General features: G+C 38.2%; 1 protein-coding gene and 1 non-coding gene across 5 annotated transcripts; one reads left to right on the top strand and one right to left on the bottom strand.

The window, feature by feature from the left end:
- The first annotated feature begins 358 nt into the window (after positions 1 to 358).
- On the top strand, positions 359 to 57,881 carry TRUB1 (TruB pseudouridine synthase family member 1). 4 transcript variants are annotated; one of them, XR_008510191.2, is made up of 10 exons: positions 359 to 915; positions 5,039 to 5,137; positions 13,510 to 13,565; positions 22,162 to 22,243; positions 32,788 to 32,860; positions 34,560 to 34,699; positions 36,762 to 36,818; positions 56,727 to 56,819; positions 57,006 to 57,105; positions 57,758 to 57,881. XR_008510191.2 is itself a non-coding variant. In XM_009245813.4 (8 exons), exons 1-8 carry the CDS (start codon positions 630 to 632, stop codon positions 37,804 to 37,806), a joined length of 1,050 nt encoding a protein of 349 aa, XP_009244088.3. In that variant the 5' UTR covers positions 359 to 629; the 3' UTR covers positions 37,807 to 40,109.
- On the bottom strand, positions 31,885 to 31,992 carry LOC112135306 (U6 spliceosomal RNA). Its single transcript, XR_002916607.1, has one exon. It is a non-coding gene; the product is annotated as a U6 spliceosomal RNA (small nuclear RNA).
- Positions 57,882 to 72,089: the final 14,208 nt, after the last annotated feature.

Genomic DNA, 72,089 nt, shown 5'->3' on the forward strand with positions numbered 1-72,089 from the left:
ATTGCAAGAATGCCTTTTGATGTCTAAGCAATGTGTACTAAGGAATTCAACCCACAGAAGAGCTGATACTCAAAATCAGAATTATTAAAAATTGTAGTGGGGGCAGTGGGGGTTTGGGGAGGGTGAACAGGAGTGCATGAAGAGCATCAAAATAAGCCCAAGTGATTTACCATTGGCTTGGTTTCTTCGGGGAATTTGAAGAATTCATACTTATTTATACGTTTTCAAATATTTATTTAAGTGCCTACAACATGTGAGGCATTTGGGAATGTCTCAGTTAACGTGGTACATAAGTTCCTTGCTCTAATAGAGCTCACATTTGGATGTCTTCTAATTCTGAACCTGAATGTAAGAGCACAATACAGTCAATGAAGCAGTGAGCCCAGGAAGCCATGGATCTTCACAAGCCTCAGGAAAAGTCAACATTTAACATTTTTCTATTTAAAGTACAAGGGCACAGCAAGCTCTTGGTCTCTATGGGAAGGCCACGGACTACAATTCCCACAAGTCCTTGCGACCTCTCCGTTCTGCGCAGCTTCGCGGTATGAGGAAGAGGGTCCTGTCAGGCGCACTCTTGTTGCATCATCAGCGTGCACCTCCACGATGAAACAGGTCTGGGCTACAAAAGTATGGCCGCTTCTGAGGCGGCGGTGGTGTCTTCGTCGTCTTTGAAAACAGACACATCCCCTGTCCTTGAAACTGCAGGAACGGTCTCAGCAATGGCTGCGACCCCGTCAGCAAGGGCTGCAGCCGCGGTGGTTGCGGCCGCGGCCAGGACCGGATCTGAAGCCAGGGTCTCCAAGGCCGCTTTGGCTACCAAGCTGCTGTCCTTGAGCGGCGTGTTCGCCGTGCACAAGCCCAAAGGGCCCACTTCAGCCGAGCTGCTGAATCGGTTGAAGGAGAAGCTGCTGGCAGGTACTGCAGCCCGGGTGGGGACCAGGCTGAGGCGGTCGCTGCGAGAGGGGAAGCACATTAGGCTTTTTTGCGACGCTCGTGATTCAAGAGACAAAAAGAGGGGAAAAGGAGAATGACCATTGAATTAGCTCTGGACAGGAATCTCAGGCATCTCGGGCTTGGACTTGCCCTGGCACGAACTCTTGTAGCCTACTTGGCAGTTGTAGTTCTCAACGGGAGAAAAAAAACCCATACTTACACAATAAAACCCTGCCCTTGGGCGTGCAGACCTGTTTTCTGTAATCTGATCGATCCCTCAGGAGGTTTTTGTTGGGTTCATGTGGATGAACCCCAAAAGGAAGTACTGGCTCTGCACCCCTAAAGTTGCATTCCTCAAAATGTATTGGAAATGCAGATATACTTCGTTAACCAAGACTTAATATAGTCGTTTTCACATTTTAGTGGGCCTAACAATTACTTAGAATCTCTTGTACAAATACGGATTCCTAATCCCTGCCCTGTCCGAGATTGTGATTCGGAGAGTTCGGGGTATTTTTAGGAAACTGCAGTTCTAAATAGTTGCTCCAGGTGATTCCAGTGTAAGTAGTTTATGGACCACATTTGAGGAACACTAAATATAACTTGGCCACTAAGCTGAGTGTTCATTTTATTGATTCGTTTATTCACGTACACTGGGAAAATACTAGAAAAGCCTAAAGAATCACCCCGTTAATCAGCTCGGATGATTTCACACATAAAGCATCCAAGATCCTTAAGTTCATTGGACATATACAATAAGCCAGGTCTGTGCTAGCCTATAGAGACTTGAAGATGAAAGATACTGTCTCTTACCTTAACTGAGCTGATAGCCTAGTAATTTCTGCACCTTGTGGTGGTAAAACTAGTTAGCTAGGTTATTCAAGGCCCTCCAGAGTTTGGCCGTATTCTGTCTCACCATTAAACCAGTACAGGGACATTCTTACATTGTTTAGTGTCCCATGGAAAACTTTACACTTTAAAAAAATGCAAAAACAAATTATTCTGATGGAAATTGTAACTGACAATACAGATTTAAATGTTTATGGGCAAATAGGTACACTCCTGCAGATGTTTAATTCCAGTATCACGACTACTCATTCCTTTATTAAAGTTTTGCATTGTTGCCTGAAAGGATGGGTCATACAGAGGACGTCAAAGTGAGGAATTGCATCAAGGATATGTATTGTGGTGTCATCATAGTTTTTTAGTTTTCCTTCATAGAACTGCTTTCCTGATTTGTTAGCTAAACTCTGGGTTTCTTTTTTTTTTCTTTTATCCTTAAGGTAATGATTACCATTCTTTCAGACAAGTTTCTGACAAAGCCATATTCTGGCTTTCTGGCTAATCTGACTCTAAGAACTGAAGTTTCTTGTTGAATCTTGATTGAAATGATTGTTTCAAGGCTGTTGCTAGGCTAGAACCTTTAGCTAGAGACATTCTCATTATCCCCGATTTCTATATTGCTTGTGATTGGCCTATTCTGTATTAATGTTAGTTAGGCTAGGGCTTTCCAAATGTCATTGTAACTGGCTGTCAGAATTACTTGGGAAGTTTTTTTGTTTTTGTTTTTGTTTTTCTCCTGAGATGGAATTTTGCTGTTGTTGCCCAGGCTGGAGTGCAATGGCACGATCTCGGCTCACTGCAACCTCCGCCTCCCGGGTTCACGTGATTCTCCTGCCTCAGCCTTCCAAGTAGCTGGGATTACAGGCATGCACCACCACCTCTGGCTAATTTTGTATTTTTAGTACAGACGGGGTTTCTCCATTGTTAGTCAAGCTGGTCTGGAACTCCCGACTTGAGGTGATCCACCTGCCTCAGCCTCCCAAAGTGCTGGGATTACAGGCATGAGCCACCGCTCCCGGCCTTGGGAAGGTCCTTAAAGATACCTACATTCTAATGCCATGTTTGACAACCACAATCAGTGGCTGGGTCCTCTAATACCATTCCTTGTCTTTCTTTGCATTGATTCCTGTTACACTACAATCCCTACTCTTTGTCTGTTGGGATCCTTCAAAGCCCTAAGTGTACCAGAATTTTATAGCTAGAAAATAATAAAAATCCACAAATACTTAGTTCAGTGGGGTGAACCAAATTCCCCACTTTATATAGTAGAGGCAGTATGTCTGCAAGTTAGAAGAAGGTATATTTGGGCACAAAGGGAAGATAGTATATTTATGGGGCCTTCTTACTCCAAGGGGTGTCAAGTTGAAAATATAAAGAGTTCCCCAAAAGGTTTCTGTTAATTTATGAGTGAGAGAGATCCATGATGGATTGCAAGTGACAGGTCAAGGGTTTGAAACCAAGGTCTGGCCTTAGAAGTTTATGTCAAAGCAGACAACCATACCCTTCTAAGTATGGTGATGTCATAATTAGAGAATGAGGCCAGGGTGTTCCAGAGACCATGGTTCTCACTCAGTAGAGTGGTAATTTTGTTGGGAGGCCGAGCCAGCATATCCTTTTGGCCATTTAATCTGGCTTCTGCATTTCCACGGTTGCTTTGTTTTCCCTCCTTCCTTCTCTGTCCACTCGTTTCATTTTCTTTGCTTTATTTTCTTTCTGCTCAGTGTCAGTGTTGATAAGGAAGGTTTGATGGGCTTGGGGGCAGGTATAGATCAATATAGCAGTTCCTGCTTTTCTCTTCTTTCTCATTTGAAGTCTAATAGCCAATACTCTCTCAGTACGTTATATGCCATCATCAAAACAATTTATATTTATCCCGAAGGAAGCACTGGCTCTGTCTCCCCAAAGTACTTTCAAGTAACATTATTTTGCATTATCTTTTTTTTTTTTTTTTTTTTTTAAACAGAACAGGATCTCACTCTGTTGCCCAGGCTGGAATACAGTGGCACAATCTTGGCTTACTGCAACCTCTGCCTCCTGAGCTCAAGCAGTCCTCTCACCTAAGCCTCCCTAGTAGCTGGGACTGTAGTTGCACACCACCATGCCCAGCTAATTTTTGTATTTTATTTTGGGTAGAGACAGGGTTTCCCTGTGTTGCCCAGGCTGGTCTCAAACTTCTGGGTTCAAGTGATCCACTCATCTCGGCCTCCCAAAGTGCTGGGATTACAGGCATGAGCCACTGTGCCCGGCTCACTTTATATTTACAACAGGAATATGAGATAAGCCAGGCTGGCATCCTCTTTTTAAAAATCGAAATGCTTGGGAAGTTAAGGTGCAACTTAATCTTAGCTGCTTTCCACATAACGTTTTGTTGAGATTCGCTTCCTTTGTTTTTTTTTGTTTTGTTTTGTTTTTTTTTTGAGACAGTCTTGCTCTATCGCCCAGGCTAGAGTGCAGTGGCGCGATCTCGGCTCACTGCAAACTCCGTCCGCCTCCCAGGTTCACGCCATTCTCCTGCCTCAGCCTCCTGAGTAGCTGGGACTACAGGCACCCGCCACTGTGCCTGGCTAATTTTTTGTATTTTTAGTAGAGGCGGGGTTTCACCATGTTAGCCAGGATGGTCTCGATCTCCTGACCTCGTGATCCGCCCGCCTTGGCCTCTCAAAGTGCTGGGATTACAGGCGTGAGCCACCACACCCGGCCTAGATTTGCTTCTTTAATGAATTGAAAATTTTGGTTAGGAGAGGGAGACAGCGAATACAGGGAGTTTGGGAATTTAGTGTATTTAGAAGTAGCCCTGCATGAGATGTACTCGCAATGTTAGGTAGCTGGAGATAGCAGCAAAGACCATGGAAGAGATTTAGAAATGGAAATTGAGGACTTTTAAAAGTATCTTTCTATATAAAAATTAACTTCTTTTCATGATTCTCTATCTAACAGCCCACCACTACCACGAATTTACTAGATTTTTGCGGGTTAGCTTGGATATTTACCCACCTTTTAAAAATGCTGTTTTTCTCTTAGAGAATGAATTCTACTGTCTTGATAGCTAATTTTGGAATACTCTTTCTTTATAATTTAGGGAATGTCCATTTTAAAATCTTTTCTTTGCTAGTAATGAGGTCATAGTCTCTTAACATGTAAAGTTTGTATAATACTTTTTATTTGTTTTGAAAATGCCATCCCCTCTTCCTCCCAAGTTTATGGAGATCCTACTTCATTTGTCTTGGTAATCACCTTTTTTTCATCCCCATTTCTCTCGTAGAAGCTGGAATGCCTTCTCCAGAATGGACCAAGAGGAAAAAGCAGACTTTGAAAATTGGGCATGGAGGGACTCTAGACAGCGCAGCCCGAGGAGTTCTGGGTAAGAGATATGAAAGGAAGTGTCCACTGTCACTTAATATCAGAAAGAAACACTGGTTGAGAACAGATAGATTGACTAAAGCCTTCTATTTTTCAGTCTATTTTGGAATGTTTCAGATCTACTGGATATATATAGTGCTATCTTTTAAAGAAGCCCTTAAATGGTACAAGGCCTACAAGGCTGTTAGAAATAGCTACTTTTATGTGTGGATGGGACTTTGAAAAAAGGTTTCTCTCTGTACAGAAAAGAGTTAACATAACAGGCCTGAAATTACTAACTTTAGAAAGGCCTGCTTGGACAGCTTGCCCTTGGCTGGTATCTGGGAACTTGGATTTTGGGAGTGTTCCCACCCTTCTCTGTCTGATAAGGCTGGTTGGCTGTGCCTCAGATGTTTCTGAGAACACCAGCTTTCCTTCTAGGAATCTGGAATTTTGTTCCACTGCTAAGTCAGAGGGTGCCTGAGTGATCATCCTGTCAAATCCCCAATAAAAGCTTTGGGCACTGGGGCCGGGTGCAGTGGCTCATGCCTGTAATCAGCACTTTGGGAGGCTGAGGTGCATGGATCACGAGGTCAGGAATTCGAGACCAGCCTGACCAACGTGGTGAAACCCTGTCTGTTCTAAAAATACAAAAATTGGCTGGGTGTGATGGCATGTGCCTGTAATCCCAGCTACTTGGGAGGCTGAGGCAGGAGAATCGCTTGAACCTGGGAGGCAGAGTTTGCAGTGAGCCGAGATCGCACCCCTGCACTCTAGCCTGGGCGACAGAGGGAGACTGTCTCAAAACCACTGCACTCCAGCCTGGGCAACAGAGGGAGACTCTGTCTCAAAACAAAACAAAACAAAACAAAACACAGCTTTGGGCACTGAGTTTCTAATGAGCTTCCCTGAGAGAAACATTGCACACGTGTTTCCACTTTTTTTGTTGGCGAAAGCAGCACGCTTGAGCATCCCCTCACAGGAGGGAGAGAGGATAAGGAAGCTTGTGCCCAGATTTCTCTGTGTCTTTTTCTCTTATGGTCCAGCTGTGTATTCTTACTACATCAGTGTAAAATTCTGAGCTATATATCAATCTTTGAATGTGGGCTGGTCTTGGGGATTCCTGACAAGGTAGAAGGCTCTGTTTGTCTGCCTATCTCTAATCTAATCTCTGAGATCAACTCTCTTGAGGAGGGGAAGCTTGAGAGTAAGTCATTTTCTGCTGGAGATGTATTAGTTGACTGTTTTATTGCTTGTGAAGGAAAATTGGTAGAATTGATCAAAGGGAATAAAAATATTTTATCCTTTTTTATTCCATCTTTTTTTTTTTTTTTTTGCACCTGGTAGAGATTCTGAAGTCCAACTTAATGGACTGCTGAACTGTGTATACACAGGCTAGGGTATATTTTACTCTGTAACTGCATCCTTAGTCACAGAACTGCCTACATACATTGGGATCCCTCTCAGTGCCCCCTTCCCCACATATGAGAAACAAACTTTTATGGAACAATACTTATCTTTTTACATGCTCTGGTATTTTATATTTTATTCAGTTTCATTTAGAGCAAAAATTAGGTACAAAGAAACAACAGCAAACCTTGATCTAAGCTATCCAAAGTAAATGAGCGCTTATTTAAAAGGATAAAATTGGTGAAGAAAATGGTATGCTTCAAGAACATTATAAACTGTATGATTTTGTATTTTCTAAAATTATAGATTTATGTTGGCAATAATATTTTTACTTGAGGTTAAAATAGAAAAAATCAGTTCGAGACCAATCTGGCCAACATGGTGAGACCCTGTCTCTACTAAAAATACAAAAATTAGCCGGGCATGGTGGCATGTGCCTGTAATGCCAGCTACTCGGGAGGCTGAGGCAGGAGAATCACTTGAACCCAGGAGACAGAGGTTGGAGTGATCTGAGATCGCACCACTGCACTCCAGCCTGGGCGACAAGAGCGAAACTCCGTCTCAATAAACAAACAAACAAACAAACATAAAATAGAAAAAATCAGGCTGGGCACGGTGACTCATGCCTATAATCCCAGTACTTTGGGAGGCCGAGGTAGGTGGATTGCTTGAGCCCAAGAGTCCAAGACCAGCTTAGACAATATGGCGAAACCCCATCTCTATAAAAAATTAAAAAATTAGCTGGGTGTGGTGACACATATCTATAGTCCCAGCTGCTTGGGAGGCTGAGGTGGGAGGATCACTGGAGCCTGGGAAGTTGAGGCTGCAGTGATCTGTGATTGCACCACTGCACTCCAAAAAAACAAGCAAACCAAAACCCCAGCTAATAATAACAAGCATTTATTGAGCACTTACTGTATATAAGGTCTTCAGTTTTGGGCATTCATAGGTTCTATAGTTTAATTCTCATTGTAACCTATAAGAGAGATTATTACTATCCCCATTTTACAGAAGAAGAAAGGAAGACCCTGAGAGATAAAGTAACATGTTCACTGTCATAGAATTAGTGAGTGACAAAGTCAGGGTTTGAGCCCAGATCTCAGTTCCAAAGCATCTGCCCTATTGTGGATGGCAGATACCTGGTGCTCCTGCTTTTGTTCCTCATGCCCTGTGCTCTTGGCAGAAATTAGGGCTTCATGATTCTTACCAGCTTAGCACTTCAGTAGCCTGCACCAGTTGATTAGAGTTGGCCTTTAAGTTGAAGCCTGTGTTTCTAACCCTTCTGCTTTACTGTTTTCCAGGCATGGCACCACAAATGCAAGGAAAGAGAGGATAAGATCGGTTGCTTGTTTATGAATAGATCAATTCTATTAATTTCTGGTGGCGGTTCTTCATTGGCATGCAGAAAATAGTGATATTCAAGGCAGTGAATGAAAGTTTAGTTTTTACCCTGAACCTGAGGCTAGCTTGTCCAACCTTTGGCCTGTGGGCTGCATGTGGCCTAGGGCGGCTTTGAATGCAGCCCTACACAAATTTGTGAACTTTCTTGAAACATCATGAGTTTTTTTGTGATTTTTATTATTTTTAAGCTCATCAGCTATCGTTAGTGTATTATGTGTGTGGCCCAAGACAATTCTTCTTTCATTGTGACCCAGGGAAGCCAAAAGATTGGACACTCTTGGCCTAAGGGATCTTGTTGAAGCTTCCATTTTAGTATTATGAAGGGGCGGAGATTTGTATGCGTGGAAGAAATTGTACTGGAAACAGTTTTCTGGTTGGAGGCTTAATTTATATTTGATCACACAGGGACTTTTATGATGATATAATATATTTATATGTCAGATGTATTAATTTTTCGTTTAATGCATGTGATTTCTAAGGAGAGATAAAGTTTAAAAAATTGTAGGTGTTTAGTCACAGAGTAAGGGATGTTTGTTGTCCAAGTTAGCAGTTCTGGAAACTTATGAGAAGTCGATTTTTGATTGTGTGGTAAAATAAACACTGAACTCTAATCATACTTCGGTTTGTACACTGGCTACTGGCTGCTTTAATTACTAACTATATACATCCTAAGAATATCCCATAACTTCACTGAATGTGTCTTCATCTCTTAAAAGAAGATAATGTCTACCAAAACTGAGTCAAAAGGTTTTCAAAAATATCTTACAAAGTACCTATAGTATATAGATATATACTTTATCCTGTGAAGTGCTGTATACGGGTCTTTTTTATTTTTATTTATTTATTTTTTTTGAGATGAGTCTTACTCTGTTGTCCAGGCTTGAGTGCAGTGGTGTGATCTCGGCTCACTGCAACCTCCACCTCCCAAATTCAACTGATTCTCCTGCTTCAGCCTCCTGACTAGCTGGGATTATAGGCGACTGTCACCACGCCCTGCCAATTTTTGTATTTTTAGTAGAGTCAGGGTTTCATCATATTGACCAGGGTGGTCTTGAACTCCTGATCTCAAGTGATCTGCCCACCTCAGCCTCCCAAAGTACTGGGATTACAGGTGTGAGCCACCGTGCCCGGCCCAAAGTTCTTTTTTAAAAAAAACAAAACAAAAAAAAACTAAAACTGGACCTGTGTGAAAAAAATATACTTTTACTTTCAACATTTTTTTTGCAATATTAATGGTGCAGATTAAGAATTTAGCTGACAATTTAAGATTATAACCTGAAATTCAGGTTTATAATTCTACAGCATAATTGCTAGAGGGTTCACAAGTTTCTCAAAAATACGTGGTAGGCAAAATAATGGCCATCTAAAGGTGTCCGTGTCCTAATTTCCATAACCTGTGAATATATTAGGTTACATCACAAGGAACATTAGGGTTGTAGATGGAATTGATGTTGCTAATCAGCTGACTTTAAGATAGATTATCCTGGAATTTCCAAGTGGACCCAATGTAATCATAATATTCTTTAAAAGTGGAAGAGGAGGCAGAAGGAGAGAGTCAGAGGAGATGTGGCAGTGGAAGCAGAGGTTGGAGTAATGTGGTTGCTGGCTTTGAAGAGTGAAGGGGATCACAAGCCAAAGAATGGGGGCAGCCTCTAAAAGCTGGAGGAGGCAAAAAAAAAAAAAAAAAAAAGGTCCTCTAGGGAGGCTCTAGTGAAGGATTCTCCCCTAGCACCTCCAGAGAAGAACACAGTCAAGCCAACCCTTTGATTTTAAGCCTAGTTAAACCTGTTTCAGGCTTCTCACCTCCGCAACTGTATGATAAAAAGTTTGTATTGTTTTAAGACAGACTGGTAATTTGTTACAGTAGCAATAGGAAAGGAATACACCTATTTATCATAAATCACTTAAAATGTAAATAAAATTTCTATATACCATTTCAAAAAATTTTTTTTTAACTTTAGAGGTTATAGAAACAGTGGGAAAATTTAGAAAATACAAGAAAGTTGAAAATAAAAAATTATCCATTTTCCACCTTTCATCAATAGTCAGTTAACATTTTTGCCATATTTCCTTGTAGCTTTTTGTCTATGCAGATTTTTAAAGTTGAGCTCTACTTCACTGTGTATACTTATATATCCATTTTTTAAACTTAACATTGTAACATAAACATTGTTCATGTTGATAAGCTCTTTGTAAACTTTATTTTTAATGGCTATAAAATGTTCCATCATGTGGCTAAAATACAATTTATTAACGATGTCCCTGTTTGAGGTCACTGAGGTTATTACCAGAGTTTTGTCAGAACTGATTTTGTGAGAGATGTCTTTATAGATAGAACTTTTTGTTTGTTTTGTTTTTAGTTTTTACCCACACATCTGTATTAGCCAGGTGTTTCAGATTCTTAAAATAGATTCCTATGATTGGAAAGATACAGATCTTGTAAGGTGATCCTACAGAAAGCTGGAAATACATGTATAGAGTCCATGCCTGTCCTAAAGAGACTCTCATCATAAACAAATTCTATCTTTTTGATTTGAGAATAGGATACTAGGACATTGGATAAGTTTGGAGATAGTTGTTTTTGTTTTTTTAACGGAAAAGACATTTGAGTGAGCACAGAACACTTGGGAGATAGAGTAGGAGAGTAGTAATTGTGCGACAGTGCATGGAAAACCCTGTTATTCATCTACTCTCTAAATTCTGCACACCTTTTCAAACGTGGTGCCTTTGGTCATGTTTTTCTTTTATAAGCTGCTCATCTCTCTTAGCACCTTTGGTTGTAGAAATCCTACTGACCTTTCCAGGTTCAGCTAAAATGCCATTTCCTACCTTTGAAGCCTGCCTGCTGCTCTTCTATACTGCTAATGTAAAATTTCATTTTGTTCTCTTGGTTTTTGTTAATATTTGTCTCCCTATTAGATTGTTAAATCACAGCTGAAGCCAGGTCTTATTTATTTCTGTACCTACACAATAAGTACTGAATACAATTTTGAATGATTGAAGGGAAAAAATGCTGAGTAAAAATTCTGTCCAGGAAACTAACCTGTGAATGAAAAGCTGCTGGTTGGCTAGGTCCCAACTCCAGATAATTTTTCTATATGCCACCACCATATTAGTCTTCTTAAAATTCTGCTTTCACTAATCACCTCACTTCAATGGCACTTGGTTATTCTTAGGTATAAAATGAGAAGATTAAGCTGGGTAAGTCTAAGATGCCTTCTTTTAAATTTTATCCTTTTGGGTCACTAAACTAGCTCAGAAACCATCATGAGTTCAGTATTTCAACCATGTTAAAGTCAAACATGTCAGCCTGCTTCTAAGACACCCTGTGTTCAGTTGATAAACTTACTGTTCTCATCCTTATATCTGAGAGTTTGTGCAATTATTTTCTTTTTTAGAACATGCTTCTCTTCTCTCTGTTGTGTTCCCTATACATCCTTTAAAGGCCTAATACAAACTCCGAAATGCTTGAATGAAGCATTCTCCGGCCTCTTTAGCCATTTAGGATGCTCCCACCTTTGCCCTGCTTTGGCAGCGGTTCTCTCTGTGTTCATTTGACACTTAATCATATACTATCATATTGTTATTTAGCATTATTCACTCATTAGGCAACATTTCTTGAGCACTGTGATTTTTCTGTATTTTATTTTCCCGATGAGATTATAAGCTGTTTCGAAGTTAGGAAATGTGTCACAGGTTTCTTTGTTTTTACATTAGAAGTATTCCTCTTGGGATTATGTGCATAGTAGTTGTTCAAAAAAAAATTGATTGGAGATTTATTTGAATGGAATCGAATTGCATTGAATCTTTCCTGTTTGCCTCATCAGCAGCAGTATCTACAAGTTCTGTCATTTGAAGAGTATTATGCTCTTCAGAGGATTACTGAGGACAGACTGTTTTTGATCTTAGACCTTGAACTATATGACTTAGAAGGATCAATACAGATGAGTGTCATAGAAGTTTTGAGGAGGTTGGAATTGACTTTATGAATGAGTTGGGGCTTGAGCTGGGCTTCAAAGGATTGACTTTGAATACTTTAATAAGGAGTTGGTGCTGTAGGCACTGGGACCCTACTAAGGATTGTTTGGGGGGCTTTGTAATGTGAAAAATAGGGTTTCAGAAATGGTTATGAAGTGGTATGAATTGGAATAGGAAGGGATAGGATGTAGAACTGTCAGGTTTGCAGGGATGTAGCCTGGTTGCAGTGAGAAGAAAGCCTAGGTGAGTTAAGGTGGCAGAGGGAATGGAAAGGAAGGGAGGTCTGCTCTTAGACCATTTGGTTTGAATCTTAACTCTACCAGGTACTGGTTGTGAGATGCTGGACAAAGTTCTTAGTCTCTTATTCCTGTTTCCTCATCTATCAACAGGGGTAATTATACTATCTTTTAAAGTTTTCTTTTTTTTTTTTTGAGATGGAGTTTTGCTCTTGTCACCCAGGCTGGAGTGCAATGGTATGATCTTGGCTCACCGCAACCTCTGCCTCTTGGGTTCAAGCGATTCTCCTGCCTTAGCCTCCCAAGTAGCTGGGATTACAGGCATGCGCCACCATACCCGGCTAATTTTGTATTTTTAGTAGAGATGGGGTTTCTCCATGTTGGTCAGGCGGGTCTCAAACTCCTGACCTCAGGTGATCCGCCCGCCTCAACCTCCCAAAATGCTGGGATTACAGGCATGAGCCACCACACCTGGCCTTTTAAAGTTGTTATGAGGATTAAATAGGATAATGAAAGGAGAGCATTTAGAGTAGAATCTGATACATGGTAAACTCACTGAATGATATTTGCTGTAAATAGTGGAGATATTTTTTCCAGTTTGCCAATCAGCAGTCCTTGTTTGCTCTTATAATTCTGAATTGTGGTTGTACTGTGTTCTTATGCACAGTTGTATCTGTTGATGACAAATATTTCTATTCTTACAAAAATGTGGCTTCTTAACAAAAAGAGAAGTGACTAAATCCTCTCACCCTCACCAAGTGAAATGTGTTGTCATATGAATAATGTAAAGTTTAAGAGAAAGGTAGGCCATTGTTGTACTTTGGTCTCTGTTAAAATACATTCTTCAGCCTTCATTTTACCTTGTATTCTTCTTTGTGTTAGACTGATTTGTTATATTTCTCTTTTCTTGATTGTATATACTGCTGGGTGCTAATCATCTTTAAATGGTTCATTAGCTATGATAATGGCTTTTGCTTTAATAATGAATTCTGTCAAAAGACTTTATCATACCCACTTGAACATGGTTAATTGTGCCATGTGTTTTTCACTGGTGCCCATATAAAATTCCAGTGCATCCTTTGAGATTGTTCTAAGGCTTCATTATCTAATTGGCTGGGTTAAGGTTTCTACTGAGTTTAATACTTTGAGAATGGGGAGAAAGGTCTTCTCTCGTCCCTTCTTTAGAATTTCTTACTTGCATGATAAGTTCAACTGTTTGGAGTAATAGGAGCCCTAAAATTTTGCTAAATATCTGCTCTTTCACACTTCACATTACTTGAGCTGGGAAATTATGACCAAAATATATAGCTATTTTAAAAACCTAGTTTTCAGAACAGAGTGTCATAATATTTCTTTCTTTGATTTGTAGTTGTTGGAATTGGAAGTGGAACAAAAATGTTGACCAGTATGTTGTCAGGGTCCAAGGTAAGAATACTGAAATAGTTCTATTTTTCTTTAATGTTCTTAATGATCTACATGTATTGGATTTTTATCAAATAAAAAAAATAAACTGAGTAAACTGCACGAATGGGTATCATTCCTGAGTATTAATTATGTCTGTAAATGTATCTGAGATTGAAAATATCGAGACTGAAAATTGGAAATTCTTAATTGAAAAACCAATTAGACTTAAAGAAACAATGCTACAGTGCTCATCATTTAACAAAATTATATTTAGACTTTTAAAACATCATATTTCTTAGATGATTGGGACTTAGACGTCATAAACTCTAGTGACAGACTTTTTTAAACCTTGGAATTTTTATAGAAACAATACCATTTTGTAAACCATGCCCCTTGAGCAAAAATATGCTTTGTTCAATGGTTATAAAATGTTTATTAAAGAAAAGAGTAGGGCCTCTTTAAGATGACAAAGTATGTTCATATGTGATAGTAACCTTGAATAGATCCAAAAGCACTTTTCCAGGCATTTCATAGAAGAGAGAAGGGGTTATTTGGAGGCAGGAGAGGCTGGAAAGCTGTGAACTGCTGGTAGAAGGGGTCTCTTCCACCTCTCAAAGAGAGAATAATATCTGTATCCTAATGAGTAATTAGGTGCTGGTTATAAGTGCTGGGACTAAGGGCCAATGAAAATGCACGTGGAAGGAAGCTTAGTATGCCAAGAGGTAGCGAAAAATTTCATTATGTTCCTGGAATAAACTTTGTTTTAAAACTCTTGCTCTAAATGTGATATAAATTGTTGATAAAATGATTTTTGTTTCTTTAAAAAAATCTGTAGTCAAAGACCATTTAAAAAACAATTTCCAGTTAATTGCAGACTGATTGATGACTTTTGTAAAATATAATTAAAATATGGCAATGTAAAATTGCTAAATAAGTTTCTACGCAACCTCATTTTCTGAACTTATTATAGATACTGGCCTGTGGAAAACACTTGACATAGTAGTGGTTTAAGTATTAAAATAAAAGCCCTGTCCGAGCGTGGTGTCTCATGCCTGTAATCCTAACACTTTGGAAGGCCGAGGCAGGCAGATCACTTGAGGTCAGGATTTCGAGACCAGCCTGGCCAACATGGTGAAACCCGTCTCTGTTAAAAATACCAAAAACATTATCCAGGCGTGGTGCTATACACCTTTAATACCAGCTACTCGGTAGGCTGAGGCAAGAGAATCACTTGAACCCAGGAGGCGGAGGTTGCAGTGAGCCAAGATCACGCCACTGCACGCCAGCATGGGTGACAGTGAGACGACTCCATCTCTATAAATAATAAGTAAGATAGGTAGGTAGATAGGTAGGTAGGTAGGTAGGTAGATAGATAGGTAGATAGGTAGGTAGGTGGGTAGGTGGATAGATAGATACATAGATACATAGATTGATTAATTGATTGATTAATAGATTTTAAAAAGCCCCATAGAACATATTGCATGTGATATCTCATTTTGGTTATCAACTGGCATAAAAATCGGTGCCATTCAATTGGAAGGAATCTTAGTGCCTCTGATAAATGAAAAACTTCAGTGTGGCTTGCTCTGTAATCTTCAAAATATTGGTGTTGAAAAATTACAGTGTATAAAAATTGCATTAGAATGAAGGCATTTGACAGTTTCTCAGTAAATTTGTATATTGTGCTTAGTGACACACAGAGTTTAGAATCTGTTTCTGATACTGGTTTTTGCCAGTTGTTTAATATTTGTTTCTGAACTCCCAAAGATGAACAATGTTTATTTTAAAATGGGATTATGGATGATTTTTTTTTCCACATTATTTGGTATTTTCTAAAATCTATACGATACACAAGTCACTTTTATGTTAATAATAAAAAAAGATAGATTTACATTAAGGAATTTGTTTGGGTTTTTTTACCAAGATAAAATATGTTGAGTTCATTGAGATATTCGTTGTTCACCCCTCCTCCCGCAAACCACAAACACAGCACACTATATATTACTGAAAGATTTTACTTGTAAATTTCAGGCATATTTACAGAAATATTATGACTGAAAATGTAAATACATCATTGACTCTGGTATAAATTTTGTAACAGCCAATTTTCTGTTCAGCTACGAAACCTGAATGTTGTACAGTGAAATCACTGATCCTCAAAATGACTGTAACATAAATAGAATACCACAGGCACGTCTTGTTACAGAAACCTAGTTCTTAGGTATTTCAAAAATAGGCATCGTTGTCTTGTTAGCTATTTATGTTTCTTATCCTTTTAATTTTATGTACATGTTAAAAGAACTAAATCATTAAGAGTTTAATGTTGAAGATTATTTTTTAATAAAAAGTAGTTAAAAACTGTTAATAAATATTTTTTCTTTTTTAAAAAGCACTAGAAGGAATCTTAGAGATCATCTTATCTAGTGACTTTCAAAATTTTTTTGACTAAGACCCATAGTAAGAAACATATTTTATGTAATGACCATATAGATACATACATTTATGAAAAGGAAAAATTTTATCAAACAACTTTGTGTTAGTCTGTTTGTGTTGCTGTAAAGGAATAGTCGAGGCTGGGTAATTTATAAAGAAAAGAGGTTTATTTGGCTCATGGTTCTGAAGTCTGTACAAGAAACATGGTGCTGGTATCTGCTTCTGGTGAGGGCCTCAGGAAGCTTACACTTGTGGCCATGTCGCATGGTGAGAGAGGGAGTGAGAGAGAGAGAGGCGGAGGTGTCAGGCTCTTTTAAACAGCTAGATCTCGCATGAACTCATTATTGCAGGGAGGGCACCAAGCCATTCATGCGGGGTCCGCCCTCATAACCCAGACAATTCCCACCATGCCCCACCTTCAACACTGGGGATTACCTTTCAACATGAGATTTGGAGGGGACAGACATCCAAACTTTATCCAATTCTAACCCTATGTATGATGTATTCTTGATACTTTTCCTTCTATTTCATTAAAAAAAATGGTGGCTGCAGCCCCCTAACTTGGCCCAGATCTAATGTCCACTTTTTCTTTACTTCCTATTTTGACAGATGAATTTTTATTTGCATCACAGTGCAACTAGAAAAATTAGACTTCTGGTGTGTGTAGGATGGAGTTACGTCAAGAGTAGAAATATTTAGTTCTAGGATGGCAAATATTCAGTGTTCTTGTTACAGCCATATTACAGGACAGCCTTCTCTCCCTAGCCAGTCCTAATTGGAGATATTGCTAATTGAACATGGCCTAACATTTCTTCTTGCTGAATCAAGAAACACCCTTAGAATCTTCTTCAACATGGTGCCACTTCATACAACTACTGTCACTTACTAGATGAAATTCTGGCTTTTAAATAAAATCTTTAGGCCATCACATTATTTTGCTTCCATCTATGAAGACTAGACACTAATCAGACCACCCAAATCATTTCTTGCCTTTCCGCCCATTCAGATCAGGGTAAAAGTTAAGAGCCACTGCTCTGTGTTCCTCATTGTCTTCCTCTCCTGCCTTGGAGTGAGCTTTGTTCTGCCAGTGATCATATTTCTCAAGTCTTTTTTTTTTTTCCCTCTGCCTGATCATTTAGGATTATGTGTATAATGTGTGTGAAAAGCATGTGAGCTTTTTGTACAGTGCCTTGTGTACGGAAATTGCTCATTAAATACTGTTATTACTATTCCTAAGTATTTTACTTATCCCCAAGTCTCTCTCTTGAGGTCCAGGCCTGTTGGAGCTTTCTAGCCACATGTTCTGTAGACACCTGAAATTAATTTTACTCAGGCAAGTTCTGTTGGAACTCTTGAATACAGTTAACTTCATTTTTTTTTTTCATTGCTATCTGTGATTGCTGGTGATGTAGGCAAAATATTGCACTCATCAGAAAGAGAAAGTGTGCCAGTTCTTTTAAGGGAGAGACAGACTTTCCTTGGACATTAAAGCCAGAAAGAAGTTTCTGACAATAAGGGATATTAAATGACAGATAGATGGTGATTTTCAAAAATAGTTTTACAACAGATGTAGAAATGGAGCTACGTAAAATACAGTTTAGGCAAAATTCTGAGAGGTTAGGCTGATGTGTTCCTTTGGCATAAGTTGATCTGAGTATAAAATGTCGCTTACCTAGAGGAGGGCAAATAGTCCCTCTTCTGTCTTCTCTAAATTACACTTTCTTTGAGCCAGTCATTCAGCAAAAGCTGGATAGCAGACGTTGTATTTTGAAGGAACGGACAGAAGGAACAGAAGAAAACAGATGAGGTTTTGGAGTGCTGTCTTTATTAGTTTTCTATATTGTTGATCAAAGTTGGTTACTTTATAAATGCTTTAGAAACCAGATGAAAAGGTTATGAAAACCTGAAGAATCTAACTAGCATGTCCAGATATAAAGGTACCTCCATATCTCTGTGCAGGTAAACCATAGTGGCACCTGCAGGCAAAGCCAGCATTTCCTCAGAAGGCGACTTTGTATCCCCCTCCAGTAATTAAACAAGTGTCATCATTGGAGTGAATGAAGTTTCCCCTTCTTGGTGTGTCAAAGGATAGTAACTTTCCCCAAGAACACTAACATTTTTAGGTTAACCAGTTATGAGAACTCTAAAGTGTGACTTGAGTAATGCTCCTATGAAACTTAGCCAACTCTTGAAGATTTCAGCATTTCTAGTCAGTTTTCTCCAGAGGCTAGTCCAGTTTGTAGCTTTTCTATATACTGTATTAATTTTCATATATTTCATAAATACTGTTGAAAATTTTAAAGGGCTTGTACTTATGAACTATAAAAAAGAACTGTTCCTTCTTAATGAAGACATTCAAAGCCACATGTTTTTGGTTTGATAGGTTTTTTAAAAAGTGTTCTTTCTCATCCTCAGTAATATCCCTATTTTGTTTGTGAAGGTTTAAATCACAAGCTTTCAAAATCACACCTCAGTTGAGATCCAAGGAAATGATTGTGTATACTTTCTGTAGTAGAAACATTTTTCTTTCTTCTAAAGAGAACAGAAGCTGATTTGCTGCTAGAGATGTCTAGCTAATACCTGCTGTGGGGTTTAGGGAGCTTGACGATGAGTAAAGTAGAGAGTAGAATAATACCAGTGAGAAACTATGAGTCCCAGAGAGTACACAGGTCAATGGAATGTTCTTCAGGACCTCTCTTTTGTTGCAGTAGAATTACATTGTAATGAATACAGTAGTAGAATTCACAATTCCCAGGTATACGTCTTGGAGAATTAACAACTCTAAAGCACAGACTCTACGTAGAATTTAAGCCAGTGAAAAGAAATATTTTAGACTCCATAAGATAAAATGTTAGGGTTGAATGTGTGTATCTCCATGTCTTGTTTCTTCTATCCCAATATCTTTTTGGTCATGAGGCTTTGTTTCAGCTGAAGGCTTAACTGTGTGGGTGAATTTTTCTAAGTGGTTTGTGGATAATTGAATAAAATTGAAGGATAATTATTACTAGATGCCAGGACAAGGGAAAGCTAGGAAACAGCTGATTTCAATCATCGGTTCACAGGGTGTGGTCTAAGGACTCCTGAGACTCTTTCAGGGTGTCTGTTGAAATTGAAATTATTTTCATAGTTTTGCCTTTTTAACTTGCAATCCCACAAATACATGGTAGAGTTTTTCAGAGGTTACTAGATGTGCAATGACGTCATTGCTCTGATGGCTAATGGAAGTTTTAAACATTTTTCAGCTTTAATTTCTAATACAATAAATCTAGGCAGATATAACATGTTTTTAAAAAATGCGTGCCAGGGTTTCTCAATAAGTTTTAAGTGTGTATAGGAGTTCTGAAAGCAAAATGTTTGAGAACATTTTGATTTGATTTGAGAATGTTGATTTAGATATTGTCTCCCCTAAAAAGAATCCAGCACGTAGCTACATACAATATAATTGCAGATCCTGGAGTGGGTTGAGACTTAGCAGATAAAATCTAGATATTCAAAACTATGGTGAAATGTGAAGAATTGCACACACAGGCACTTTTCTAGCATGTGTATCATTCTGTCAGCAACTTTTTATTAAGCTGCTACTGTGTTTCTATCTAGTAAAGAACACAATAGAATGGCAACGGGAAACTAGCTAAGAGTTCATACTTCGAGAAAGTGAGGATCAATAAAATATACTTGGAAAACAGTGAATATCTCTATAGGTCATCATGTGCTAAGCCGTGTGATATGAGAGCTCGGTGAGATAAACCAGACATGTCTATTGTTGCCATTATATCCAGTCCCCTCTGCAGTACTTGTCTTTATTGACATTTTCCCATTACACTGTAACCTCTTAGAGGGAGAGGAATCTATCTTATGTATCTGTGTATCCTTCCCTAGCACTTAGGAGAATACTTTGGACATTCGTAGTCCTTAAGAAACATGATTGAATTTGTGGATTTGATATAGGCCTTCCTTCTTTCTATGTATGGAATTTGTATCGAGCACCTACTCTTAGTCATGCTGTGGAGGTGGGTAATTGGAAGTTGGGATGAATTAAGGGGTGGCTCTGAAAGCTGAATAAGGTTTGATCCTTAGAGAAGAGAGGGAGTTCAAGGCCAGGGAAGTGGCATATGTGCCCCAGGTGCATAAAACACCAAGAGTCCAGAGACTAGAATGGGCATTGCATACTTGGGAAACATGTTAAGGTTCCTAGTTCAAACTTGTTGCAGAGCAGAATACTGCAGATACATTCAAGGCATAGTCTGCAAGATTGCACCGTGGTTTTCTTATGCAACTAAACAGACTCTAAAGGCAAAAAAATCATAAAGCATTTTGATGCTTTGCTTTCCTTATGGGAGCTGACTGTAACCAGATGAGTCAACTCTAGCCACTGTTACTGTGAATCATTCTGTATTTTCTTTCTTAGGAAATAAAAATGATGATGGTGGTATTATCTGTTATTTACCAGGGCTAGGTATTGTTACTCTGAACTCTTTGCTTCTTCTCATGTGGCATTATTATTTTCCACTTTTAAGATAAGGAAATTAAGCTCCAGCAGGAAAGACTAACTTGATCTACAAATTGTGATAGAGTCAGAATTCAAACCCAGCCAGTTGACCCTGAGCCTGTGCTGTTACCATTGTTGTACTTCTCTCATACTTCCCCCTGTGGTATGCTTAATCAAGGTTGATTGTCCCAAAATATAGAAGCAGGAATGGGTGTCTCAGGTGATGAGACTGTGTTTAGTTACAAAAAGCTAATTTTTGTCAATACCTATGAAACTTTAAAAAAATTAATTGAAATGCGTTGGAATATTCCCTTCTGTATTATATTTATTTAAAAAAATCTGAGCTTGATAATATTAAGGTGATTTCATCAAAGGGCCTTAAGCTGTTATAAAATGTCTGCATACTTACGAGGTTTTGAAGTTTTAATATTTTTCTCATTTTTGTCTTGGGTCCCTTCACTAGCGTAATACATTTTTCATGAATAAGCTTATATTTCTGCAAAGTACTTTGAGCCTTCTTTTATAAAATTGCTCACATAAATACAGATTATTTTCAGGGGGAAATACAGTTCTTGCACTTTTTTCACTACTTCATGTGATGCCCCAAATAAAATTTGCTTTTGACCAAAAGAGAGTAGTGGAAAGAATACGTACTACAAGTGTGTCCTAAGATGAGAAATAAGACAATCCTCACGTAATTAAGAATTATCTAATTCTTCACTTTTGAATAAAGATCAGTTCTTAGAAATGATTCTTGTTCCTGAGATCTTAAGTAGTAATTTATCTTTATTAAGAAAACACATGGCCGGGCGTGGTGGCTCACACCTGTAATCTTAGCATTTTGGCTTTGGGAGGCCAAGGTGGGTGGATCACCTGAGGTCAGAAGTTCGAGACCAGCCTGACCAACATGGTGAAACCCCATCTCTACTAAAAATACAAAAAATTAGCCGTGCGTGGTGGCGGGTGCCTGTAATCCCAGCTACTCCACAGGGTGAGGCAGGAGAATCACTTGAACCCGGGGGACGGAGGTTGCAGTGAGCCGAGATCGTATCACTGCACTGCAGCCTGGGCAACGAGTGAAACTCCCTCCATCTCAAAAAAAAAAACAAGACAAACAAAAAACACATTTAATAGTTAAGTGACTGATTCTGTGACTGTACTGGTTTTGCTCTGTTTCTACAGATTTAGCTTTTGTTTAAATACACGACCTAGTTACTAAGAATTGTCTTAGTATTTCATGTAAGAAGTACTAAGTCGGCTTATTTAAAATTAATTTTAATTGTATATGTGGGAAGATTATTGAATCTTATGATGGCCGTAGGGTCAGGGCTATTGTACCATTCTCTCTACTCATGGATAGACTTGAAAATTTTCCTTAAATGAAGTTCTCAGTATAAAGGTGGTTTGAGAAATTTGTTTACAATAATAATGGTCATAATTATTAAGCCATAATTATCAATAAAATCAGGTTTATCTTTCTCATATTGGCTAGTGTGAGACGTTTGTGAATGTTCTGCAGTTTACACAATTGCTTTCCACATATTAAAAACAAAAAAACAATTGCAGTCTGTTGTTTTAGCCTTTATTTTGTATCAGGTTGGTAGTATTAGTAAAATTCTGTATAAACTTCAAGACGTGCATAACAGTTTTTCTTTGCCTCACGGCCTGTTTTCTCTCTTGTTTCCCTTCCTCTAGAGATATACTGCCATTGGAGAACTGGGGAAAGCTACTGATACACTAGATTCTACGGGGAAGGTAACAGAAGAAAAACCTTACGGTATGAAGCTCATCTAATGTAGGCCTCTTTTCTAACATTTAGGAAAAGTTTCTGTGAAGGTAGAATTTTAAAACAAATCTCTGATATTATCAGTCATTTTAATTCTCAGTATGTTTCTTAGGGCTAAGAAGATTGGAAATTGTTTATCACATTGTTGCTTACTTGATATGAGTTTTTGAATAAAGATTTATTGTGATTGCCTCTTTTTCTATAATGATTTTTTAAGTGTTCAGAATTATTCTTCCAAATAACCTCCTTGCAAAAGCACTTATGGCTAGGATTTGGGTTATTTTCCCTAGTAAACGAGAAACAAAGCAGAGATACTCTGTTAGATTTTATCTGTCTTGCCATTAAAAAAAAAAAATTACCTATCAGCTGTTGAAATAAATGTACCAAGTTTAGTACTTTAAAACTCGTCATGTTTTTGTGCTTTTGGACTATGTGAAAAGAGGACAGAGGGCAAGCTATTTCTCTGGAAGTAAAGCAGAACTCACAGGGGCCCACCTTAAGTTTCCTACTACCCCTTCTTTCACTACCCTAAGGAAGGATAGATAAATGAAATGGTCTCCTAGCAACTCTCACAGTGCTTATGCTGTTTATAATGCAGCAACTGCAGTTTTCTAAGTCAGTTCACCTGCATCATTATGTCACCAATTTGTGGACTTTCTGGGTTTTTTTTTGTTTAATGTTATCTCTTAGTCATAGGCAAGCCAGCATTTGGCCCCCTTATATTTTTGTGTTGATTATCCTTATTACATACTGCATATTGCCCCAGTAGTGAGGCCAACCTTTTTATTGTTCATAATAGCTTCATTTATTCTGTTAACATTTATATATAGCTTAGTATCTTGCTCAATTAATCAACATGATGAAAAGAAAAATTGCTGATTGATTTCAAGGCTTTTCAAAAACAGATGTTGAAATATTCTTGGAATTATTATTATTAGCAAATAATAGCAGACCCTCACTTAATTGAAAACCAACTATAACCTTCAACCAGAAGACTTTTAAGATTAAGGAGGCATAGGGCAATAGGAGGACATCAGAGACTTCCAGAGTATACTAAAGTATTCATGAGTATTTATGTAATTAAGTCTCCTGTATCTCTGACTCCATTTACCAAACCGTAATAAGGAGAATGATTATTATTCAGAACAGTAGTCCTGGGGTAATATAATTAAGGCTGGGGGGGGGTACCACGTGGTGAAAAATATAAGGCGCACTAGAGTAGACAAATCTGGGTTTAATTTCTAGCTCTGCCCTTATCTAGCTGTGTAAATTTGAAATTTTCTTAGTCTCTTTATGTTAAAGTTTTTCCGTCTCCAAAATGACAATAATGATAGCAACCTCATAGTGTGATTATGAGGATTGATTGGAGGAGAATGAATTTGGAGGTCTCATAGACAAGTCATGAGGCTCTTATAGTAGTACAAGCAGAGATGACCAGGGTTGGACCAGGGTGCCAGTGGTAGAGACAGAGTTTTCCTATTAGAAAAATTTCCCATGATTAGGAAGTAAAATTAGCAAGACTTGATTTTTAGTTGATTGGATGGGATAGTGAGGAAGTTGTCAACCATGACCTAGGTTTTGGGGTTTTAAAATTGGTTACGTGATGGTGTAATTCATTGAGGATGCTGGAAGGGGCCCAGGGTGACAAAAATACTTAAACATATCCTTTCTTCCTATTCTTAAGCATTTTAGAATTTTAAAAAGCTCTATGCTGTATTAGGTAATTTGTAACCTTATTTACTTACCTTAAAGAAAGCTCAGTTTGTTAAATCATCTCATTGTAATGATGCAGTAAATCATAGAGAAACTAAGAATGTTTTTCAGGCTGTGAAGAGAAGAGCTTCCTACAGTTTATTGAATAGTATTTTTAGTCCCAGAAAATGAGAGCTCAGAGAATTTTGCTGATTGGCATGATTTTTCTGTGTGCTTTCCGTAAATCAACAAATATTTTCTATTTGTTGAAGCTGCTATAGCAGGTACCAAGGGAAAGATAGATAAATGTAAGACCTAGCTTGTGTCCTTAAGGAACTTACTGCCTAATGGAGAACTCTGACCAATATTCTCAGCCTTCTGAGACCTAATACAGAGACCTATGACCAATATCTTATAATGCCTTCTTTACTATCCTGAAATAAAATTCAGAGATACTTGAATTTACTTATACATTTAGAAAAATCAATATGATATAGTCAATGGAATATAAGTAAGAAAAGTAATTTATAATAAAGTAGGTGCATTCATATGTAAGCACACAGATATTAGCAGACTAAAAGTCTTTTGGCTGGGGTGTAGTGGCACGATTTTGGCTCACTATAACCTCTGCTTCCCGGGTTCAAGTGATTATTATGCCTCAACCTCCTGAGTAGCTGGGACTACAGGCATGCACCACCATGCCTGCCTATTTTTTGTATTTTTAGTAGAGGCAGGGTTTCACTTTGTTGGCCAGGCTGGTCTTGAACTCCTGATCAGCACTCAAACATACAGCATAATTGTAAATAGTGAAAAATGCTATTTAGGAATAATAGAGTGTTATGATAGAGAACAAAGGGAGAGGCCCTGTTACATGCTTTGATGTTTGAGTCTAAGCCAGAGACTCATTTTCTTATTTCTCTGAGCTAGCTTTCAGCTGTCTGAAATAACAGTTAAAAATAGTATTTGTCTAGATAGGACAAAATGACTTAAGAACATTAATTTGCCATTGACTGCATACTGAGTTACTTTAGCCAACATCAGTTGTTCTGGACAGGTCAATTAAAAACTGTGTTTCTAGTTGTTACAATGACTGGGTGGGGTGGTGACACCAGCTGCCCTCAGTGGGTGGAGATCAGGGATACCAGATGTCCTGTAACACAGAGGATCATAGAACACAATGAAGAATTTTCCTGTGTACTGTCAGACTTAAGGATGTCTGCCAGATAGTCATGCAGGTGTATTTCAGCCATGGGGCTGAAACCATGTCTCTTTTGGTCCTCAGTGTATTTTTGGTGTAGTATACGGCATACAGAATGACATATATAACATACAGAGTTTGAATTAAAAAAGATAGGCAGCAGAGGTATTCTCAGAAAAGATGACTGCAGATAAGCCGGGAAAGGCAAAGCATCTTCCTGCCTTCTGCTGCTGTCTTCTCATCCACATCTAGGTATTAAGTGTCTGCTACTATTGCCAGTGTCTCTGAGGACACACAGCTTCAGTGTGCTCATCTGTTCTCCGCTGAGCTAAGGACACTAGGACCATAGCTTCCCAGGCTAGATGTGGACCAAGCATCTGGGAAGGCCTAACTGTCCCTTTACTGGGAGTAGTTTTTTCTCTCCCTCCCATGAGTCAAGAAAGGTAGAAAGAAAAGTGGAATCTCATGCTAATCTTTTATTCTAAACACCACCATCCCTTAGTCCTGAGATCAGATGTTACCAAGGTCTTCTCAAATGGATGTAGCTGATGTATCTAATGGTACAGGCTCCTCTTGGACTGTGTATGGTTTGGCTGCTGAGACTTTTCCTGGAGTAAGCTCAAGAGTTGAATTTAGTTTCAAATTGTGATGTAAACCAATAGGGCATATGCTATAATTGGACTAGTGTGTAGCTGGGTATAAAAATTCTTACAGAGCTGTTTGCATTTAAACTTTTCATTATAAAATGTTGTACAAGTAAAAGAAAACTGAACAAAAAATAAAGGTACAGCTCTATCAATTTGCACAAAACAAATATCTGTGTAGGTAGCTATCACCCTTAGTCAAGAAATAGAAGATTTCTAGAAACCACACTTGTGCCCTATCTGTCATTACCCTGTCTTCCTTTTGCAAAGGTAACTACTATTCTAACATCCAACACTATGGAGATGGTTTTAAAACTAAGGCATAGTTTTGCCTGTTTTTGAATTTAGTATAAATGGAATTAAACACTATGTGTCCTTTTGTGTCTAAATTCTTCCACTTATTATATTTTTGAGATGCATGTTGGTACATGTATGAGTATTTTGGACTTTTTTATTGCTATGTAGTATGCCACTGTGTGAATATACTATACACATACTCTCCCAGTTTGGGGCTTTGTGAATAAAGTGCTGTGTATATTTTATACCTGCCTTTTGGTAGACACATTTCTACCGTCGTTTCTTTTGGGTATATACCCAAGTGGAATATAGGTCGTGTGTGTGTGTGTGTGTGTGCGCGTGCATGCATGTGTTCCTGGGTTATAGAGTGGGTGTATATTTAACTGTACTGGAAATTGTCAAACAGTTGTCCAAAGTGATTGTGCTTGGAAAACTTTGCATTTCCACTAACAGTGCATACGCATTCCACTTGCTCCACATCCTTAGCTATTAATAGTGTTTTTGATTTTGGCTGTTCTGGCGAGTGTGTAGCAGTATTTCATTGTGGTTTTAATTTGATTGTTGATGAGATTTGGCACCTTATTAAGTGTTTTTGGCTTACTAGCCATCTTCTTTTTTGTATTGTCTGTTTAGGTGGTCTCTTAACCCATTTTTTGTTTTTTCTTTCCCTTTTGAGTTGCCTTTTTCTTATACATTTGTATGAGTTTTTTTATTAAGCACCTTCCATTTGAGGATGCATAGGTTCTTTATACAGTCTGGATATGTTCTCTTCTTTTGGCTATATGTGTTGCAGATATTTTCTCTTACTTTGTGGCTTGCCTTTTTCCTCTCTTGTCTTTTGAAAAACACAAGTTCTTTGTTATAATTTAGTCCAGCTTATCAGGTCTTCTCCTTTATGGTTGGTCCTTTTGGTGTCCTGTTTAAGAAAACTTAGAATTCTGACTCTAAAAGCGTGAAGATATTTTCCTATGTTCTAGAAGCTGTTATTGCTTTGCCTTTCATGTTCCCTCTGCAATCCACCTTTTCTTCCTGCATGGATGTCCAGTTGCTTCAGCACTTTCCCAGTACTCTTGTGTTCTCTCCTTTATTACACATCAAGCACCCACTTAGGCTATTGTTTAAAAAAAAATCTATTTTTTTACATTGATCAGTTTGTTTATACTTGTATATACACCAGACTATATTAATTGCTGTAGTTTTAGACTATCTGGATATCTGGAAGAACAAGTCCTTCCTACCTTATTTCTTATAGATTTTTTTCTATAGGTTTTTGTTTTTTTTGTTTTTTTTTTGAGATGGAGTCTTGCTCTGTCGTCCAGGCTGGAGTGCGGTGGCACAATCTTGGCTCACTGCAAGCTCCACCTCCCAGGTTCACGCCATTCTCCTGCCTCAGCCTCCCAAGTAGCTGGGACTACAGGTGCCAGCCACCACGCCTGGCTAATTTTTTGTATTTTTAGTAGAGATGAGGTTTCACCGTGTTAGCCAGGATGGTCTCAATCTCCTGACCTTGTGATCTGCCTGCCTTGGCCTCCCAAAGTGCTGAGATTAAAGGCTTGAGCCACCGTGCCCGGCCTTATAGGTTTTTTTAAATAGCTTTCTTATCAAAGTAAAGAAGTTGCCTTTTATTCCTAATTTGCTGAGTTCTGGTTTTTTAAAATCATGAGCAGACATTAAATTGTATCAAATATTTTTTTCTGTATCTATTGATTTTTCTCCTTATTCACATATTAAAGTAACTTTACATTTCTGGAATAAACCCAACTTAGTTGTAATGTGTTATCCTTTATATAAATTGTTGCATTTGTTTTGCTAATATTTAGTTTAGGATTTTTGCATCTGTGTTTGAGTGAGATTACCCTTTATTTTTCTTTTCTCTTAATGTCCTGGACTGGCTTTGATATCAAAGTTATGACGACCTCATACAATAGTTTGGGTGCTGTTCTCATTTTTTCTATTCTCAGGAAGAATTTCTATCAGATTGGTATTTTTTTCTAATGTTTGGAAGAATTTACAGGTAGACATCTGTTCTTGAGTTTTCTTTGTTAAGAATGTTTTAAACTATGGGTTGGATTTTTTTCTACTAGCTATTGGATATACTATTTTTTATGCTTATATCAATGTAGATAATTTTTTCTCTTGGAATTTGTCATTTCATCTAAAATTTCAAAAATATTGGTATAAAGCTGTTTATAATAGTCCCTTATGACCTTTCTTTTATTTTGAAATAATATCAAACTTACAGCAAATAACTTTTGCTAAATTACCCAAAAGCAAGCTCAGCCATGATGTCCTACCACCCCAAATTCATTACTGCAATTTAGTTTGAAGACCCTATTTATTTTTTAAAAACAGCTTTCTAGAAGTATAATTGGCATACAGAAATACTATATTTAAAATATATAATTTTAAAAATTAATATACATTCACCTGTAAAATCATAGCTATAATGAAAACAGTGAACATATTTATCATCATGAAAGTGTCTTTATTCCCCTCTCTCCATTGTGAGTTAATTTTTGAATATGATTTCAGATATGGATTCAAGGTCATTTTTTGCATATGTACATCATTTTGTAACCATTTTTTAAAAGTCTATCCTTTCTGTGGTTGCCTTTGAACCTGTGTCAAAAAACAGTTGTCCATATCTACATACTTTTATTTTGAGACTTTTAGTTCTATTCCATTGGTGTATTTATTTTTAAATCAGTACCACACTGTCTTGATTATTGTAGCTTTGTAAAGTCTTTAAATTAAGGAGTGTTAGCCCTCCAACTTGTTCTTTTTCAAAGTTGCTTTTGCCATTCTTGGCCTTTGCATTTCCATATGAATTTTTGAATCGGCTTGTCAATTTTTATACACACACACACTCAAAGTCTACTGGCAGTTTGAGATTGTTTTGAAGCTATAGATGAATTTTGGAAGAATTGACATCTAAACAATATTGAGTCTTCTGACCCATGAAATAAGATATCTCTCTTCATTTGTTTAGGTCTTTTATAGCCATATTTTTGTAGTTTTCAGTATCAGATCTTTACATCCTTTGTTTATGAAATCTCTGAGTACCTCAGATTCTGAAGTTTCAATTTCTAATAGTTCGTTGGTGGTATATAGAAATGGAGTTGATTTTTTTGTGTTTTTCAACCTTGCTAAACTCACTTATTTGTTCTAGTTGTGTTTTGTATAGATTTTATATTAGGATGGCTCTAAAGTAGACTTCTTTTCCAGGTCTAGATTAGCTCTGCTCGTAAAGCATGACTTTTCTGGGGTGTCTGTCAAATGACCTGTGCATTCAACAAAGTTTCTTCATTCTGGGTGGTTGAAATTAAAACATCCCCCAGCCTTGTAAGAGCTTTGGTAGTACTTCTTTAGTTAATTTTGTACAGACTCTGTATATATGTATGTACAGCTTAGAATTTAGTCAGAGTATCAAGGGGGCCTTCATAGACATTTCTTTCTCTGTGTATTTTCCTCAAATTCCAGCTGCCACTACTTCCTCAGATTCTGAACTATGTTCACTGAGATCACTGTGCTTTGAAGTTCCCCTCTCTGTCCCACAGTTAAGAAAGCACCTCCAGACAAAAACAAGTGATCATGGGACTTGCTTTGTTTGTTTCTCTTTCCTCAGGGATTATAGTGCTTGCTGCCTGTTGTCTGTCTAAAAACTGTTGCTTAATATATTTTGTCCAGTTTAACAGCTGTTTATGGTGGCAAGATTTGTCTAGTCACAGTTACTCTTTTGTAGTCAAATATGGTTTTTAACTCAATCATATTGTTTTTAGCTCTGTAGTCCGGTTAAGTCTCAGCTATGATGTTGTGAGTTCACTGGAAGAGTAAAATTTTAAGCAAATAATGATGTATAACATGATTGGTATATATTCATTTTATGAAAATGATTTTAAAAAGTTAATTTCAAATGAATGCTGTCACATTGATGGCTTATTAATTTACTAAACAAAAAATAATTACCTAAGTCCTATGACACTTGTATCTCTTTTACCAAATATATTTATTCTGCCTAGTTATTGGATATATTTACTGAGGACATTTTATTCTGTTTCTTTTTAAATACTTTGGAAGTAGAGTCTTTATGCTTATGTCATAAGAACAATTATTATTATTTTGATTGGACTTATATCATATTTTAGATATAATCAGTTTGTACTACATACTCATGTACCACAAGCTTAGATTTTATTATAAGATAACTTGCTGTGTAGGCTGCCTAGTAATTCAAACATCAGATGGATGATTGGCCTAGGTGACTTTTAAATGCCCTTCAGCCTTGAGATTCTATTATTCTTCAGCAAATTAAATTCAGCAGATGTCTTGAGTGCCATTTTAATAGTGTATGTTATATAAGAAAAATTATCTTTGTCTTTGAGAAGCTTAGAATTTCATTGGTGAGATCATACGTACGTGTGTGTATGTGTGTGTGTGTAGAAATCAAATATGTAGAAAGAAGAGAATATATGTAGAAAGAAAGAATAGTTAAAAATTGTGTATGATTAATTACAGAGTGAACAGCGCAAACCACAAATGCTTGACAGGTTCAGTCAGAGAAAGAGACAATATGGCAGAAGTAGAATGAGAAAGAACACATCTTGTCATCTTGTGTGTGGTGATATCAGCAAAAGAGGGCCACCAAAGCAGCACAAAGGAGTACACAGTTGCAGGAGTGTCAGTAAAGAGACCAGCTTAGCAGAAGTAGAAAGTTGTTTGGCCTTGTTTTAAAAAATATGTGGCTAAGTTGTGAACTATTGCAATTTTATCAACAGTGGCATTTCCTTCAGCAAGTGCCAGCATGGTGACAGCATTGGCTGTCTAGATCTGGAAATCTTATATTTGTATAACTAAGGTGCCACTAGTAATAATGTCTTAATGTTGCCATAGACTAAAATTTTTTCATAGAAAAATCCTCATCTGTATCATGAGATACAGTTTGAGAAACAGTATGAACAGATCAGCCATCTGAGGTCTGCCTTGTTGGAGCTGCTAGGTGCTAGAGAAATCCTTTTGAGTGTTATAGCTCTTCTGTCTGTTTGAGTCTAGTAGATTCTAGTCTTTTGTTTGTATTTAGCTTTTAAGGGTCAAGGTCATACTGAGGTTAAAACTGTCTTGCTGGGTTGATATTAAAATCTGGACATAGTATTCCATGCTGACTTTTAATTCTGGTATTGGAAGAGTAATTCAAAGCACACTCGTTTTTATTTAATATTGTTCAAATAAATTCAAATTTAATACACATATACCAGAATAAAAAGTTTAGATAAATTTTCTACAAAATGGTAAAAGCACTGAAATTTCTTACCATTGGCTGTGAACTAAACAGATTATAGAATATTTCTGTGATTTAGTTTATTACTAAATAGGAAATATGTATGAAGACATCTTTGAGTTTGAAAATTCTAAATTTCAGTGTATCATATATTTTAGTTTTTAAAATTATAGAACTGTACTTTTTGTCTTTTTTTTTTTTTTTTAAAATATGGAACACGGTCAGGTACAGTGGCTCATGCCTGTAATCCTAGCACTTTGGGAGGCTGAGGCAGGAGGATCACCTGAGGTCAGGAGTTTGAGACCAGCCTGGCCAACATGGTGAAACCCAGCCTCTACTAAAAAATACAAAAAGTAGGCATGTGTGGTGGCACACGCCTGTAATCCCAGCTACTTGGGAGGCTGAGGCACGAGAATTGCTTGAACCCAGGAGGCAGAGGTTGCAGTGAGCCAAGATCACACCACTGCACTCCAGCCTGGGCAACAGATTGAGACCTGTCTCAAAAAAATAAATAAATAAATAAAAATAAAATATGGAACACTTCACTAATTTGCATGTCACCCTTGCTCAGGGGCCATGCTAGAACTCTACTTTAATATTGCATCATTTTGTTTGAAGCAATACCAAACAAAAGCTGAAAACATGACTAACAGATAGTAAAAGCTTTATGTATATGTCTTCATTCATATTTTCTAAAATCGTTTAAAAAATGCTTGTTTAGTAAGCATGCTAAAATCCTTGCTTATGTATGTTTTTTTTGCACTGGCTTATTTTTGAGGCTGGCTGGGAGTGTTCATGTAAAACGAGAGAAATTCCAACAACAGAGAAGCGGGAGGCTGGGGTGGGGAGACAGACAAATGCAATTTTACTCGACAACAGAGTTGAATGTGAGTGTGTAAAATTTCTGCCATAACATAAAACAGATTTGAAATCTTGCCAGGTAAAACTTAAAATGTGGATAATACTTGTTAAGTGCCATGTTAAGTTATTTACAATATTTGATCCCTAGAGAAACTTAGAAAAGAACTTACAGGGATTATTTTGCTGCTTGTATTCTGATCACTTCATTATTAATTACTGCAGGATCATTTCTATAGCTAATGTGGGATTTTCCTCAGATCTTCTTAAGGCCATAGTCAGAACCAACTGAATATATGTATAAGGTGATTGCATTATTTTTATTGGAGAAAAATTGGAGCAAATGAAATTGTTTTAATAAAGAATATAAGACTTTCTCCCTCTTTTATCTCATTAATGTATATTTTATTCTTTTTAACAAGGTACAATTTTGGCTATAAAACACATACTGTACTGTAATATATGCTTTTTTGGAAGAAGTTTTAAATGAATTTTCAGGGCTGTTGGTGCTGTGAAAATAGTACATGTACTTCCGTGGTTGTTTTAGTGTCTTTTTGTTGATTTTTGGCAGATAAAATAACACAAGAAGATATTGAAGGCATTCTACAGAAATTTACTGGGAATATAATGCAAGTGCCCCCCCTGTAAGTTCAATTGGTAAATTTGGAAAAATGTTTACTTTTCTTTTCCAATGGTTAACATCAGTCTAGTTAAAATACATGAGTTTCCTCTTAGCATATGGCGAGGCAGGTTTTAAATCTGATGTGCCAAATGTTCAAGTAAAGGTAAGACAGGATGTGGAGCTTTTGACACTCTCTAAGAGGCGGTGTAATGTGGTCTCCTTTGTTTCTGAGTGTGGCCCCAGCCTGACATCTGTGCTATTATAGTGTTTATTGGCTTTTCTGATTCTATCAACAAACATCAGGGCAGTTCTGGAGCCCAGAGATGTCTCTTTTCCTAGAACTGTTGTGAAGGGACCAGTCCCGTCTGGGAGGGAAGTCAAGGTGTGAGTCAGAGTCCTAATGTGCACTGCATGTCGGGTGCTGGGACCATTCCTATTGGGCACAATCTTTTGCTTCACTATTCTCTGCAGCCAGCGAAACCGATGAGAGTTACAACTTATTAAAAATACAAGTATATTGCTTTACTGCTTGTCTTAGTTTGGGCTGCAGTAACAAAATAACATAAACTGGGTAGCTTATAAACAACAGAAATTTATTTCTCACTGTTCTGGAGGCTGGGAAGTCCAAGATCGCAGTGCAGTAGGCTCAGTGTCTGGTGAAGGCCTGCTTTTTCACAGATGGCACCTTCTTACCGTATCCTCCCATAGTAGAAGGGGCAAGGCAGCTCTCTGGAGCCTCCTTTATAAGCGTACTAATTTCTTTCATGAGGGCTGCGCCCTACGACCTAATTACCTCCCAGAAGACCCTACCTCCTAATAGCAACACCTTGGGGGTTAGGATTTCAGTGTATAAATTTGGAGGTTTGGCATTCAGGTCATAATACCATGTAGCCATATTTTTGTGCACATTACCATTTCAAGCAAATTGCGTCTTTTGAAAAAAATGGATGAATTGGTTATAGGATATGTCAGGGTAAGTTTCTGACTTCTATTTTAGAATTTAGTATTTATTTTGTATTTAAAATCTTGGGTTTTTTTCAGGAACATTGAAATATCTGAGGAGATGCTTTTTCATGATTTTGCCTCAAATGTAAAAATTTAAAAATTTTAGCAAGATCTGCATAAACGTTATTTTGGATCATTGTTAAATTAAACTTATTTATATTTATGTATAAGAATTGTTTTAATATTTTCTGTGATTATTGCAAGGATTTTGTTTTCTAGTAAAATTTTATCACGAAAAGCTAAGATACGCTAAGTAGATTATTTGCTTATTAGCTTCTTAGAATGTTTTGGTAACTTATATAAAAATGAATATTATAGTAGAGATTGTTTCCAGGAAATATAGCTGAGAGTATTATGACCAGAGTCTACTAAATTCCTTGTGCCTTTTAACATAGAATGGGGACTAGTAAGGACAAGACATGAATAGATCGTCTCCAGAAAGATGATTAAAGAATAAAATTGGTAACACTGCATATTGTGTGCCAGAATGAGGTTATATCAGCCTTAGAAATATTTAGAAACTCTATCCATGACAGCATTATGGAGTAGATTAGAATTAAAAATTCTTCATTTTTTAGAAGGATTTTCATTGTCAAGCACTGCCAGTCATCCTTCCTTTCCATACCAAATCTGAAATTATTATCTCCCAATCTTTCCAAATCCCTCTCAATTCTTGCTCTCCTTTCCTTCCATTTCTCCTTCTCTCATCTCACAAGCTATTCTGCATTAAAGAAAGATGGACAGAGACTTTCGACTTTGATGAAGAGAGGTGAAGTCGTAGAAGCAAAACCTGCCAGGCCAGTGACTGTATACAGTATCTCCCTTCAAAAATTCCAGCCACCATTTTTCACATTAGGTAAGATGGAGAAATTTGAAATCATTTGTATTTACGTGTATTTTTAATTTGTATTTGGCTACTTTTGTGTCATTTTAATAGATCCATAGGATGTTGGAGATTTTTTAAAATTTGAATTTAAGGAAAGTTAGGATTTCTTTATACCTTTTTTGGTAACACATTTAATGAGATACCTATAGCTATATGGAGGTTCAGAAATGCCTTTCTAACTGGGCTGACTTTTTCATATATTGTACTATGTTATCTTACTAGAAAGTTGAAAGTAACATACTTTAGATCTCTATAGAGAAGAGTAGGTAAGGAGTATATACTTTTTAAATTTTAGGTTTTTATTATCTTTTGGATGCTTTTCCTCCCATTTTGGCTAGTACCCGATACATTCCATTTTAGAACTGACATTAATTTTCCAATGAAAACAAAGCATTTTTAGTTTTTGGACAAGAAAACCCTCACTCCCTTCTTCACCACCTATTACTTACTATTAAAGATCCTGCAAATATGGAAAAAAATGGGTAAGGCAGAAATGTATTCTTCAATACATGGTCACATTTTTAATTCAAGTTATGAATTTTAATTTCGAATACATATTTGAAATGTAAAGACTAAAAAGTTCATTTCTGTTGTTTGGAAATTTTATGATCAGGCTGCAGAAAGTTGTAAACATGTAAGATCTGTGAAGAATCCAAAGCCATCGTTCTTAATCCTCAGACTCCTTTAAATTGAGCCTACCCTTAGTTTCACAGTGCACTGAATAGGATTCCTTTTAGAAATAATGTCCCCAAATCTTTTAATCTAAACTTTATTGCTTTGCTTTTTTATTGGCATTATTGTTTTATCTGTGTTGTGTTTCTGCAGGATATGGTTTTGTACCATTAGAAAAAAAAAGTCACTTTGTTTCTTCATGTTCCTGCTTCTAAAATATTTGACAGATAATGAAAAAAACACACTTAAAAAGGTTGTGCTCCATTCCATGAAAATGAAGCAGCTGGTTTGACAGAGTAGATATTCTCTATGAAAGCAAGAAAAACTCGGATTTTTCAGGTTGCATTTAAGTCAGAAATATTTTATTGACTAGCGAGAGTGTAACAGGCCAAAAGAGCTGTCTTTTCACTCAAGTCAAATATCATGCAAGAATGCTAGCACACCTGCATTTCATCCCAGTGCCCACTTTTAATCTCAGCAGTGGCCCCCAACCATGAGCTGACTAAAGAAAGCGGGGGGTGATTAAAATCCCCAGGTGGTGAGTTTTGATTAATTCCCCCAAATGGCTTTATTTCTACCAGTAAGACTTGAAGCAGCTAGAATATAGTCCTTTTGTGTGGAAATGTGGCAGCTCTTTTCAGGAAGTCTTGCTGATGGATAAAAATAATGGAGAGCTCTGTTCTTAACCAATAAACTTGTGTTAGATTGTGTTAAGAAGATATTTAGATTTACATTCAGTTCTGGGACATTGTGTAATTTTAAGTTGTTTTATGATTTCTTCAGGAGTATTTCCAAGAGAACATTTAAATAAACTGAGTTCTTCATGTGTAGTACAGTACCCCAAACATAATTTTTGTCACTGTGAAAAGGGGTTTTTGGTTGGTTGGTTGGTTGGTTGGTTGGTTGTATGTTTTTTGAATGTACAAATCAGAAAATACTTTAAAAATCTACAGCTCATGATGGCAAAGCTACCATTTCTAACCGTTTACAACCTATTAAATGAACAAGGCATACAAATCTGAAAATATTTTTTAAAATCTACAGCTCATGATAGCAAAGCTGAGATTTCTAACTATTTAAAACCTATTAAATGAACAAGGCTGAAGTATTAGAGTGGTAAGACTTGCCAGTTAATTTAAAATGTGTTCATGAGTTTCTGCTGTTTGCTTTCTCCACACTGACTTTTCAGTCTCACAAACACATATGCTACTGGATGAATAATTTATGTTTTAGTGCATAAATATTTTATCACTCAATTGTTTGCATAGTGCATTTTTACATTTGTTTAGGGACATCATTTCTATGTAAAGTGGATTTCATAGGAGGTTAGCAATTTACTATGTCACTGTTAACATTCCAGATGTTGAATGTGGAGGAGGTTTTTATATCAGAAGCTTGATCAGTGACATTGGAAAAGGTAAGCATAAAAATGAATTACGAATTATCATTTAGAGAATAATACTCCTTTTCAATGGGAAGAGGGAATTTTCCGTTTTTCTTATTTCTGAGTACTGGCCTTAGGAACTGAACTCTTGCTGCCTTCAGCTTTAAAAGCATTGTAGGTTTCTGGCTTGCAATTATCAGCCTCAGCAGCTGCAGTGAAATGCTTGTAATGGGAAAGAAGAGAAAGAACAGAAAATGAAGACAGGAATAATGAACGTAGGGCTGACATCTTTTCAAGTACAAAAGATTTTAACTCAAACTAGGGATCAAAAAAAAAAAAGATTTAACCTTCTAAAAGTTATTTTCAAATTTTTTTAAACTGAAAGCCGTAGTCTTATAAACAGCCAGAAGGTTTCGGTTCTGGCTGTGCCATTTACTGGCAGTTGTCGCACTGGACGGGTCATATGATCTCATCTGTAAAGTGAGGCTAATCTTTACTCCAGGGGGTTGCTGCATGAGTTAAATAACAAAGATGTGTGCAAGTTCTTTGTTGATTTTAAAGCAGCTTATAAGGTGGATTATTAAGTGTTATTTTGCTACTTAATCATTTCTTTATCTCAGGCCTCTTGGTTCTTATATTGGATTATTATACTTTTGGGTGGTTTTGAGAGATTTGAATTGAGTATGGTCATTTGAACAATTATAGACTGTGAAATACTGAATCGTTTATCTTCTGGATTTTTTTTCCACCTTTTGTTGCCATAGAACTATCTTCCTGTGCCAATGTGCTAGAGCTGACCCGAACCAAACAGGGACCATTTACGCTAGAAGAACATGCCCTTCCTGAAGACAAATGGACAATTGATGACATTGCACAGTCTCTTGAGCATTGCTCATCTCTTTTCCCAGCAGAGTTGGCACTTAAAAAATCAAAACCTGAGTCTAATGAACAGGTTTTGAGCTGTGAATATATAACTCTAAATGAGCCAAAGGGAGAAGATGATGTAATTAAGACGTGTTGAGATTGGCCTGGGAATATCATCATTTTCTGGTTGACATTTGAATCCTGTGTGCAGATGCAGAATGACAAGCTACATTCAAAAGACAAACAATATTTCTAACTTTTTTTTTTGCATGAAGAAAAATGTCTATCATTTACAATTTCAGTAGCACATAATTTATTTTCTATGCATTATAAATGGCCTTGCAGTTGCTCAGTTGTTTGCTGTGTTGTGGAATGTTCTTTTAGGATTTTTTGTATTGTGAAAATATGAATATGATTGGATTCAGAAAAATTAACTTTCTGAATTTGATCTGTCTTCAGTCTTGTAAAAAAGTTGAACAAATTTCCTAATCAAAGAAAAATGTATGAGCTCCATGTTTCTTTAGTTTCACAAAAATGAACATAATTTAGTGTTATTTTTACTTTATTTAGGCTTCCTGGTGGCTTCATTTTATTGAAATTCTTTAAATTGTTTAAAGTGGCCATTATTGATCTCTTTCTTGTGTTTTGGAGCGTTTATTATTAAAAACATTTCTTTGATAAAATGGCCATCATCTAGTGATACCTGTGTTTGTTTAGATCTTGGAAATGAATAAGCTTTGATAATATTTGTAAATGAGCCAAATTATTACTGCTACCACTAACAGGATGTAAATAGAAGACCAATACTTAATTAAAGTCACCTTCCTACCATTAGAGCAGAAGACAGCTCCTATAGTTTTGTATTTTGGCAGCTATGAGATATTTTCATAGTAATTTCAACATGGTCAAGCACTTTGTACCAAGTTATTAAGTAACATAATTTTTAAAATTTAAAGAATGTGTCTTCAACTAAAAACTTTATTCTTTAGCATTTATTTATATCTCTCTGTAGGGCGTTATCCCTGTGATATTGTCTCTTTAGTTTGCTCTTTCAAGAGATATTTACAGATGTTGAGATGGCTGCCTTGCATTTCCAGCTAATCTCTTCTGCTCTAAATATTTAAAAACAGTTCTTCTCAAACATTTTCATTCAGATAGCTTTCTGAAAGTTCCCTATCCCTCTTTACCATAATTTTTTAAATGTAGCCACATTATAATAGTAAACTTCATATATAATGAGTGCTTCATATTTTTGTTATGGGAAAGCAATATATTATGCAGCCAGTCTGTAGAAACATTCAAATCCCTCTTCCTTTACTTAAATACAGTTTCAAAAGGAAGACTCATGAGAAATTTCATAAAATACAAGTTTTTAGATGTTTATGCTTTGCCTTTCTTTTTAAAGGTGTTTTCCTGCTTTGTAGTCTCTAACTCTGAAATTTAAAATATGTAAACTAAAGTGGTTTTATTTGTGCTTAACTCAATTTAAACTCAATGTAAAATATTATATATGCATCAGTACAGCATTTTCAACATATTGGCAACATATTTTAAATGAAAACATTAAAACAATTCTTAGTATGAGACAAAATTGTAAGGAAAAAGAGTGTTAATACCATGATGCATTAACATAAAATATCAAACACACAAAGTCATAAAATGAAAATTTACAGTTTTACCTATTCATATCTAGTGCCCCACAGTGTGTGGTCAACCAAAGGTGGCAGTGGCTACACCTGCCTGTTTGGAATGGTACGGGTTACAATATGTCCTCTTCCATTGCAAATTAAAGTCCAAATAGAGAAATACTTAGGTTTTAGAACACATCAGAGGTATTTCTGCTATATTTTTCACCTTAAAAATTGACACAGAGTTTACTAATAGAGGAGTAGAGATTGTTGACCATTTTTTAAAAACGATAGCCGCTCTTTTTCTTTTATATTTAAAACTGAAGTTTTGCCAAATGGGAAAATTACTGTTACCTCTACCATCTTAATGTAGTAACTTCAGAATTTAAATTTTTATGTTACTATTTTCATGTTTGTTGTTCACATAGTCTTAAGGCACCTATACTTTTAAATTGACTTTTTCATTTGATATTATCTATATGTATGTAGTTGTGATAATGATTATTTTAATTATATTACTTTATACTCTTAATTTATTTAAACTATTTCTCTATTGCTGAATACTTAAGTAGTTTTAAATTTTATTATGATAAATTCCTGGGAGGGGGATTATTTAGTGAAATAATATGAAGAACTTTATGACTTATGTTTGCCTTATTGCATTCCCAAAGAGTTGTAACATTTTACAGTGTTACCATTTGAGTAGGGGTTTTATGTGTTGTTGCTAATTTAGTAAATATAGGAGAGAAATCAAAGTTTTTCTGATTTGCTTTTATGTGATTTATCTGTATACTTTGTTCATTTATATAAATAAATGTCAATGGTTTCTATACATATTTGCATGAGTTATTTGTGTTGTAAATACCTGATAGAAGGATTTTTCATGGTCTGTTGTCCTTTTAGTTTTAATTTTCATTTTTGCTAACTAAATTTGCTGATTCTAATAACTCTTCCCCTTTTATCATCAGATTAATAAGTATGAAAAGTTTAAAATTTATTGAAACTTTAAAATCTTACTAACTCTCATAAGCAGTTGAAACTGAGATACTCTGAAAAGTTCAAGACTCATTCATAAAACAAATTAGTTTTCCCTGATAGTCTGGTATTTAAATACCAACTCAGTTTTTTTTTTTTCATTTTTATCAAAATATTCAAGAAATTTCTGTGTCTTATATTTTTCTAGGTCTAAACCTTCATGACATGATAAAAGTTGTTTTACTTGTAAGAAAACGATAAAAGATTTTAAAAATCCTGAAAATGTTTCAACCTGGAACATACCAAATCACTTGATATTTGACACTTTAAGTTTTTTATATTTGAAAAATAATGTCTTAAAAGTTGTTAAAAGTCATAGAATTATTTTATTTATAGTCTTAAAATCCAGGACCTTTATGTAATAGAAATTTGCTCTTTGCAAATTCAGTTTTGAAATGTGAATAAAGGCTAAACACACTTTCCTCTACCTGTACTGACTAGGTCTTTTTTTTCTTAAATACTTGAATTAAAACAAGCCATTGACTCATCATCAGACATGATTTACTGTATTAAATAAGAGTGCTTTGTATCAGATCTTCAGTACATTTTATGTCCCCTGACCAGTTTGAAATTTGTATCAGATTTACAATGAACATTTTGAGGTTCAATTAGATGGTGAATTGTTCTGTTTCAAAGAAATTAAGTAATTTACCTTATATCATGACGTATGTAATAGAAAGAGATGTGATTCAAAAGCACTGTAAAATGCTGAAACATTTAAATAGAGGAAAAGATAATAGATATGAGGTTTATGCACCGAAATGAGTATAATGGCCTTGTAGTTAAATTTAAAGAGAGGGATTGTCTTGAAACCATTTCTTTCTCTAAGGTATGTATGGGCAGAGCTCTAATTTGTCCTAATTCTTCATTAAATACTATTTATTAAGCACATTTATTAAGGCAGTTGAATCAGCAGTACCTTCGTTTGTTAATGTGTGAGCTAAATTCTCTTTAGGAATATCTTCAGATTGCTGCTATAAATAGTGATACCGGCCGGAAAGTTGAAGTTCGGGAATTATTTTGCTCTTCTTATCCATAACCCTTAAAATGCAGCATATTAACTTTATTTCTGTCTTTACCGTTAGCCAACTTTTTCATCCTAGGTGAATCACTTAATCTGTTTAGGTCTCAGTTTCCTTATCCTTACAACAAAGGAGACAGACTAGTCCATCTTGAAGAATCTCTCCAACACTAAAATATTAGGCTTCCAAGTGTAGATAATTTGTAATTATTTTGCTTAGGAACTCATTCCTCATGAACTTGAACTTTTATATTTATCAGTTCTGGAGAATTCCCATCCTTCATTTCTTTGGATATTTCATCTGTTCCAGCTAGTAATCCTATTTAAGTCTTTTTGTTTTATTCTGTGTCTAATTACTCTTTCATATTTTCCATCTCTTTATCCCACTGTGCTGCATACTGGGGAATTTCCTCCAATTTTTTTTCCAGATAATGAATGCCTTTTGCTATTTTTATTTACTGTTTAACAATCATATATTTATTCCAATCACTCTTGTGTTTTATTTATTTATATTTATTTATTTATTTATGTATTTATTTATTTCGAGACAGAGTCTCACTCTGTTGTCCAGGCTGGAGTGCAGTGGCGCAATCTTGGCTCACTGCAACCTCCGCCTCCCAGGTTCAAGCGATTCTCTTGCCTTAGCCTCCTGAGTAGCTGGGATTACAGACGTGCATCACCATGGCCAGCTAATTTTTTTATTTTTTATTTTTAGTAGAGATGAGGTTTCACCATGTTGGCCAGGCTGGTCTTGAACTCCTGACCTCAGGTGATCCTCTCCTCTCAGCCTCTCAAAGGGTTAGGATTACAGACATGAGTCACTGCCCCGGCCTTTTGTTTTTATTTCTACACCAGGTTTTTTTCCTCTAAAATCTGCCTTCTTTTTTCGTGTGTCATCTTACTCTTTCATTAAGGTTTTAGTAAAATGTATTTTTTTTTAACTTTGGTATTTAATATACATACATACAGTCACACATAACTGTATAGCTTAGTGAATTTTCACAAACCAAACATGTCTATAATCAGCAACCAAGTCAAGAAACAGGACATCACTAAGCCCTCCAGAAGCCCCGACTGCTCCATCAAGATTATGGATTAGAGTTTCATGTAACAATATAGATTAGTAATTTTGTCTGTTTTTGTGCTTCATATGATATGTTTTCTTTTATGTCTGGCTTCTTTTGCACAAAGCTACAATCATGAGGTTCTTCCATATTGTGGCTGTCTTAGCTTGGGCTGCTATGACAAAATGTCATAGACTGGGTGATTTTAACGTACTTGTGTTTGACAGTTCTGGAGGCTAGAAGTCTGAGATCAGGGTGTCAGTGTGGTTGGATTGTTGTGAGGGCTGTCTCACTGGCTTGGAGAGGGCTACCTTCTCATTGTGTCCTCACATGGCTGAGAGAGGAGGCTTTGTCTCTCTTCCTCCTCTTATAGGGATGCTAACCCCATCATGGCGGCTCCAACGTCATGACCTCGTCTAAATGTAATTACCTCTCAAAGGCCCCACTTCCTGTTCATTGTCATTGTTTAGTATTATTCAGTTATTACCACGATTGATCTATTTTACTGAATGATCGATACTTGGTTAGCTTTCAATTTTGACTATTTTGAATAATGCCTCTATGAGCAATCTAGTACTTGTCTCCTGGTAAACATTGCACACATTTCTGTTGGAATTTTTTTTTTTTTTTCACAGTCTCACTCTGCTGCCCAGGCTGGAGTGCAGTGGTGCCATCTCAGCTCACTGCAACCTCCGCCTCCCACGTTCAAGCAATTCTCATGCCTCAGTCTCCCGAGTAGCTGGAAATACAGGCACACGCCACTACACCCAGCTAATTTTTTTGTGTTTTTAGTAGAGACAGGGTTTCACCATATTGGCCAGGCTGGTCTCAAACTCCTGACCTCAAGTGATTTGCCTGCCTCAGCCTCCCAAAATGCTGGGATAACAGGCGTAAGCTACCGCGACTGGCCTCTGATGGATATTTCTAAGACTGGAATCTAGGTTGTAAAGTATACACATGTTAAGCTTTAGTAGATAGTGCAAGCAGTTTTTCTAAGTTGCTGTACCAGCAGCATAAGGGAATTCTGATGGTTCCACATCCTTATCACCACAAAGTATTTTACGTTTTCTTCTTAACCATTTAGGCACATGTTTACTTTATCACAATATGGTTTTAGTGAACTTTTCTCTGATTTCTTAGGGTTTTTAGTTATGTGTATTTTTTAGTCTAATTTTCTATGTAGTCTACTAGTCTATTTAGTCTTATTGTCTAGTCTAATAGTCTCTGTTAACTTAGTTATCTGAAATTCTTATGGCGTATGCTCTAATATTGCTTGTTGAATCTCCCAGTTCTCAGCCAAGGTAGATTGTGTCCTACCTTGTGTTCTTTGTGTTGCAAACTTGGATTATGAGGTAATTCAGTGAGACTTTATGGGAGTGTGTGTGCTTGGGTAGAGAGTGTCCTTCCAGAGAGATTTTGGGATTGTTTCTGCTGGGCACACCAGAGATATCGCTGTTCCAAAATCATCGTAAATGATCATTGCAGAGATGTTTTATTATTGTTGTGTTGTGTTTTGTTTAATTTAAAGCCCAAGTGAAAGAAAAGCTTCCTTGTTTTTGCCCTGTGTTTGTGGTAAATTGCATTGTAGTCTACCATTTTATTAAATGTATAGTCCTTTAAGGGTACTAGTTTTATGCCTATGTTTGCGGGTGTCACAGTTCCAAAACCTACCTCTCAAGATCCACACTTCATTTCCATCCCCACTTAAAATGCAAACCCTTTGGTTACAGAGAGGAGTAAATCTTGCCTCCCTCCCCCACTACCTGGATTGCTGGAGCATCAACAAGTGTGTTTACCACTCCGGTTTTCAGATCGTTCTTTATTTTGGACCTTGGTGAATTTCCTTAGTATAAGTTCAATTATTTTTTAAAGGAATTTTTAAAAGGTCACATTTATATGCAACAAAATTCACCATTTTAGGTGTATAGTTCAGTGAGCCAGCTTGAGGTTTAACTTGCTCTTTTTCTAGTTTTAAAGTAGAGGCTTAGGTCACTTTTCAAACTTAAGCATTTAATCTTATCAGTTTTTCTTTGAGCACTGCTTTAGCTGCATCTCATAAGTTATAATAAGTTGTGATTCAATTTAAAATAATTTCCATTGTGATATTTCACTTTACCAATGACTTAGAAGTATATCATTTACTTTCTGAATATTAGAGGATTTTCTATATAAAATTCTGTAGTTGATGTCTTGTTTAATTTCATTGTGGTGAAAGAATATAAAATACATGAACATAAAATGTGTGATTTCCATTCTTATAAATTTATTAAGACTTGTTTAGTGACTCAGAAATGGTCTACCTTGGAATTTGTTCCATGTACATTGGTTAAGAATGTGCTTTCATGGTTGTTGGGTGGATCATTCTGTAAATATCAATTAGGTCAAGCTTGTTGCTTGTGTTATTCAGGTCTTCCATAGCCTTAATGGGGTTTGTTTTGCTTTGTTTTGTTTTCTGTTTTTGGTCTACTTTGCCTGTCAGTTACAGTGAGAGGAGACCTGCAATCTCCAATTATAATGTTGGACTTGTCTGTTTCTTCTTTCAGTTCTTTTTTTTTTTTTTTTTCCTGAGAGGGAGGCTCACTCTGTTCCCCAGGCTGGAATGCAGTGGCGTGATCTTGGCTCACTGCAACCTCCACCTCCTGGGTTCAAGCAATTCTCCTGCCTCAGCCTCCCAAGTAGCTGAGGTTACAGGTGCCAGCCACCACGTCCAGCTAATTTTTGTATTTTAGTAGAGACGGAGTTTCATCATGTTTGCCAGGCTGGTATCGAACTCCTGACCTCAAGTGATCTGCCTGCCTCAGCCTCCCAAAATGCTAGGATTACAGGCGTGAGCCATCGCACCCAGCCCTTCTTTCAGCTCTATCACCTCTTTTTGCTATATTTGTATGAGAGCTTTATTATTAGGGGCATATACATTTAAAATTGTTATGTCTTATTGATAGATTGATCTGTCATTATGAATGTCTGTATTCATTCCTGATGGTATTTCTTTTTCTAAATATTTTTCTGGATGTGTCTGCTGATAATCTCAACCTTTTTGTTGGCGTGTTTAGACCATTTACATTTAATGTAATTATAGACATGGTTTGATTTGCTGTACCATCTTTTCATTTGTTTTATATGTGAGCCATCTTTTCATTGTTCTTTTTTCATCTTTGACCATTTTCTTTAGTACTGAATACTTTTTTTGTATTTCATTATATCTATTGGCTTTTTAGTTATACCTCATAAAATTTTTTTCTGTTTTCTGTAGGATTTATAATATACATCTTTAACTTATAACAGATTACCTTCAAATAGTATTTTACCACCTCATGTGTAATGTAGAAACCTTACAAGTGTGTATTTTCATTTCTGTCTCCTAATTTTTATGCTATTGTTTTTATACATATGATTTTATATGTTAGAAACCCTATAATACATTGGGTTTGTTGTTGTTTGTTTTTACCTTATTGCTGTTGGCTGGGGTCAGCAAACATTTTCTATAAAGGGCTAGATAGTACAGGCATACCTTGGAGATACTGTGGGTTTGGTTCCAGACCACCGCAATAATACAAATATGGAAGAAGTGGATATCACAATAAAGTGAGTCACACAAGTCTTTTGGCTTCCCAGTGCATATAAAAGTTTTGCTTATACTACACTGTAGTCTGTTAAGCGTGCAATAGTGTTGTGTCTAAAAAAATACATGTACCTTAATTTTAAAATGGTTTATTACTAAAAAATGCTAACAATCATTTGAGCATTCAGTGAGTCATAATATTTTTGCTGGTGGAAGGTCTTTTCTTATTGATGACGGATCGGGGGTCAGGTGCTGAAGCTTAGGGTGGCTGTGGCAGTTTCTTAAAACAACAGTGAAGATTGCAACATCAGTTGACTCTTCCTTTCATGAAAGATTTCTCTGTAGTGCGTGATGCTTTTTGACAGCATTTTATGCACAATAGAACTTCTTTGAAAATTGGAGTCAATCCTCTCAAACCCTGCTCTGCTTTAACAACCTAAGTTTATATAATATTCTAAGTCCATTGTTGTCATTTCAACAATTTTCACAGTGTCTTCACCAGGAGTAGATTCCATCTCAGGAAATGAGATGGAATCTTTGCTCATCCATAAGAAGAAATTCCTCATCTGTTCAAGTTTTATCATGAGATTGCAGCAATACAGCCATGTCTTCAGGCCTCACTTCACTTTTAATTCTAGTTCTCTTGCTATTTCTACCACATCTATGGTTCCTTCCTCCATTGAAGTCTTGAACCTCTCCAAGTCATCCGTGAGGGTTGGAATCGACTTCTTCCAAATTCCTGTTAATATTTATATTTTGACCTCCCATGAATCATGAATGTTCTTAATGGCACCTAGAATGGTGAATCCTTTCCAGAAGGTTTTCAATTTACTTAGTCCAGATCCATCCATCCAGAAGACTCACTTTCAATGCCAGTTATAGCCTTTTGAAATGTATTTCTTCAATAATAAGGCTTGAAAGTTGAAATTACTCCTTGGTCCATTTTCTGCAAAATAGATGTTGTGTTAGCAGACATGAAGGCAACATTAATCTTTTTGTACATGTCCATCAGAGCTCTTGGGTGACCAGGTATATTGCCAGTGAGCAGTAATACTTTGAAAGGAATTATTTTTCTTAGCAGTAGGTCTCAACAATGGGCTTAAAATATTTGGTCCACCGTTCTGTAAACAGATGTGCTGCCATCTAAACTTTGTGGTTTCATTTATAGAGCACAGGCAGAGTAGATGTAGCATAATTACTAAGGGACTTAGGATTTTCAGAATGGTAAATGAACACTGGCATCAATTTAAATCACTAGCTGTATTAGCCCCCAACAAGAGAGTCAGCCTATTTTTTGAAGCTTTGAAGCCAGGCATCGACTTCTCTTCCCTGGCTACAAAAGTCCTAGATGGCATCTTCTTTCAATATAAGGCTGTTTCATCTACATTGAAAATCTGTTGCTTAGTGTAGCCACCTTCATCAATGATACTATCTAGATCTCTTGGCTAACTTGTGCAGCTTCTACATCAGCATTTGCTCCTTCACTTTGTATTCTTATGTAATGGAGTGGCATCTTTCCTTGTACCTCATGAACCAACCTCTGCTAGATTCCAACTTTTCTTCTGTAGTTTCCTCAACTCTCTCAGCCTTCATAGAATTGAGGATAGTTAGGGACTTGCTTTGGATTAGACTTTGGCTTCAGGGAATGTTGTGGCTGGTTTAATCTTCTATCCAGACCACTAAAACTTTATCCATATCAGCAATAAGGCTGTTTTGCTTTCTTATTATTTGTGTGTTCACGGGAGTAGCACTTTTAATTTGCTTAAAGATATATTTCTTTGCATTCAAAACTTGCTGACTGGTGCAAGAGGCCTAGCTTTCAGACTGTCTTGGCTTTTGACATGCCTTCCTCACTAAGCTTAATCATTTCTAACTTTTGATTTAAAATGAGAGATGTAGGCCAGGCACAGTGGCATATGCCTGTAATTCCAACACATTAAGAGGCCAAGGCAGGAGGATTGCTTGAACCCAGGAGGTGGAGGTTGTAGAGATCACATCACTGCACTCCGTCCTGGATGACAGAGCAAGACCCTTTCTCAAAATAAAATGAGAGGTGCACTTCTTTTTGTTTGAGCACATAGAAGCCATAGTATGGTTATTAATTGACCTAATTTCAATACTGTTGTGTCTCAGAGAATAGGGAGGCCTGAGGAGAGGGAGAGAGGTGGGGGAATGGCTGGTCAGTGGAGCAGTCAGAACACACGTAACACTAATAAATTGTTTGCTGTCTTACATGGGTGTGGTTTGTGATGCCCCCAAACAATTACAATAGTTACAGCAAATATCACTGATCACAGATCACCATAACAGATATAATAATCATGGAAAAGTTTGAAATATTTTGAGAATTAGCAAAGTGTGACACAGAGAAACAAAGTAAGCACATGCTGTTGGAAAAAAATTGGTATTGATAGACTTGCTCCACGTAAGTTTGCCATACGCCTTCAATTTATAAAAAACACAATATCTAGGAAGTTCAATAAAGTGAAGTGCAATAAGATGAGGTATGCCTGTAAATATTTTAGGCTTTCCAGACCATAGGGTTTCTGTTGCAACTGCTCACCTCTGCCATTATAGCATGAAAGCAGCTATAGAAAATACACATATATGAGGCCTGTAATCCCAACACTTTGGGAGCCCGAGGTGGATGGATCCCTTGAGGTCAGGAATTCGAGACCAGCTTGGCCAACATGGCAAAACCCTGTCTCTACTAAAAATACAAAAATTAGCCAGGACTATGCATGCCTGTAGTCCCAGCTACTTGGGAGGCTGAGGCAGGAGAATCTCTTGAACCCGGGAAGGGGAGGTTAGAGTGAGCTGAGATTGTGCCACTGTACTCCAGCCTGGGCAACAGAGTGAGACTGTCTCAAAAAAAAAGGAAAAGAAAATACACATAAATGAATGTGTGTGGCTGTGTACCAATATAACTATATTTATCCTCATGCTCTAGCTTGCTAACCCTTGCTTTACACTGTCAGTTACCTTCTAAAGAGATTAAAAATCATAACAATATCTGTTACATTTATTCACATCCTGGTGCCCTTTATTCTTTATGTAGAATCAGATTTCATTCTGGTATCATATTTCTTCTTTCTAAATAATTTCCTTTAATATTTTTTATAGCACAGGTCTAATAGCAATGAATTATACAATTCATTGCTATTAGACCTGTGCTATAAAATAGCAATGAATTATGTCAGTTTTTATTTGTCTGAAAAAGTGTTTTGTTTTTGAAATATACTTTTGCTGGGTATATAAATCCATGTTGGATAACTTCTTTTTTCTTCAGCACTTTAATGAAGTCACTCAGTTATCTTCAGGCTTGTATAGTTTCTCTGGCTGCCTTCAAGATTTTTTCATTGTCTTTAATTTTTAGCAGTTTGATGTCTAGAAGTGATTTTCTTTGTATTTATCCTTTTGGGGGCCTCCTAATTTCTTTGATCCTTTTTTTCTTTTTTTTAAAATCAGTTTTGATCTGTCTCCTCAAGTGGGTTGAAAAAAAAGAAAAAAAAATCATAGTTTAAAAAACTAATTTTGGAATATTTTCAGCCATCGTTTCTTCAAATATTTATCCTACTCCATGCTCCCCTCCTCCCCTTTCCTTCTGGCACTCAAATTACAGATATATTTAACCATTTTATTTGTTCACAGCACTTGGATGCTCTGCTTTCTTATTTTTTGTCTTTCATTTTGGATAATTTCTATTGACTTATCTTCAAGTTCACTGATTCTTTTCTCAGCCATGTCTAGTGTGCTCAACACCTGTTGAAGAAATTCTTTGTCTTTAATATCATGTTTTTTATTTCTAGCATTTTCATGTAACTCTTTGTTCTCGTTTCCATCTCTCTACTCACTTTTTTTTTTTTTTTTTTTGAGACAGAGTCTCGCTCTGTCACCCAGGCTGGAGTGTAGTGGCGCGATCTCAGCTCACTGCAACTTCCGCCCCCTGGGTTCAAGCGATTCTCCTGCCTCATCCTCCCGACTAGTTGGGATTACAGGTGCCTACCACCATAGCTGGCTAAGTTTTGTATTTTTTTTAGTGGAAACAGGGTTTCACCATGTTGGCCAGGCTGGTCTTGAACTCCTGACCTCAGGTGATCTGCCTGCCTCGGCCTCCCCAAGTGCAGGGATTACTGGCATGAGCCACTGCACCCAGCTCTGCTGACATTTTTTATCTTTTGATGCATTTTGTCTACCTTTTCCATGAAATCCTTTAACATAGTAGTCATAGTTACTTTCAATTCCTTGTCTGACAGTTCTGACATTCAAGTCTAGGTCTGTTAATAGCTTTGTGAGTCTGTTAACAGCTTTTTTTTTCATTCTTGTCTGTGTGTTTTGTATATCTTGATTGTATGCCAAATATTGTCTGTAAAATAAACTTAGATAAGTCATACTTCTATCCAGAAATAGGCACATTTTTTTGTGTGCAGTCATTAGTGTGGAGGGAGGTTGGGGCAGTCTAGTCAGTGGCTGAACTAGGCTTGGATTTGTTGATGCTATACTTACAGTGCACCAGACTTCCAGTCGCTGCAGGAGTGGGCTGCTGCTGCTTTGTGCTTCTTGTGAGGCCTTAACTGCAGAAGGGTTTTTCCTTAGTGTTTCCCTCCATGCTGAGATTTCGGCAAGTCTTCATATCTGTGCCACAGAAGGAATCCGACCCATGCTCTTTTTGGCCTCCCCTAGTGATCGTCTGTTGCTTGTTACAGCTCGTCATGGAGTAAGAGGGTGTTTTTTAGTTTTCATCCTCCAGCCTTGGTCTTGGGCCCTGAGCAGAGCCTAGACTCCAGGGGTAGATGGAATCCAGTGATTTCTCAGTAATTCAGCCCCTTTCCCAGTAGTGGCGGATCTCTGCTTTGTATCAGTGCAAGATCATGGGCTGAGCTCATTTTCTGCCCTTCCTCGAGTGGCAGACAGCTGTTGCTTTCACCCTTCTACCAAAGGCAGTGCATCTTTTCTTGGGCCTCTCCCCAGCCAAGTTATGACTTTCACGTAAGAGAAGGGCTAATGTATCAGGGAATTCTTTGACTTTGTGCCACATACAGAGTCTCTCAGTTCTCCTGTCCTGCCCCAATCTTTTTTGTGAGCACCTAGTAGAGACCCTTGGAGAAGAGCAACAAAGCGAGTATGGACTTCTCTTGTGTCTGTTGATTGCTTTGTTTCTCAACTGCTACTCTTGGACTTTAAGAATTCATTACCATTTCAGCTGTTTTTCAGCTGTTTTCTTTTTTTTCGTTCTTTCTTTTTTTTTTTTTTAGATGGAGTCTTGCTCTGTTGCCCAGGCTGGAGTGCAGTGGCGTGATCTTGGCTCGCTGCAACCTCTGTCTCCTAGGTTCAAGTGATTCTCCTGCCTCAGCCTCCCAAGTAGCTGGGATTACAGGCACCCGCCACCACGCCTGGCTAATTTTTGTATTTTTAGTAGAGATGATTTAATAAATCAGCATTCATGTATTCAGGTGCTCTGAATTATCTGACTTTTAAATTCTTTACTTTATAAATGAGAAAATTGGGGCATGGAAAAGTAAACTCTCCTAACCCCCAAATTATTACATTATTAAGGACAGGACTTAGAGGCCAGATATCTTAAGTCATTAATATTCTTTGGCTCACAGAATTGGCAATATAACCTAAAGGCAATAACTAGGTGATTTTCTTTTATATCAATTAAATATGTCAGTTTTCAAATATTCACAAGTACCTACTGTGCAGGGAAAGAACATGACATACAAAAGATGTAGTCCAGGCCTTTAAGAAACTTTCATTTAGTGGGAACTCAAGAAGTGTACATATAAGGAGGGAAGTAGCAGTATGGTACAAGATAATACATACATATCAGTGAATGATATTGCCAAAAAGTGCTACTGATAGAGCAATAATTCATTTCTGCAAACATCTGCTGATCTCCTACTGAAAACAGAGGAGGGAGAACAGGACGCCTGGTGGTCAGGATAGAAGAGAAAGACCTTGAGTTGAGCCTTGAACAGTATTTAATATTCAAAGGGTTAAGAGAGGAGAGCAATTGAGGAGGGGAGAATAGTTCCAGCACAAATGATGGTGTACAAGATGAACACAGTCAGTAAAGAGCAGACTGGTCTGGATGGAGAGGAGGATTTGCATCATTTGGGATTACGTCATTTAGACCCTTGAAAGCCAGGATTGAGTAAAGCTGCAGTGAAGTGACTGGCTCGTATGGAAGCTTTATTTTAAGAAGATTAATCTGGTAGTGACATGTGCCAAAAACTGAATAGGTAGAAATGAGATGCAGAGAGCCCAGTTAGAACTGAGTTTGGTGCAGTAATGCAGGATTGAGGCAATAAACACCAAACTACAGTATCACCAGATAATGGATGTTTGAACGGACGGTTTAAAGGAAAATTGATGGTATTTGCTAATTTATTAGATAATCCAGGGCCATGGAATGAGAGGGGAAAATGACGAACCATAGTCATCAAATGGTTTTTCTTAATGAATCTGAATTTTGGCGTAAGAGCAGCATTTTCTTAGGCCTTGCCTAGTTGGTACAGTTGACTATGATAATGACGCCTACCATGCTTGTTCCTCTTTTAACAGCTGTGAGTCCCCCACCAGCCAGACAATGAGCCTCTTGAAAAGGACAATGCCTTTTCACTTCTCTCCAAGTGCTTGGCAAATAGGAGGCCTTTTGAAGTTACTCTATGGTTAGGGGTTCCCAGTTAGTATTTGAAATATTAAGTCCTGCCCGTGGTTGACAGCATGGCCTCTCGTGTTGTAGATTTTCCTGGCCCTACTGCTCATCATCAGCTATTAACATTAGGCAAGTTAATGAACTTTTCTAAGCCCCAGTCTATTCATTTATAAAGTGGGATTGTTAATAATATCTACTTCATACAATTATGAAGCCTGAGTTAGGTCATTCAGATAGTGTTTAGTCTGATTCTTCGAACCTAGTAAACAGTCACTAAACAGAAGCAAATGCCACATGCCTGATTTATATCCAAGGGGAGAAAGGTAAATCCGGAATTTTCATGATTTATGGATTCAAATTATACATTTCAAAGATGCTTTATAAGCTGTTGTTTTGGTAAGAAGAATTGAGCTGAAACAAAGGATTTTCTGACAGCAGTGATTATTAAATGGTGAAATAGGCTATTGATGTCTTTAGAGGATATAGATGTTCATCTTTTGCATATAAATGCACAAAAATTCACTAAGTAGATATGACTATCTACACAGAGAGAGAGAGAGCATTAAAGTTAGTAAACATCCCCCTCGCTTTTTTTTTGAGACAGGGTCTTAGTCTGTTGCCTCGGCTGGAGTGCAGTGGTGCAATCGTGGCTCACTGCAGTCTCAACATCCTGGGCTCAAGCGATCCTCTCACTCAGCCTCCTGAGTAGCTGAGGTGTGCACCACCACACCCAGCTAATTAAAAAATTTTTTTTTGTAAAGGTGAGGTTTCATCATGTTGCCCAGGCTGGTCTCAAACTCCTGAGCTCAGCAGTCTGGTCACTTCAGCCTCCAAAAATGCTGGGATTACAGGCGTGAGCCACCACGCCTGGCCAGTAAACCCCATTCATTTACATCATCTTATTTGTCCCTCCAACAATCCTGCAAAGTAGGTAGGTTCTGTCTTTATTTGTTATTTAGGTGAAGAACTTGATGTGGCGTTGAGGAATAGGTGTTTTGCCAAGAGTCATGCAGCTGGAGTGGCAGAGTTGTATACTCTTCTGATTCCACGAATCCTGTTTACAGCACATCTGGAGAAAAGCGCTCTGAGGCACAGACATTTAGTGGGAGGGATGAGACACAGGCTGCAATGCCTAAAGATAATCGGGAATAAAAGCAGAAAACAAGATGTTTGTTTCTGTTAAAATGAGACAGAAAATAAGGCGTTTGTGGTTTGGGATTGAGCACTTGGAGAAGTGGGGAGCGATTTGATTTGGGTGAGACTGCTTTTGGAATGCTGCATCGGGTTCTGGACTACTCATTACTAGGTTTATAGAAACTAGCTGGAGGAGGTTCAAAGAAAAGCTCCAAAATGATTAATGGGCTGACGGGATTGATTTATAAGAAATATTAAAAGATTTAAATGTGTATAGCTCAGCTAAGCGAAGATGAAAGAGAGACCAGCTAAATGTATACAAATATCTGAAACGTGCAAACTTTAAAAAGAGGGATTAATCATTTAACATGATACACGGGGGCACAATATGCAGTCATAGGATGAAAATTTCAGCTGAGTATCTAGAAGAATTCCCCGATAGTGAATCTGTTAAGGCTGTCTGTAGCATGGCCTTTCCCTGGAGAGGCAATAGAAATTTCAAGCCTTACAGTTTTAAAACTTTCTTGGGAACTAGGTATTAGATGATGTTAGGGAATTATTAATTTGGTCAGGTATGATAATGGTATTGTAGTTCTGTAAGAAAAATTTTATTTTTTAGAGTTACATACCCTGAAATATAAGCATAGAATATGATGTAAGAGATTTGCTTTAAAATACTACAGTAAGGAAAGAAAGGAGGGAGGAAGAAAAGGAAGGAAGTGGAAGAAAGGGAAAAAGAGGCAAAGAAGGAAGAGAAGGTAAGAGAAAGAAAAAGAATGAAGGAAGAAGTCTGGGCACTGTGGCTCATGCCTATAATCCCAGCATTTGGGAGGCCAAGTTGGGAGGATCACTTAAGCCCAGGAGTTCAAGGCTGCAGTGAGCTGTGATTCTGCCACTGCACTCCAGCCTGGGTGGCAGACTGAAACCCTGTCTCTAAAAAAAATAAGTTAAAAAGAAAGAAAAGGATAGATGAAGTGTGGCAAGATGTTGGTAATGTTGAACCTGAAGGAAGTTAATATGTGAGTACACGTTCCTCTTCAGTCTTCTCTATGTATGTTTGCCAACTTTCATAATAAAAAATTTAAATTATATTTTCCTGATCAAAACTTAGTAGCAATATTAATCCCTGGGCTTCATGACTAGAACAGCCTCATTACCACATGGGCAGAGTTCTGGCCGACCAGGGACAACAATGGTTCACCATCTTGCTCTGGTAATGTAGTCTGGGTTGAAGGGCCCCTTCTGAGGTTGTAGATAGAAATCCAGGAAACTTCTTAGAATTGCAGACCTCTCAGGGTACCTGCAGGAGGTGGGTCTACTAAGGTGAAAAAGCAGAGGGCAGAGGTCGTGATTAGCAGCTGACCCTCCCCTGCTTTTCTGTCCTTCATTCATGGACAAAAGTAGACATTGAATGGAGCTCTAAGTGTCTTTAGAATAGCAAAACGCTAGTTTTATTTTTCTTTTCTTTTTTTTTTTTTTGGGAAACAGAGTCTCCCTCTGTCGCCCAGGCTGGAGTGCAATGGCGCGATCTTGGCTCACTGAACTCCGCCTCCCAGATTCAAGTGACTCTCCTGCCTCAGCCTCCCGAGTAGCTGGGATTACAGGTGCCCACCACCATGCCCAGCTAATTTTCGTATTTTTAGTAGAGATGAGGTTTCACCATGTTGGCCAGGCTGGTCTCGAACTCCTGGCCTCAAGTGATCTGCCTGCCTTGGCCTCCCAAAGTCCTGGGATTACAGGTTTGAGCCACCACACCCAGCTTCAAAACCCTATTTTTCTTGAATGGAGAAACACTTTCCCCTTATTTATTGAGTTTGGGAAGCAAGAAGAGGGGTAATTCATTAAGTGAAAGTTCCCAAAAACCAGAAAACATTGATAAAGCGGAGGCTTTATTTTTTTAAGGAAGAATTTTTTAAACTGTCTTCTTTTGAGCCTCTTTAGGAAGACCTCACGTCCTTGCCTTGAATGTTGAGAGTGGGAAATTCAGGGAGGTTTTGGAATGCATGCCTTATGTCTGCTTTTTTGTTTGTTAGAGAAATATAAATATTTTATCTAGGTTTTGCTGATGGCAGTCAAGCATGAACACAACCCACTGTTTGAGGAACTGTAGTTTCTGCATTTCTCCAGAGTGCACATCTAGGCCAGCAAATGGCAGTAAGAGTGAGGTGGATTTAGCGCAGTGAAAGGATGAACTCCAGAACCATCGGCTCTGACTGAAAGTGAAGCAGCGGCCGCATTGTGGGAAAGCTGGCTGGAGTCTCTCTCATAAGCAGGCATTCTTTTTCTCCAGCCCGTCACTGTGTTGGTTCGGGCCCACAGTAAGCCTCCTGGCCTCTAGGCTGTAAGCCCCACCATCCTCCTCTGCCTCGCCTCCAGAGTGATTGTTCCGAAGCACGACTGGATGTCATTCCCCTTCCTGAACTCCTAGCATCTACAGGGACTCCATCCCTTGTGCCCCACACCATGCCTCACACATAGACATTCCTAATGAAGATTTGATTGAATTATTGTAACCTCAGTGCCTCCCACTCTTCTAGATGCCTCTCTGCCTGCCTTTGTACATTTATTTATTTATTTATTTATTATTTATGAGACAGAGTCTTACTGTATCACCCAGGCTGGAGTGCAGTGGCACCATCTCAGCCTGCTGCAACCTCTACCTCCCAGACTCAAGCAATCCTCCCACCTCAGCCTCCCGAGGAGCTGGGACCACAGGCACGTGCCACTATGCCCAGTTAATTTATTGTAATTTTTAAAGGATGGGGTTTCATCGTGTTGCCCAGGCTGGTCTTGAACTCCTGGACTTAGGCGATTCACCCGCCTCAGTCTCCCAAAGTGCTGGGATTACAGGCGTGAGCCACCATGCCCAGCCGCTAGCACTCATCTTAATCGTATATTTACTTATCTGTCTTTCCCGCCAGACTGCAGGCTCTTTGAGAGTAAATGCCATGTTTTCACCTTTATTTCCCCAGTTTGTGGCACATTCTAGGCACTCGCCATCATCAAATAAACCTCTGGAGCTGTGATATTACAAACGTGAAAAGATGATGAGCACTCAAGTTTCTGTGAGTAAACAAAGGCTTTCATTCAGCATATATTTATTGACTGCCCTGACTCTGGCCTGCCTTCCTGTCTATGGTTCAAGGAGAGCATAGTCCACAGAACCAGAGACCTGGCTACTCTGGAAGTTAGACTTAAGCCCACTCCGGTCCTTGAATGGGGAAACATTTCCCTTCATTCCTGTGTTTTAGGGACATAAAGATGAGTAATGCAGTGATACATGCTGGAAATGTTTATTCCACTACCCTAAGCTGCCTCTCAACTTGAACAATCCATGAAGGAAACAAGATGGTATATAACTTTTTCTAATTTGTGATGCCTTTGTTTATTTGTTTCTGGTTAAAAGAGGAAGTGGCATTGAATGGTTTGTTTGGTTTGGATTCTTCTTCAATAAGAAGCATCTTAATATAACTAGTCTGGAAATCTGTCCCATTTTCAAAAATTACAAGTTTCGATCATTGCTAAATTGTACAGATCGCAATCTGTCTGCTCTGCATACATTTGCATTTATAAAAGCAGAAGCAGACTTGCAGTCTTTCTAATGTAATCCCCTAAATGCATGAAGTATTAGATTGCTTCTCCCTATTGGTTCATGCATTGCTAAAGGCTTAAAAGGATCATTGATTTGAATTATTTAATGTGTACAGCAGGCTGAGCTTCCTTTCTTTTTTAAGAGAAGAACCTTCAGGGGCATTGCTTTAGTTTTTTAATGTTAAATCTCATTTTTCTTTGAAAATAAGAAGTTAAAGCTGTATTCACATAAGCTCCCAAAGTGCCAGATTTTCATTGTGTTTTTAAACCATCTAGGAAATGTTTGATTCTAATGAAACATTACTGCTGAAAATTGGGCTGAAATTGCTGGGCTGAAAATATTGTTATAACTTCACATGATTCCAATGTTGTATTATTTTTATTTTTATTTTATTTTTTTGACCTGATATAGATGAAGCGAAGAGACAAGGAGGAATCCAATGTGTAATAAAAAAAGGCAGCCTGAATTGTTGTTGCTGTTTTTGAAATTTAAGCTGGCTTTCAATTAGATTCAGTAAATGGTCCAGGACTATAAATGTTGAACATTTTTTACCGTGTAATTTAAATTTTAGTCTTATTTATTTATTTATTTATTTTTGATGGTTTACATTTTCCCCATGGAAAGCGGCTATGTCACGTCTGCACAATTCATGATGGTAACATCTCGGGGTTATTTTGGTTTGTGTTATGTTCAGAAAGCGGAATGCCAAAAATAAAGAGTGGTTTGTGATGTCTAGTATGTCTTCCTTTAACAAATCAAAGGCTCTTATTTAATCCACTTAATGAGACACTGCAGAAATTTAAAAAATGGAAGTCCCATCCACAGAACGCAGGTCCTATGATGTAAAAAGTTTAGGTGGGGGATTAATAGAGTGATCATATAATTTATGAGCTAAACCGGAGACACTTTTTTTTTGAGATCGAGTCTCACTGTTGCCCAGGCTGGAGTTCAGTGACGTGATCACAGCTCACTGCAACCTCCGCCTCCCGGGTTCAAGTGATTCTCATGCCTCAGCCTCCTGAGTAGCTGGGACTATAGGCGCCTGCCACCACGCCCAGCTAATTTTTGTATTTTTTTGTAGAGATGGGGTTTCACCATGTTGGCCAGGCTTGTCTCAAACTCCTGACCTCAGGTGATCCGCCCACCTCGACCTCCTAAAGTGCTGGGATTACAGGCGTAAGCCACCATGCCTGGCCCAGAGACACTTTTGAGAGTGAAGAGGAAGCATGAAAATAATTCACTGATCTACAACTGGGACCATCCAGGGCAAGCTAGATGCCATTACCACTAGCTAGAAAGCTTGCCAAGGTCTCATTTACCTTGGTATACAGCAAATTCTTCTTTGAATTCTGGAAATTCTGGTAAGTCATTGAGGTAGCTCTGTGCCAAGGAGCAATATGGTAGAATTCTAATATTTCAGGCAGTACAACGCTTTCCTGCATTTGTAGCAGGTAAAGGGAGGTCAGGGCAGAAGACAAAACCATTGGGACTCGACAAAGGGCATAAACATCTAATGAACCTGATGTAGCTGATGGTAAATTGTTATCAGCTAAAGATCTTTCATAATAAATTTATCATTTGTAGGAGGGCACGGAAATCATGGAAAGCTGGGATTCGGGTTGCCTGTGGCTTTAATTCTGGCATCAGAAATATTAGTCAAGGATATCAGTCTATGAAATAAGTTTTCAATGTTATATGCCACAAGATGCAGCTGTCCTATTTTCACTTCCAGTAATTCCTTCCGAATTAATATACCTTAAAAATAGCTGCAGCTTCTCAAATCTGTGAGAATCGTATGTGCTGCTTGCTACACTTTCCTTTTTCCTGGAGGCCTCTTTGAGGTCTTTCAAGAACTCAATTCAATTGAGCAACAATTAGGGGGTCTAAGGTATACAGATGCTGTGCAAGATGCTCCTGAGACACAAAGAGGAGGTCAAGCCCCTGCCTTCAGAACCTCTCTATAATATAGGAGGAGAAAGAAACACTAATACAACGCTACATAGGTAGGTGCCATTAAAAGGGTGCATACATTAAAGCCAGATAGGTGTAAGAAGATTTGTAACATCAGAATTTTCTGCATGTTTGAAATATCTTATAATTTTTAAAAATTAAAAAAGGGAGATACATATATATGTATTTATGTATGTATATATGTGTGTACATATATACATACACTCATATATACATACATAAATATATACATAAATATGTATATATGTGTGTGTATACATAATTATGTATATATGTGTGTATATACATAATTATATATGTGTGTATATACATAATTATGTGTGTACATATACACATATTTACATACATAAATATATATGTATTTCCCATACACATATATGTATGTATATATGTGTGTATATGTACACACATAATTATGTACGCACATACATACATATTTATGTATGTATGTATTTGTGTTATATATCTGTGAGACTTTAGAGGACTGAGAAATCACATCTGATTATGGGGATCTGTGATGGCTTTATCTACCCTTTTCTGCAACATATCATTCACTTTGTAACCCATCTTCCCTAAAAACTGTCTCATAAAGAGTCTTCTTTTCCCTGCACCTATGCAACGGTGAGCAGCAAAACACACATTCTTCTGGGTCCCCACAACATTCCCTGTAGTTTGCCCTTAACAGTCTTTGATGTGAAATTTACTCTTTCTGTCTTAACTCTGCCTGTCTCGCGTACATGGAGTTTTGGCTCCTGGCTCCTAGTCTGCATCTTCACCCCATCCCTTGCCAAAATAATCTGGTTATGTGGCCACTGCTCATCTTTTCCTCTGCCACAACTCCAGTCCAAGCCACAAACCTCTCTCGCCTGGACTCCTGCGGGGAGTTCCTTTCCCTGCATGAGTCGATTCTCTGCACAACTGGCAGAGGTAAGTGAGACTGCGGAAGAGGCAGGTTTGCAAGTCCAGAGGAAATGAAGACTCCGCTTGTGCACATGCCAGGTTTGACGGGTGCTGGATATCCGAGGGATGGCCCTTAAGGTGAGCTCGAGGCTTAAGGGAGAGATAGGGGCTGATGATCTGAGATTCATCAGTGTGTGGCTGATGTTTAAACCCAGGGGACAGGATAAGAAGGTTATTCCAGGGAGAGCGTAGATAAAGAAGCTAAATGGCTTCTCGGTCCTTACTCATTCAAAATCGGGCCTCTGAGGCAGGAGGAAAGCCCAGAAAGAGTAGATTCCTGGGACTCGCGGGATAAAGACTTTCAAAAAGGGGGGGCTGGCCTGTGCTGCTGAAGGAAGTAGCAGGACCGGAACAGAAGGGTAATCGTTGGACCTGGAGAACTTGAATTTGAATTTTAAGGTTGGTAACCTTAAAAAAGAGCAATTTTAGATACCTTTTGAAATTATTTGCAAGATTTGTTTGGTGTATGTGTTATTCCAGGCAAAGGGACCAGAAAAGTAAAAAATACTTACTGAACAGTTACTGCATGCCTGGCACTGTAACACCCCGTTTAATTTTCACAGCAACCCTATAGAGTAGGTGCCATCATCCCCATCTTACAGATGAGGATATGAGGTGCAGATAGATTAAGCAGTTTGCCTCAGGTTACACCAACTGGTTAACGTAGAGCTAGGATTTGAACCCAGATGGGCTGATCCCAGAGCCCATGCTTTAAATCACTAGACTGGTGCTCACAGAAGACTGTGACCAAAAAAATTAATAAAAAAATAAGGAGCCCCCTGGGCTAGCAAATTAGGAGTTGTTTAGACAGATGTGAAAAGGAAAGCAAGGGAGAGGGAAAGTCACTGTACAGAAGAGAGAGACCCATGACAGCAGAGACAGTGAGCTGGCAAAGTGGCTGGCGATCTAGCCCTTGAAAATACCTCCAGAGAGGCCAGGCACGGTGGCTCATGCCTGTAATCCCAGCACTTTGGGAGGCCAAGGTGGGCAGATCACCTGAGGTCAGGAGTTTGAGACCAGCCTGGCCAATGGAGAAATCTCATCTCTACTAAAAATACAAAAATTAGCCGAGCATGGTGACAGGCACCTGTAATCCCAGCTACTTGGTTGGCTGAGTCAGGAGAATAGCTTGGATCCGGGAAGTGGAGGTTGTAATGAGCCAAGATCGTGCCACTGCACTCCAGCCTGGGCGACAGAGCAAGACTTTCTTAAAACAAACAAACAAAAAACAAAAAAGAAAAAGAAAGAAAGAAGAAAGAGAGAAAGAAAAAAAGGAAGGAAGGAAAGAAGAGAAAGAAGGAAAGAAAGAAAGAGAGAAAAAAAGAAAGGAAAGAAAGGAAAGAAAAGAAAGAAAGAAAAAGGAAGAAAGAAAGAAAAAGAAAGAAAGAAAGAAAGAGAAAGAAAGAGAAAGAAAGAAAAAGAAAGAACCTCCAGAGAGCCAGGTTTCTTAGGCCTTCTGAGAAACTCACATCCCTTTTGATGAACACAAATGCTTCACACTCTCAATGTTATTGGTAATCCAAGTTATCAATATACCTAAATCACTTAGTAGTGAATTTGGCATATAGTAATCACCTAATGAAGAGATAAGAGTCATGGAGTATTCTGTAGCAATTAGAATCAATAGACTCAATATACACATGGCAACAAAGTTGGATCTTAAAAACCGACCTGAGTGAAAAAGGAAAGGGAAAGATACATAACACAGTACCATTATGTAAATTGATAATATAGGCTTACACAATTTGTGAGAACACATACAAATAAATACACGTACATTAAACATACTCAAACAGTTAGCTGTGGGGTGGTGGCTGGATTTGGGGGTAAGTCCGTAAGCTGGAATGGAACCTAAACAAATACATGAAACAAGAGTAGGAATTGGAAGGAGTAACAATAAAAATGTGCCATGAACTGAGGAGTGTAATTAATCAACTCACTGCATCTGAGGTTAAAAATAGAACGATAATAATTGTTATTGTTATTACTCCTAGGTCTTCACTTGCACTCACCTTTAGAATGGTGGACTGTCCTTCAGATGGCACCCTCCTTGCACTTGCTCAGGCAGGAGAGCTTTTTCCTTCAGCTTTCTAGGTGATTTAACATATCAGGGAATAAGTATAAAAAAAGGCACGGTGCTCCCTGGGTAGCCTTTCTGGACTTCAGAGCTAAATTGCAAAGTCAGTTTTATACATGTGATTTCATCTATGAAATTAGGGCAAGGTAGAAAACTGGCACAGAAAAAATGTGATTTATTATAGTGTTACTATCCCTTACAAGCGAAGTGTCAGCTGCCTCTTTTTGTCCACTGATTTAAGGCAAGATGAACTGAAAGTGGCTATGATCACGTCTTCAAAACACACTCTGGCCCTTCGGCTGCAGGCGCCCTGCACATTCCCCAGCTGCATGTCCGGTGGTGACACAGTGCATAACTGCGGCGCCTTCCTGGTGCAGACTGTCTCACTTAGCTCCGTCATGCTGGCACAGCAGAAAGGAAGAAATCGAAAATGTTTGGATTTCAAAGGTAACAAGAAGCTGGAAAACAACTACTGGCCGAGCCTGAGCGTTTCAGTGGAGACTGGTGCAGCCTTGTGTTTTTCCACTGACAGCTGAAAATGAGCCCAGCTTCAGCGAAGCTTGTTTCCTTCCTTCCTCAAGGTTACCCACAATTCTCAGTTCTCTCAGGAAAGCCAAAAAATGAATTTGAGGGTTTAGGATTGTGGTTCTTTTATCTATTATAGGATTGATAATATGTTCCTCCACCAAATGTTCTGCTTGTAACAATACTCACTTCCTGACATGACTGCATATGCAGGAGTGTTACTACCAAGGTAAACACAGAATTGGCTGCCCAATTCCAAATCCCTGAACTGAGTGAGAGAAATCAGAATTATAATAGGGGATTCAACAGAGCTGGCTATTGATGTGCCAATGGCCAGATACTTTGCTCATCATATGCAGGTGCTGCTGCTCTAGCAGCTGCTCACTGCTTCATTTCCTGCCTTGGTCTTTAAATACTGCTTTTCTCAGCTCAATTGCCTTTCTTCCCTCTGGCAGTCAAGTTTCTTTGGGTCAAACAGCAAATGATTCTCGTACTCAAAGGAGCTACAACAAGGCATTGGGCATCCACTTCCACTCTCTTGGAAGAACAATTTTATGGAAGCCAAGGTTGCCATAGTGCCTCTTGAGGTTGTTTGCTCAGCCAAGGCCCAAGCTTTGTGCTTCAAACATGAAATTAGAGAGCTTCAGAACAAGATCCACATTTTCAATGGCCTCACCCAACTGGATAAAAGAACAATTGCCATAGTTATCTCCGTGACCACCTTTTCCCAGGTGGGATGGTAGATGCTGGAATGGGTCACTGAGCATTGCCCAACCAAACTTTGCACAAGAGGCTGGAAGCTCTGACTGGGGACCCTAAATATGCAAAAGTTAATAGGCTCTTCATGCAGAATATGAACCCCGTGTATGGATATAGGTAAAGGGTTAGCCTTTATGTTTCTATTCCTTCACAAACCTGGTAGAATAGATATGCTTTTTTACCTTTAAAAAATGTCAACAATTGCATTTATGATGCTATGTGTAGTAACTCACAGATCATGCTCCATGAAAATGCTTCAGAACCCAATATAAGGAGATTTTTTAGCCATGTGTAACAAAAGAGAGGCCATTTCAGTGTTGAAATTCTTCAGAGAAGTATTTGATTATGTTTTCTCAGATCTTTTTATTTTATTTTTTTTTTGAAACAGAGTCTCACTTTGTCACCCAGACTGGAGTACAGTGGCTGTGATCTCGGCTCACTGCAACCTCTGCCTCCCAGGTTCAAGCGATTCTCCTGTCAGCCTCCCGAATAGCTGGGATTACAGGCGCGTGCACCACCATGCCTGATTTTTGTATTTTTACTAGAGACAGAGTTTCGCCATGTTGACCCGGCTTGCCTCGAACTCCTGACTTCAGGTGATCCACCTGCCTCAGCCTCCCAAAGTACTGGGATTACAGGCGTGAGCCACCGTGCCCAGCCTGTTTTCTCAGATCCTATATTTTGTTTCTGAAGTCTTCATTTCTATCTTCTTATTCATTTTGGAAGTAGTGCACTTAAGTAAGGTTTTTAACAATCAAATATCTTTGGAAAATTCCCTGGTTCCTTTCTTATTCCTACAAAAATATGTTCAGTATAGCTGATGTTATGTTTCTTTCAAATTATTCATTTCTCTAACTCAGAATTTATCTCATGCCTAATTGTTATTGAATAGTCTTCACTTCTTGTCATCCAGTTTCTGGTCTCTTATTCCACTCTAGGTCTAATTGGCTATTAGAATAAAGAGCTTGTAACAGATTCTTTCTCCAATATGTCTTATCTTTTGACTTCATGCCAGTGACAAACTGTTAACTGTTTTGATTCTTCATAGCATTCCACAGAACATGCTGACTCCTCTCTTCCTGAAAGCAATGCCCAAGCACAGCCCTGTTAGATAGTATGTACGCAACAGGGACATGGGTGCGTAGCAAAAATTAGAAGGAAGGAGGACCTTCCTTAGCAATGGGTGATACAGTCCCTGGACTTAGGCTCCAAAGGGTCATGAGGTGAAACACACATCATCCATGCCCAGGAAGCACAGAGATGGGATGGAAGAGCTGTGCTTAATGAAAATTCATCCACACGGCGGTGGAGGAGGCTGCAGCTGCAAGAACTCAGAGCTGCTTTACCCAGACCAGGGACTAGGGAGGGCTTTCTGCAGGAAATAGCCTCTGAACTGCCAGCTGATAGAGGAACTCTACCTCAACTCTTCTGGTTCCCCAGGGCTGCTTTTCCACTTCCATTTGTTGGCACTGAAGTTTGAATACCTTCAGGGGCCTGAAAGCCTGTCAGGTCCTCTTCTCTGCAGAGCAATCACACCAACCTGCAAAGGGCTAGGAAAGGGCTGTCATCATCTCCTACTCAGAAACTGGTTCACTGGAAGGACTCAGGGGCCACTGAATACATCCTGGCAGCTTTCACAAGAAGGGCTTCTGACTCAAGGATGTTTCCATCTTTGCCAGGTCACCTTTTCTCCTTCTCTTAGAGTTTGGAGGATGCAAATGTGCTGAGAAGTCAACCTTTCCTGCAAGGTGAGACACAAGGTCCTTTCCCAGCAGAAAGAAGAGAGCAAATGGAAGGTCCATCTTCCTCCAGTAGAGGATGGACTCTGTCTGGCAGCCATCCAACAGGAAAAGCACAATGCCTGCCTGCCTGCTTTCCTCCCTCCCTCCATTTCTCCCTCCCTCCCTCCTTCTTCCCTTCCATTCTCTTCCCTTCCCCTCCCTTCCCTTCCCCTCCCCTCCCCTTCCCTTCCTTTCCCCTCCCCTCCCCTTCCCTTCCTGCCTCCCTTCCTCCCTTCTTTCCTTCCTCCTTTCCTCCCTTCCTTCCTTCCTCCTTTCCTCCCTTCCTTCCTTCTTTCTTCCTACTTTCCTACCTTTAGGGCTCTATGTCTTTGGAGTCCATTCTGATTATGCTGTAATGTCTGCCCCTTCCTCTTCTCTGTCAAAAAAGGAAAGACATGGAAGCCACTTGCCTTTTACTGAATAAAAAATTAGTAAAAGAGCTATAAATTAATGGTTAAAAATGTACGCATAAATTATGCAGTATACTAACCAATGGAAAGATACACTTCTCTTAATTAAAAGCTGACGGGGAGGGAAACAAGAAAAGAGAAACACAAAACAATAATCTAAATGACCTATTAGTTGGAAGAACAACATCAGAGAAAATAGATACTGTGTATAGTCATGTGTATGTCTATGGAATAACATTTGTAGAGAAATCTGGACTGATCCTTCCTGACTAAAGAGAGCTGTGGATAAAATTAAGGGGAGATTGAAAGGAATCCAAAAGCATAGCAGATGCTGTGCCTCACTGGAATGGTTGCTGATCTCCTCCAAACTATGAAGTGTTTGAGGCTCAACTTTAATATAATTAAGATACAAAGACAGAATGAGAGAAAGAGAGCAGGGAGCTCACTGGAAGAACACTCAAGATTCCTTACTACTCATTCTCTAAAATTACAATTGTTCTAGATGGAAAAGAAAAAAAGCTTCTCTGTTAAAAAAAGGAGCTGGTGCTATAGGAGGTTTAAAATATGCTTCTGACCCATTTCCAACATTCTAAATCCTTCCCAGAAAAGCATGCCAATCCCAAGAAATATTCAATCAAATTGCTGGAAATAAAAATATAAAATATTAAAATGTATTAGGAAGCGACAGTAATTAAATCAGAACTGGAGCAGGAATAGACCAGCAGATCAATGAGACAGACATGAAGTCCTGGAATGTGGACTTGCAAATGCATTAAGTAATTTGATATGCAATAAAGGTGGCATAGTGAACCAATGGGAAAAAAAATTGATCTTATAATAATTGATATTGCAATAATTTTCTAGTAATTGGGGGAAGAAATAAGCTTATTCCTTGTCTCATTTCTTTTTTTCTTTTTGAGACAGAGTCTCACTCTGGTAGCCCAGGCTGGAGTGCAGCAACATGATCTCTGCCCACTGCAACCTTGCTCTCCCGGGCTCAGGCGCTTCTCCCACCTCAGCCTCCCAAGTACCTGAACTATAGGCGTGTGCCACCACTCCCAGCAATTTTTTTTCTATTTTTAGTAGAAATGGGGTTTTGCCATGTTGCCTGGGCTGGTCTTGAACTCCTGGGCTCAGGCAATCCACACACCTTGGCCTCCCAAAGTGCTAGGATTACAGGTGTGAGCCACCGTGCCTGGCAGCTCATTTGTTATACTAAATAAATTGGAGATGGCTAAAAGATTTCTATGTATGCTAACTACGTTTTTAAAAAGTTTTTTTTTTTTTAAGGATATCTGCTGGAACCTCTCATGCCACCAATCAAAGATGCAAGACTATGAAACATACCCAGTTTTTCAAAGCATTTAAAAATTATTCTAAAAATATTTTTTCTCCAGAAATTTTGCATTGATTCCCTGAAGAAGCATTAATATGGGACTTGACTTATAAAATGATGAACTCAATCTCCCCACTCAAGGTAGGAATCTCTCAGATTTAAAAAATAAGCAGCCTAGTCCTCTTGTCCCTGTGAAAGTTAACCCTTACACCTGAAACACCAGGAGACTGGCAGTTGTTTGCATAGGGGTTACGATTAAAGTTGAGCTACCTCTGACATCCATTAACACCAAAATTAGTAAACTATACATGTATGGAGACTTTTATGATTGAACTTGTTTAATGAGCCAAGAGATATAGTTTATAATGAAAATTTGGGGCATATCAAAATGACCTTGGCTTAGCCTAGCAAAATAATACATTTTGCTGATGTTAACTATTTTCTTCAATGGGCTGATTTTAGTTGATTAGGAAAAATACAAACACACACACTTTAAAATTATATTAAAATACAGTCCTAAACCTCAGAGTCCAGAACCACATCCTAACACCGGCCATGCATAATATGTTTATATTTTTGTGCTTTAAAAACTACAAATAAGGAATGTATTAATAGTTCCACAATCAATGGTCAGTTAGCCGAGGGAAGATTAGCATAGTTAAAGACTTAAAATGGCTTAACAACATATATCGAAAGGACAAAATAAAGGGAACAGAGTCTGGAAATGAGGAAATTGGGACACAGGCAAAAAAAAAAAAAAAAAAAAAATGAGAGCTGGAACATGAATAACGCAGGGGATAAGACTAATACACAAAACACCCCAAATAAATAGCCAACATTTGCTGAGCTCTTACTGTGAGCCTGTTCTAAGCACTTGACATATATTAACTCATTTCATCCTCAAGGAACCATCTGAGGCAGGCACTGTTATCATCTCCATTTTACAGATAAGGAATAGACCCAGAGAGGCTGAGCAACTGGGCCGATTCCACAGCTACTATGGTGGAGATGGGATTTGAATCTAATCATTGGCTCCAGAGCCCATGCACCCAATGGCTGCACTAAGTGAATGCATGCACTGTCAATGTTGCCAAAAGTGGGCCACAACTCGGATCTGTGTTTTCCAGTAGCCAAAGCAGAGAGTGTGATCAGACCTCACTTTAATAAGCAAGTCTCAAGCCAGAGAGAGGTGGTATCAGGAAGCACACAGGCTGCTAGTTCAAATCCCACCTCTTCTCTGAGTGGTCCATACAGTTTTACTCTGCTTGCTTACAGAATGAAAATGGCTGGAGTTCAGGTGCGCTTTCTATGCCCTGTTGTCAGGATTCAGCTTTTCAAGTTTATTTTTTGTTGTTGTTTTTAATAGACTGTATTTTTAAGAAAATTTTTAGATTTACAGAAATATTGAGAGGATACTACAGAGAGTTCCCGTATACCTCACACCCAGTTTCTGCAATTATTAACCTCTTACATTCGTGCGGTACATTTGTTACAATTAATGAGCCAGGGCCGGCCAGGCACAGTGGTTCAGGCCCCTAATCCCAGCACTTTGGGAGGCAGAGGCAGGCGAATCACTTGAGGTCAGGAGTTCGAGACTAGCCTGATCAACATGGTAAACCCTGTCTGTACTAAAAATACAAAAAATTAGCTAGGCATGGTGCTGGTTGCCTGTATTCCCAGCTACTCAGGAGGCTGAGACACAAGAATTGCTTGAACCGGGGAGGCGGAGGTTGCAGTAAGCCGAGATAGTGCCACTGTACTCCAGCCTGGGCGACAGAGGGAGACTCCATCAAAAAAAAAATGAAAAAAAAGGAAGGAAGGAAGGAAAGTTAATGAGCCAATATTGAGACATTATTATTACTAAAGTCCATGCTTTACGCAGATTTTCTTGGTTTTTACCTACTGTCATTTTTCAGTTCCAGGAACGCATTCAGAATAGCATACCACATTTAGTTTTCATGTCTGCTTAGGCTCCTCTTGGCTAGACTGAGTTTTAATCTACTTTCTACAGAGCCTGAGAACTTTAGCATAATTTCCTTGAAATTACAGCTCAATATTTTCAAGCACTTATACAAACAGCCTAATGTAATGATAGCCCATAACAGTGTTTCAAGGTAATAAACTTCTCTGTTTTCTGTGCCGACTGAAAGAACTGCTGCTTAGCCTCCTGCCAGATGATGAATTGGGTACACAGGAGCATTTTTCCAGGTAAAGCATATTTCATGCGACTTCTTAAGCTATAGCCTTACATGCAATAATTGTCCATTTACAAGACTTATGTACGAATTTCAGGTACTCTGTTTTCACTAACCATATCTTCAACTTTGATAAGTACGGCTTTAATCACTCAGAAAATTTAACTTGACTAATTTTTTTTCGCCATCAGTTTTTTTTCTGTTGACTCTTTCTCCTTTGTCTGTTTGCCCAGAAACATGCTCGGGATTCTCTCAGGCTTTAAAAAATGAAAAAATGTTTCCTGCAATCTAGTTACTCCTTGATTCTCTTGTTCTGTTTATCACTGGAATTCTTGAAAGCTTGGTGTATTAGTCTTTTTTCATGCTGCTGATAAAGATATGCCTGAGACTGGATAATTTATAAAGAAAAAGAAGTTTAATGGACTCACAGTTCCACGTGGCTGGGGAACCTCACAATCATGGTGGAAGGCAAAAGGCACGTCTTACATGGCAGCAGACAAGAGAGAATGAGAACCAAGGGGTTTCCCCTTATAAAAGCATCAGATCTGGTGAGACTTAGTCACTATCACAAGAACAATATGAGGTAAATCGCCCCCATGATTCAATTATCTCCCACTGGGGCCCTCCCACAACACGTGGGAATTATGGGAGCTATAATTCAAGATGAGATTTGGGTGGGGACATGACCAAACCATATCACCTGGCCTATAGCATTATTTCCATTTCTTCCCCATCCTTTTATTCCTCAAACGGTATAACCAGACCTCTTTTTTTTTTTTTTTTTTTTTTTTACTACCTGAAACTGCTCTTTTGAGGGTAGCTGATAAGTCCAAAATACTGTCACCTTTTCTCAATTCCGTTCCTTCTTATGCCTTTGGAGCAATTGACTGTGTTGGTTGCCCCCTCCTTTAAAGTGTCTCTCACTTGGTTTTTATGACAAATGATCATGATTTTCTTTTTCCTCTCTAAACATTCTGATATCTTTTTAGCTTCCCTTCCCCCTCCCATCCCCTAAATGTCCTTGTTTCCCAGAATCTGCCTTACCTCTTTGACTTCTCTATGCCATCTCATTCACTCATGGGCCTTTATTACATTATTGCATCTGTGTCAATAACTCTGGTCTTTCTCTTAAGTTCCAGTCTCCCATTTTCAAATGTCCCTAGACATTTCCAGTTGAGTATCTCTCCAATGTATTTAACCTGATAAATATCTAACACATAATCTTTCCCATCAAATCATTTCCTCTTAAGCTTTTCTTATTTCCTATTAGTACTCTTGCCCTTCTCCCAGGAGCCCAGACTTAAAACCTTGAATTTCTCACCATAATCTCTCTCTTGTCTCCTATAATCAGTTAGTAGCAAGTGTTATCAATGATTACTTGACAATATCTTTTTCTATTTCCCTCCCTGCTATGATCATTCATCTAGCAAGAACAGTTGGCCCTTTGTATCTGTGGGTTCTGCATCCCTGGATTCAACCAACTGTAGATAGAAAATATTTGAAGAAAAAAGCATCTATACTGAGTATGAACAAATTTTATTTCTTGTCATTATTCCCTAAACAATACAGTATAACAACTACAGCATTTACATTGTAGTGTATAGATCTTATAATCTAGAAATGACTTCAAGTACACCATTATATATAAGGGACTTGAGCATCTGTGAAGTTTGGTATTTGTGGGGCATCCTGGGACCAATTCCCCCATGGATACAGAGGGACAACTATATTTACTCAGGGCTTACTAAACACCAGTTGGCCAGTGTGTTTTTCTTTTTCTGTTTTCCTGTCTTTAGTTTGCCCCTTGCCAATTAATTCAATAGTGCTGCCAAAGCCAGGTGTATCTTCAGAATATTCTATTCTAATTTTGTCATCTCCAAGCTTAAAAATATTTAATGGGCCAGGTGCGGTGGCTCACACTTGTAATCTCAGCATTTTGGGAGGCCAAGGGGGGTGTATCACTTGAGGTCAGGAGTTCCACACCAGCCTGGCCAACATGGCGAAACCCCGTCTCTACAAAAAAGTATAAAAATTAACCAGATGCTGGAGCGTTTGCCTGTGGTCCCAGCTACTCAGGAGGCTGAGGCAGGAGAATCACTTGAATCTGGGAGGTGGAGTTTGCAGTGAGCCAAGATCTCTCCACTGCACTCCAGCCTGGGTGACAGAGCAAGACTCTGTCTCAAAACAACAATAACAACAACAACGAAAAACATTTAATGGCTGCACCTTGCCTGTGAAAAATGCATTTCTTGGCCAGGTGTGGTGGCTCAAGCCTGTAATCCCAACACTTTGGGAAGCTAAGGCCAGGAGTTCGAGACGAGCTGGGATATATAGGAAGACACAATCTCTACAAAAAAAAAATCCACAAAATTAGTCAGGCTTAGTGTGCACGCCTGTAGTCCCAGATACTCAGGAGGCTGAGGCAGGATTCCCCAAGCCCAGGAGTTCAAGGCTTCAGTGAGCTATGATGGCACAACTGCACTCCATCTTGGGTGACAGAGCAAGGTCCTATCTCTGGAGAGACAAAAAAAAAAAAAAAAAAAAAGAAGGCATTTCTTAGCACAGTTCTTCTCTGTAGAGTCCTAAGGTTTCCATGGAACTCCTTAAAAGCATCAGAGTATGTGAGTGCAATGGGAGGAAGCATTTTAGCCACAGCAGTTGTGCTCCCATTGCATACTAATTTTTTAAAAACAAAGCTATAAAAAAAAGTTGAAAACTACTACGTTATC

Source organism: Pongo abelii, chromosome 8 (assembly GCF_028885655.2).
Source record: "Pongo abelii isolate AG06213 chromosome 8, NHGRI_mPonAbe1-v2.0_pri, whole genome shotgun sequence".
NCBI lineage: Eukaryota > Metazoa > Chordata > Mammalia > Primates > Hominidae > Pongo > Pongo abelii.

Bases quoted from the DNA above. Each gene is read 5' to 3' on its own strand.
- TRUB1 (XM_009245813.4), top strand. From the start codon at position 630: ATGGCCGCTTCTGAGGCGGCGGTGGTGTCTTCGTCGTCTTTGAAAACA. The intron at 5,138-13,509 runs GTAAGAGATATG...TTTGATTTGTAG, and splicing joins CGCAGCCCGAGGAGTTCTGG to TTGTTGGAATTGGAAGTGGA. The intron at 22,244-32,787 runs GTATGAAGCTCA...GATTTTTGGCAG, and splicing joins AACAGAAGAAAAACCTTACG to ATAAAATAACACAAGAAGAT.